General features: G+C 46.3%; 1 protein-coding gene across 9 annotated transcripts; it reads right to left on the reverse strand.

Annotated features, from left to right (window-relative positions):
* Nucleotides 1–5,396: 5,396 nt before the first annotated feature.
* On the reverse strand, nucleotides 5,397–50,406 carry SALL1 (spalt like transcription factor 1). 9 transcript variants are annotated; one of them, XM_069639508.1, is made up of 5 exons: nucleotides 50,045–50,406; nucleotides 40,857–40,949; nucleotides 35,115–37,951; nucleotides 34,521–34,760; nucleotides 5,397–6,745 (listed from the first exon to the last, which is right to left on the reverse strand). In XM_069639508.1, the coding sequence occupies exons 1-5, from the start codon at nucleotides 50,121–50,123 to the stop codon at nucleotides 6,305–6,307; spliced, it is 3,690 nt and encodes a 1,229-aa protein (XP_069495609.1). In that variant the 5' UTR covers nucleotides 50,124–50,406; the 3' UTR covers nucleotides 5,397–6,304. The 9 variants fall into 9 exon arrangements, with proteins under 9 accessions (XP_069495609.1, XP_069495610.1, XP_069495596.1 ...); XM_069639509.1 differs by lacking the exon at nucleotides 34,521–34,760; XM_069639495.1 differs by having other exon boundaries at nucleotides 34,521–37,951.
* Between the last annotated feature and the right edge of the window lie 21,683 nt (nucleotides 50,407–72,089).

The following is a 72,089-nucleotide window of genomic DNA, read 5'->3' on the forward strand; positions in this document are numbered from 1 at the left end:
TTTATTTGTATTCCATCTAGATATATAATCTCTAGATGGAACAAAAAAAAAATAACAAAAAAAATTAAAATAAATGCCATACCAGTCGGGTACACTACATATGCCAATTGTGATGGACCTATGACGCCCCTTTGCTATATCTTTACATCATTCTGCGGTGGGGGCAGAGGGGGAGTTAGGTTGGGAGTATCTGGCCACCCCACATACAGCACATGGTGTGGTGCTAATTTCCTCGGCTACTTCGTCCAAAATACCGAGACATGGCAGGGGGAGAAGGGCGGCCTTAAAGCCATTTGTTAGAGAACAAACATGAAAAGAGTCAACTCCACAGGTATTGTGTCTCGTGACAAGTGTCCGGAAGCCCCTGCTCCTTGTGCACACAAAAGCCTTCAATGGAATGGCCAGATGGGCTTGTCTGAGACAAAGGGGCCGTCCAAATGACAGAGCTTTGGCAGGGATCATTTAGTGCCTAGATCGTGTCAATATTGGAGGATTTAGCCCGCTATAAAACTCCTCGGAAAGGATACCGGGCTCAAATTAACAGATCCTGCCCTGCAGGAAGTGCGACCAAGTGTAAAATTAAAGGCAGCTGTTAAAAGAGAGGGAGGGGGCGGGGTGGCTGCCATAAAGCCAAGCGCTTGAAGGGCATTCTTGGATTGCCATGGGGGCTGCTGCACTTTTTCATGTTTGCATTTGTTGGGCACTACAATGCTATTCTCATTTAATCCGCCTCCACCAAAGGAATGATAAATACAAACATGGCCCAGATAAGGGTGGCGTCAGAACCGAAGGACGCCATCATTAAACAATCTGGCGCAATCTGTGCAACGCAATCGAATAAAAGCAGTGGGGTTTCGCCCCCACCCACCAATTGAAAGGCCACCCAATAGTTACATACATTATGACACGAGCGTCCATCAATTACTGCGTCACTCCCAGTGAGCAGCTTCTGGCCTGGTGGGTTAGGCACCCCGCCAGCAATGCAGTGGCAGAAAAAAAGGCTAGAGCACGGTGCAGGCCGCGTCACTTTTGAACCGCTTTCGTGCCGCAAATTTCCCTTTACACAAAAGGAACTTTTAACAGAGGTTTTATACATATGCATATACAGTGCTGGCATTGGACTGGATCTTCCCGGATCCGGGATCCAGCAGAAAAGGGTCCTCTCCCCAATCCGGGGAAATCCATGTGCAGTCTACATTTACTTTTGAATGCTGCAGTGCGCTCACTTTAAACTATGCGTTTTGTTGAAACTTTGCCGCCTGGGTAAGGGATTTGAACTATCGTTGCTAGCAGGACAATTCCCACAAGACCATCGCCGGGACTGAGCAGGAGGCCTGTGAAAACCCTTGCTACTATTGCACCACTGTACAGGAAATATTGTACATTTTGGGGGTTTACAAGGCGTGCACATTTTATACTTTGCTGCTGACAGAAGAACTACAGGTGTTCATTATTCTTCTGAGAGGCAAATGCTTATGGGGTGTGGCCAAAATATCCACCCCTCCCTCCATGCTGCGGGGGATTCCCGCAGTAAAACGACGCAATTTCTTCCACTGTATATCATGGGCCGATTGCCCAATGCTGACTAGTTACAATGTGGACCGACAGCGCGGGGCTCCATTATCCAACAGAAGACCATGTTGTTACAAGTGCAAACAGAAGACCCTTTTGATGTATTACTAATCCAGGCACCGAAGTGAGGTTTTAATAATAAGAGGCTAAAAGAAGAGTACTCACACAGCGCACTGAATACAATCCCAGTAAATCAATAAATAAATAAATTAATAGCATAAACAGAAAATATGGCTTTGGTTAGCTTTACATTGTGCCCCGTTTCGTGTGTGTAAACAATGAGACCACACAGTGCAGAACTAGCCATGTCTACACGTGGATGGCCATTTAAAGATGCCGCTAGATTCAACTTCAACTGTGATATCTCGGTTACATAAATGTTTACAGCATTAAACTTTTGCCCTGATTTACAGAGTGTTTTCCAATGGGCGGTTGCCATTATAAAACGCTTGAGTGAATTAGGTCCTCTGTCTTAGAATGGTCTCTGCAGAATTATAGCAAAATCCTATGCTTACCCAAACACTGTTAGATGTCAGTGGCACTAATTTAGGACTATGAAAGAGAACAATTGGCGTAAAACTAAGGGAAAACAGGGGTTCTGGGAGTCTCTCTGCCGGCCTCACTCGCGGGGGGGGGGGGGGGGTGGAGGTCTCAACCAGATTTAGATTGAGACTCTCCTGCGACTGAGGACGGTAGAGAAACTCCCAGAACATGGTTGAAACTCCCCCGTGACTGAGGCCGGTAGAGAGACTCCCAGTAGCCACCTATTTTGTATAGTAAAACTAAGGGAACCATATTCCGAGTTGGAATAGTGAAACTCATGCATGCACACGATTTTTAGAAGATCTCAAGGACTTTGAAAATACGCCATTGTGCTTCAGACTGAAATGTGGCTAACAATTGAATTCCTAAATCGCAAGTCTTGGTTGGCAATGAAAGGCTGAAATCTGCACGGGTCACTTTATTCATGTGGAGGAGACTGATGGAATATAGTTAACACTGGTAATGTTTGAAGACCAGCAAGCAATGCAGATATAAGAACAGTCCCTGTCACCAACACTGCAATATGCAAGACAGAAAACCACCCTTAGAGGGGGCACCGTTTCTGAATGCAGCAGCTGTTTCTGGATAAAACGCAGGAGAGCACAATCACAGAACGTGCTACTTATGAGGCCTTTTAGAAAATCCTGTGTCCTGGCTATTTGTGTCAGGGGTTGCTTGTTCTGCAATGTGGTCAACGACTGAGAGAAAAAAGAGAATGGGGGCAGGGGACCATCGAATTTGTATTGGAATACTGGTCGGCCACACCATTTGAAGTCCACATGGAAAGGGAAACAAGTAGGAAAATAGAAAATCAGAGGGCTAAAAAAAGGACTATGGCAAATCAAGGGAAGGACTCGGGTCCAACACCTATTTAGAAACTTAGAAGAAAAAAAAAATCATCCCCCCAAAAAATCGTGAATTCTTCTCATTTTAACTAAGTTTGTGAAAACGGGGATGTCAATGACTTAAAACCTTAATTGACAATAGGATTGGCTGGGTGCAGGTTTCCTTTTCGGTGGTGTGGGAGAGAAGTAGAATAGATTTGGTAATTTACAGGGTGCAATAATGTCAGACACTAAGCTCCCGCAATAAACAGCTGGCCTAAGTAAGAATAGGCACACATTTGCCACAAGGCTTGCACGGCTGGCTTCTTACCTACTACAACAGTGGTCTCCAAACATTTTCATGCCGAGCTCGCCTTGATAACAATAAATGTATACAGGGCCCCCACAGATACCACATCTGCTTATATTTCCTCTTGAAAGCAGGCACTGCCCTCCCTTAACCCCCCACCTCACGCCCCCAACAGAACATCCTAGGGGGGCCAGCCACGTAGTTTGAAGACCATTGCTACATGCACCTTTTATTCAAGCCAATCACAGGGGTAGCATTTCAGGCACTCCACTGGTTGATCTTTGAAATGGGGTTCTATTCCATGCCAGCAAAAAAGCTCAAGGAAGCATGTGGCTAATGCTGACGTGTACATGGCAGCCCATCTGGGTGCCAATGCCTCTTTTATGAACTGGAATCTAACCCCTGAAGACAAGGTCGGTTCCCTGTGAAAGGAGTGAAGGCTTGAGGATAAATACATGAATGTCTATTGAAAAGAACAATGTCTGTGAGCTTGGAAAAGCCCAAGCTCAAGCAGTGAGGGTGAGCTAACCTCCATAAGAATACCATCCTGCAATAGTGGTGGCACTCCTGCTCCTTGTTTGGCCCTTCTATAAAGGTGCACGTGTAAGTGAACAGAGCTGAATTCTGTTTTCATAGAATGTGTTAATCTAAAGTGGCCTATTAGGCCTGTAACTGTCTTGGATTGTGCTTCCAACACTCATTATGAAAACTGAGTGAAATTAACGTGCCCATTCATGTGCATGCATTCGCTGTTGAGAAAGCGTGTCCCCAACTACATACAGTGAAAATAAATGTACAGAGCCCACCCCCCCTCCTCCCCACACACACAGTCACAAAACACCAAAGAATAATAGCAAGGTACTCTCTGGTAATGCTGAAATTAACTCTGTGCCAACAAACATTGGATGCCATTGTTGGAACGGCTGGTAGCACTCGACGCACCAAGAAACAATCCGGTATCCCATTCTTTCTCACAGTAAGGAAGAGTGGGGGATTGTGGTCTGTGGGGCTCATGCCTCAGTGGACAGTGCAGTATCCAAGACGAGGGCCATGGCATACCACTCACTTGGGATAGGGACAATGTGAGTGATACTAAACTGTACATCTTGGTAGTTTGTGCACCACCTGGCAAGAGAAACAGAAAAGGGCCTGATTCATGGAATTCTTTGCACAGTGCAAAGTGACTTTTCACTGGTGCAAAGTGACTTTGCATTGCCACCACACACCCTGATTCATGGAACTGTACAAAGTGACTTTGCACTGCAGAAATACACTTTGCACAGTTCCATTAATCAGGGTGTGTGCTGGCAATGCAAAGTCACTTTGTATTGCAAAAATGACTTTGTACCGACGTTACACTGACGTTGCAGTGCAAAAATACACGTTGTACAGTTCCATGAATCAGGAGGGTGTGTGTTGGCAGTGCAAAGTCAATTTTCACCAGTGAAAAGTCACTTTGCACCGTGCAAAAAATTCCATGAATCAAGCCCTAAGAATAAAAAACTGTCTACCAAGGTAGCTGGTGACAGAGATGATCACTTGACACCCAGGACAGGATTACAGAAGCTTAGTGCCAGTGCCATTTTTTCAATGCATTTTTGCACCAAGCAATGCTTGCCCTAGCCGTTTGCCCTGGTGCAAAGTTGCATTGCAAGCATGTGCTTTATCCACTGGCAGAATAGTTGCCGTATTGCTACTTGCACCAATGCAAAGTTTCTGTAATGTGGCCCCCCTATATTGTGTAGTTATGAGCTACATGCCATGATTTCCTTTGAAGAGTTGGCATGCAAGTACCCCCATTCTCTATGAAATCTATTTACTCAGAGAGTCACTTACATTGTTAGGAGTTCAACGGATTAGCAATTTAAGGTAAAGGGTGCACTTAAGAGCACGGCATATCATTCATTGCGTGCGCAAGTTAAAAACACAGACGCTGGTGGTTTTTCTCTGTTGTAAAACGGGTTGTATTTGATTACTCAGGTAAAATGTACAGTATTTCTGTGGTTAGTAAGTATTAAATGTTTAAAGAAACTGGACCCTTTTTTTTCCTTTTAACTTTCTAAGAAAGTGCATGTAACAGTCCATAGTTTTCAGTATCTAATACAAAACAAGAAAAACTGTTCCCTTAGTCAAGAAGTAGGACTTGGTCACGAAAGGAAGATATGTACATTTTAATGAAAGTGGGTATTTCTCATTTTATGTACAGGAGCATCTACATGTCGGTCCCCCCAAAAGGTTGTTCAAGATGCCAGACTTAGCAGCATTGTGAAATTCCAGCAGATCTTTTTTATATAATGGATATACCTACAAGGCAAAATGTTACGTCTCAGTTTCAACTACCAAAACAACACTTTTGTATTTTTCTCTAATATTCTGCGTGCTAATTACTGTACAGGGACATATTAACATCTGGGACGAATTAGGTAAAAGGAGCACAATACAAAGAGCTGTTCAAAACGGAAATAAGAATAGTGAGATCTACAAAAAAAAGATAAAGCAGTTTTGAGTCTGAAAACAAGAAGAAAACAAAACCAAAAACAGCATCTGGTGACGGTCCCAACAGTTAAGTCCGTACTCTCAAAACCAAGTCTTTTCTCCCTCTGGAGGGCTAGCGGAGCCTCCCCCCCCCCACCCCCCTCCACTGATTGACATGATCGACATTTCAGAGTAAAAACTGATATGCAGACTTGGTTGAAAGGTGTGAATTCATTACCGAGGCAACGAATCAATGCCAGAATTCATGTTAAATTGAAATTACAAAATAAGTTAATGCCAGAATGGGATCACCTAGTGGGACAAACTCGAAACAGCCATAAATGTTACAGCATGTTTACAGCAACACTAGTTGATTAGTATTTAGTTAAAAATACAAGAGGACCGAAGTTAATGCCTGCGTGTTTTTGCAAAGCCAAGGAAATATCACTAATAAATTAGGTCTCTTAGAACTCTACAATTCGCACTTGGTACAAAAAAGTCTTTAATGTTGCACTGCATACACTGAAAAAAGCAACCGCAGGTTGCAGTACTTGCAGGAATGTCCTTCATAATGAGTGCTCTAATTTGTTATCATTTCTTTGTTGTCCTCCACAAAACGGGTGAATCGGAAGGTTGTCCCATTGTCATTGCCCGCCATTCTCTCCAGACCAGCTAGAGAGGCATTAGGTTCAGAATTCTGGAGCTTGTCCAGGCTTCCTGTTAAGCCACTAATGGGTGAATTGCCACCATTGCCCAAGCTGCCAGAAAGTGGAGGGAGGCCACCGTTCTGAATGACCGAGATCTCGTTGGTCTTCATGGCCAAGCCATTGGTGAGAGCAGCAGCATATTGGTTCCAGAAACTGGATGGGTCTCCATTTCCTGACCGGGATATCAGGTCCTTCTGAAAAATGTCAGGAAATTTGACAGGATTGCTGCCCAGAAAAGTCATAGGTCCATCTACAGAAAGTCGCCTTCCTCGCCTGGCAGGAGTGCTGTTCCACATATGAGTACCCATGTGCACCTGCAAGAAGAAGAAGAAATGTAACACAATGAGTGACATCCCCATGGCACAACGAGGTACTAAAGCGCTCAAATCCAGCAATTCATCATTTAAATCTAACATGATTACTTTCTATTGGCAAGTGGACAATCTACTTGAATATGTGAATTATTGTTGCACTTTATGTTACCGAACTGCACATACTGCATGCTATAAATATAATCAAAATCATCACACACAGAACAAGAGTAACACTGTTTTATTAAAAGTAGACAGTTAACATACATTCTCTTTTCCGCTGATACAGATAAGAGAGCCATTTCCAGTGTTAGAATTGCTATGTCCACTTCCATTGTAATGGCGAGTATTGTATTTGACACCTTTCACCCTAGACCTGTCCTTTGCAGAGAAGAATAAAGTATCCTTTCCTGATTGCTCATCTGAGATCCTGAGCTATAGACAGAATTGACTAAAAGTAATTATTCCTCCAGTATTACAGGGAGAAATCTCTGGAGAAAGGATCCGTCCGCAGAAATAAAGACACAGGGATGAGCAGGAAACTGGTGTCATGGACTAAAGCGTTTGTTTGCCCTTCTCAGGCAAGGGCCACCAGGCAATGCTAACTATGGACTCCTACTGAAAAAGCCATGCCTGTTGGTTTTCTGCAAGGAGACCATTGTGTGAATAGAATAACCACCCATCTCTGTCTTCTAGGGATGGGACTATCAATTTACAGAAGGGTGAGTGCCACTCGGGTTTTAATTATGAGGGGTGTTGGAACTATTTTATTTTACATTTTCATTATGCATTGAATTGTAAGTACAATCGTTTGATAGTGCTGAAAGGTTTTATCAGTGCCACCAGGGAAACACAGCCCGGGGTTAACTGCAATATCCCCATTTCACATCCCATTCTCAGGAAAGTGAGGGCATTCGGGTTTCCATCAGTCCTTGTGGATGACACACAAGAATGTGTGTGTATGGAAGCCAGTACTGAGTATTGAATAAAGCACGTTCAAGATGTTTACAAAGAGCACAATCTCCCATAAGTGTGTTCCTGCTACAAGGTCGACGAGGTGGCGCGTATTTCTGCTCAGTGACTTCGCTTGGAAGTTGAAATACAACATGGCTCTTCGCGTGGAAACTAAAATAACAGTTGGATTAAGAGGCTCACACCTAAATGGGCGGGGGGGGGGGGGCAGTATGATGTGAAACGAACATTGAATCACAACAGTGCACTCATTAAGCCCTGCATCAATGTTGGCGAATCCCCATTTGAACATTTTATGAATCTTAAACAATGTTAATCTGTCACAATGAAATGCATTAGCATAGTATGAATGACTCTCCATCCTTCAGGCTTAGGCTGCCCACCTATCTAATGGACAGCTTCAACACGGAGTTCTAACTATATCTCATTGCATACACCTTTTAGCTTCCATGACAACCACTACTCTCAATATGGTGCAATTCCTCTTAGCACATCTAAGACTCTTTCTTGTGCCAACACTTATTACCCTTCGTCACTGTGCCACACGGGCAAAAAGGCTATTCCCATAATGACAAAATTACATACAGCTAGACCTGACAGCTGTCATTCCTTACAGGCCGATGCCAGGGAAGCATCACACTGCGCTGCACGGGCTACCTCTTCTAGACAGAGAAGACCTAAGAAGCATCCACCGTTAGAGCATGTCAATGTCCGCTTGGCCACAGGACCTAAAAACCTATCCCTTTCCACACCCAATCCTCAACTGAGCAATCATTTACTTTTACCAGGCCTGACTTCTTCCATAATGCTGCTGCTGGTCTGGACATATCACCTGCCAATGTGCCCCATTTAATGGCTCACCATTTACAGTTTCCCATATCTCCTAGTGCCTCGTTCATAACCTTGCCAATGCTCCGCACACATCATTTGCAGTTAGCTAATGTAATGGCTCCTCTGTTTGCAGTTTCTCACATCTCCCATGCCTTCTACAAGTCTTCCATGCCACCCACTTGATAGCGCATCCCTACTCTAGCTCTTCTGCCCCCGCAGAGCACCTCGTCTCAGTATTTCAGCTTTCAACAGGCCTTTTTCTGCTTCAGCATTGTTAGCACAATAACCTGATCTTTCATATCCCTCAGTACTCCTCTCCCCACAGCGCTATAATTCCCTATGCTTAAAACTCAGAGTGCAAGAAGTTTGGATAGCTACAATTGCCGTGGCAGGAATTGCATCGTCCCTTTCAGTCCAAATAGGACTGACACTCGTTTTACATTTTCTTCACAAGGGGAGCTCCCATCAGTCCTAGCCAGTATAATGAATGATATAGTAGCATAGGAGCCAAAGCCCAAAACAGCTGGCGAGCCACAGGTTGCATGTCTTGTTTTATATCCTCAATTCAACTGAGCTACTTTAATTCTGCATCCCCTTCCCTCTCCCATACAGCTCTGCAGTGTCTTGTATTCCTTCCCTTCCCTCTGTGTGTGTTAGCCTGTAGCTGTGATGTCAGAGTGAGTGCTGGAATGCATGCATAGTACCTACCTGAGTCACATATTTTCATTTACTACAAGCTAGTTTCCCTGTCCTCCATCGCAATAAATTATCTTAACCCATGTATAAGGGGCATTGATAGTAAGATATTTGCCATCCGACAGGGACTGCCAAACCCTCCTCTATCACATCCCCCTAACGTAGTAATTCCTCTCCTCAAGGGCAGCTGCACCTATAGATCACTGTTGGTCCCCCCCTGAAACTCGATAAAGGGTCTGTACCTTCCCCCTCCATCACCATCTTCCCTGAGCAGGCACCAGCCATCCTACAGCCCTACTTGTGGATCCCCTTTCCACTGGGATCTCAAAGTCTGTATGTCTCTCAGCCTTTAATTGAGGAGTGGAAAAATGTATCATTCTCGCTTCTCTCTCCCCTTTCTGCCATTTCTTCTGGTCTCTCCACAGTCCACTTATTTTTTCGCAGCATCTTGGATAGCTGACAAGATCATGATCCATCTAAGTTGTTATCATTACTACCAGATACCTTGGCCCTCAGCATCCGGGGCACATTATTGACACTCACTGGAGAGTCATACAAGCAACCCAGAAGGCGTATAATTCCTCAACATCCCTTGGCCCAGAGGAACACAGCCATGTACGTCCAACCAGTATTTATATTGCCAAAATTGAATAAAACACATAATCTAACACACATCTCTCACCTGGTCATCTCTCCAATAATTTTGGTGCCTGCCCGGCCTTCCCCACCAGAAAGTTCTATTTGAATGCCAATCACTTCCTTCACCTTATCACATACAATCCCCCATCATTAGGAGAGGCCTGCATCCCCAGTTTGCCTCATGCTTAATAGACAGTTGTTGGCAAATCACAGATAATACATATGTGATTACAACTCTGAACATGAGCTAGACCTATTACACTGAGGCCTGTCTTAACACGGCTATCACCCTATCTCCATAAATAAAAATCAGTAGGATATGACATACTCCAAAACAAATTTGAAAGAGCACTCGGGTTGCCATACTTTACGAAGAGGTAATTTTCTTACTCACCTTTCTTTTTTGAATTTGTGGATCTATCCTATGCAGCTGAAAGGTCTCTCCTTCTTTCTGTATCTCATTCCTGCTTTTTTATAGGCCCTGGTTTACAATACCAGATTCGGTAAAAAGCTGGCTGACTTCCTTGAAAGCTCGCTTTCAGCATATCTGAATAATTGCTTTCTGGTGTTCAATATATGTGTCGAACTAACATCAAGTAGCCTCACAAAAAAGGCCAATGTCCAAATTAGAAACCCCACATTTACATGTGCTCAACACAGAAGCAATACACCTTGTGAGAAACGCATTGGGGGGCATTTTTGGGCCTCCAAATCCGCTATTTCCCTCTCTGATCAGTTGTCCTTGGGTTGATTGTCCTCGATATTATTCTTCCTATCTGCATTTACCTCCTACGGCACCACACGCCCCCCTTGGGAATACCTCTCAATGCTAACTCCTCTTCTACTAAAATGTATCCCTAACTCATCTTGCTGACTCATTAATCTGACTAAAATCCTGTGATGATTGGATCGTTGAGGACATTCACTCAACATGCCTGCTGAAAAGTTCAAAACCACAATATTTGCACAGGCCACAATGGTTCTCAGGGAAAATTAAAGCACACTAATCCATCAATAACAAACTGAGCCACAAATGAATAAGGAATCAAATAATAGGTGACACACTGGCTTTAAATAGTCACAGAAGGGGCTACCATTCAGAAATGAGAAAAGACACAGTTCCCTTTTATTCAAACACATTCTTAAGGACTTTAACCCAAAAAAGGGAAGCTTCAGAAATTGCTGCCAAGCTCTCTATCCCCTTCCCAAAAATGTCCTCTTCTGCATTCCAGTTTCTCCTTCAACATTTGTAATTGGAGGCGCGTATAACCGTATAAGATTTAAAGCATCATCCTCTCTTGGTACATGTATTTCCCTAAACCATAACTTCTCCCTCAACTCCACCGAACAAAGATTATTGTGCCTCCCCACTCTCCAAGGAAGACTTTTCCTGCTTGGTTTCAGACAGGCAATCTCCCCAGCGTATCCGTTAACACAGGATTCTTAAACAATCTTCATGAGGCCCATCCAATGGTAGGGGTCCCAAATTAATCCTTATTGTTTCATTCTACTTAGAGATAGTTCCCTCATTTTTCAAAGTAGCTTTCAGCAAGCCACTTCTTAAAATATGACTGTCATCAGTCATACCTAAATAATTTCCACACCATCTCCAACTGCAGATTCATCACTAAGCTGACAGAAAAGGCAGCCTATCCCAGTGCAAGAGATTCTCTGAAGACAAATGTCTTTTAGATCGAGCACGAGTGAAATCTAGTTACAATGCCACGCCAGTGTTGCTCTGAATCTGAGATAAGATCAAGTTAAGTGGAAGTCAAGTCAATACCACATGCTTGATATTATTTGACCTGTATGAGGCCTTTGACAATCTGGTTGATAACAATGCTCCACAAGACAGACATTTAGAACTTGGCATTACTACCTGGGCTCTGAATTGAATATTACTTTTCTAATTGACTTCTTCCATTGCTTTACATTGGAAACATTCCAAGCTGACTTCAAGAAAAGTGTGTTTGGGATTCCTCAAGGCTAATTTATTTCTACCCTCTTATTTAATCGTCATACTATTTGTATTCTATTGTAATTATTTGAAGAACAGGGATGTCAAGATTAAACATAAATTACTTACAATAACATGTTCACAGATGGCAGATGCATTCACCCAAAGTGTGGTAGTATAATAGCACAAAGATGAGAAAAAGTGATGAGCCAGTTTATGAGAGTGTAAGAAAAGTGGCAAAAAGAGAAAAAATATATATAACCTAAGCAGGCAGTGCCTCACACTAAAGAGGAGTGTTGTGCAAATTACACAAATATACAAATTGTACAAATATACAAAATTACATTATGAAGCGACACTGGAGGGGGTGGTATTGTCAGGTAGAAAGGATGGGGAAGAAGATAGGGGAGCCCCCTCTTTAGCAAGTAAGTGAGATGTAAGCCAAGCATTGACGAGATACACATTTTGGGTGACTTAGATTGTGACAGGCAGTGGGATTTAGTGTGGTATGATGAGTAGGGAGAAAAAGCAGAAGCCATAGGATGACCTGGATCAGGGCATGGGACAGTGAGGGTGAGCCCAGAGGATGAGCAGAGGGAACAGGCTAGTGAGTATACAGAGATGCACTTTGTGCAATATGAGAAAGAACTTGAAAATGGAGCTGCAATACATGGAGAGCTGGTGTTGTTGGGATCTGGGCAGGTTGTGGTCAGTGCAGGTAGCAATGTTAAGGACTTTGTCCAGAGGGAGCAAGACGAACAGTGGAAGACCAAGAAGTAGACTGTCTCCCCTCTGTTGGTCTTCATGATATCATTGCATCTGACATATCATAACTATGTGAAGAACACCCAATTAATCATAAAGAAGTCTAATAAAAAACCTTGACTTTTTTTTTAAATGTCCAAATGCACCCATACATATTAGGATTTGATGTCTCAAAAACTTTTTACTAAACCCTGAAAAGAAGTACCTTTTAACATTCGATAAACCTGCTCTCATTTCTAGAATTTTGGGTGGTACTTATAATCCCACACTCTATCCGAATGTGTGAACTTGACCAAAACACAGTGGTAGTGCTATTAACTCCATAGGTCTCCAAATCATCTCACACAGGGAGTAGGATTTCACACACATGAGGACCCATAATTCTTAGTGTTTGATGCATAGTGTTGTAAGATATAAATGCAATACTATCACATATTGACATTAAGCATAACACATGAGGTGCAGTGTCAAATAACATTGTGCACTACAGACCCAAGCACTTTTCTAGATTACGGGTAGTTATGTAAAATGCTCTTTGGCTAAAAGTTAGTCTATGGAAAACGGTTTGTTGAATTACTATTAACGTTAGCCTTCAGTGGTCAATATTCACACAACCTTTCCCCCAAAATATATGTTTACCTAATGGGGGCAGAGGAAGGGAGGGAGGGAGAGAGAGAGAGAGAGAGAGAAAGAGAGAGAGAGAGAGAGAGAGAGAGAGAGAGAGAGAGAGAATCCGTGTTTGTGTTTTATTTGCAAAGGGTTTTCTTGTGGAGTCTGATTGTGGGTGGTGTGAGGGTTTTTGTTTGGAAGGAAGACATCCTGATGGCAATTCCCAGATTACAAATGAGCCTGGAGCCTATAATTCCTTATTTCGATGTAAAGATATTTTCATGCCAAAGTGGATACAGTGTGTGACCATCACATCAAAACACAGATGTTTCTGAAATGCGAGCTCTGGTTTGTGGTGGGGCTTGGTAATGCAGGAGTTCAACAAATAGCCCTCCTTACTAATCTATCATGGCGTACATCACTACTGTATATTTTTGGAATAGCTAATAGTATCAACTTGAGTGTCAGGCCAGGGCTTGTTGATTTCAGCAAGCTTCTGTCCTAAAATCCATGAGAGTGGATAGGAATTAAAGGTGCCACCCTGAAGAGTGCTTGTCTTGTAGTTATAATACTGTTGAAGGGATAGAAATGTAAAACTGTACAGCACTGGTCATGCTTTATGCATGCCATTGCATCACTGTTCTGGACCCGCTCAACAGGGAAGGATGGAGCACTGCATTATCCCTTGTGTATTTGTTGTTGCATTGCCAAGCTGGAGAGTATTTTAAAGAACCAGTTCCTGTGTGTGAAGCAAGATTGATCAAATAATTGTACTTTTACTACGAAACAAATTTAAAATACTATCAAGAAAAGAATATATTAATTACAGAGAAATTTGTCGTTTTCTTAAAATGCTTTTGCTCACAACCAAATCTATATTTATATATATATATATATATATATATATATATATATATATATATATATATTATATATCTTCTGCAACCCGATTAATTTCCAACTAAAGCCAACTAAAGGTCTGCACTCTGGAACTGTCAAACGAATAGCTCGTCTCACTGCAGAGCATTCTTTAGAATGTGCTCCACACTCAACCGACCATACAAATTCCAAACCCACATCTAACAATAAAGCTTATTAATGTCTTACAAACATTATATACCTCCTAAAATACGTGCAAACATTATACGTCTGTAGACTGTATAGAAATATATCTACTTATAGTGCAATGCATCACCGAATCCATCCTAATGAACATGAGATATCCTTTTGCAAGAAGAGCACACCCGAGCGTGAGATATGCAAGTCATAGTACACTGTCCGGGTGTCAGAGCAGGGAAGCCTGCATTTCCCTTGCCGAGGGCTCCAGAGAACAGGGAGGAGCGGGAGAAGCTGTGGGTGCTCCCTCTAGCCCTGTGTCATACTTGGTCGCAGCGCTCGGACACCTAGAGGCCAACCCATGAGAGCATGCCTGCTCTGCGACTATTCTGGAGCCATGAGTCCTGTGATTTCTGCAGTAGCATGCTTAGCAGTTGGCCGCCTTATATCAGAGATCTTGGGCCGAGAGTGGCCTTGCTGGCTGCAGACTGTGAAAGGTTTGTGGTTCCAGGGGGGTCAGCTAAAAAGCCCTCAGGGAAAGAGGGAGCATGAAGGCTGGGAGAGGTTGGGGGCGGGGCCAGGGCATCCGGTATTGTTTCACTTTGGGGGCCGGAAGGAGGAAAAGAAGGAGTTATGGGAGGGTGCCAAGAAGCCAGGTAATATTTTCCTTGATGGGAAAATTAAGAGAGTGTGGGTGCCTGGCCAGGTATTTTATGGTGTTTGGGGGGTGGGGGGGGGCGATAGGATAAATGGTTATTCATCCAAATTTTCCAACATTATGTAATAAATCCTCAGTGCACAGCGAAACTGCAGGTACATGGGGACATTTCTGAGGTTGGGAAATGTACACAGAGGTACGGGGCAGCATGCAAAACTTACAATGCACTGCATATATTTCCAAGTGGGGTTCATATTAAATTCAAAGGCAACTCGAGCTTCACTTTTGTTGTCTATTATCGGCCACTCAGAACCCCTATATGCCATATACATCCACTATTGTTAGTTAACCAGACACAGTTCTATATGGTAGATGAGAAATATTAAGACTGGGTCATAGGAAGTGAACAGTAGCCCTTCTGTTCACCCCCTACCATGGCATCACTTAATTAAGACTCAAAAGATTTTTTCAATTCAAGTACGTCTAATATTCCAAAGCAGTCTCACAGGCACTGTGGCATGCTGCAATACAAGATTGCAACAGTCTCACAGGCACTGTGGCATGAGGCAATACAAGATTCCAACAGTCTCACAGGCACTGCTGGATGATGCAATACAAGTATCCAACATTCCAACAGTCTCACAGGCACTGTGGCATAAGGCAATACCAGATTCCAACAGTCTCACAGGCACTGCGGGATGATGCAATACAAGATTCCAACAGTCTCACAGGCACTGCGGGATGATGCAATACAAGTATCCAACATTCCAACAGTCTCACAGGCACTGTGGCATGCTGCAATACAAGATTGCAACAGTCTCACAGGCACAGTGGCATGATGCAATATAAGATTCCAACAGTCTCACAGGCACTGCGGGATGATGCAATACAAGTATCCAACATTCCAACAGTCTCACAGGCACTGTGGCATGAGGCAATACAAGATTTCAACAGTCTCACAGGCACTGTGGCATGAGGCAATACAAGATTCCAACAGTCTCACAGGCACTGCGGGATGATGCAATACAAGTATCCAACATTCCAACAGTCTCACAGGCACTGTGGCATAAGGCAATACCAGATTCCAACAGTCTCACAGGCACTGTGGCATGATGCAATATAAGATTCCAACAGTCTCACAGGCACTGTGACATAAGGCAATACAAGATTTCAACAGTCTCACAGGCACTGTGGCATGCTGCAATACAAGATTGCAACAGTCTCACAGGCACAGTGGCATGATGCAAATCAAGATTCCAACAGTCTCACAGGCACTGCGGGATGATGCAATACAAGTATCCAACATTCCAACAGTCTCGCAGGCACTGTGGCATGAGGCAGTACAAGATTTCAACAGTCTCACAGGCACTGTGGCATGAGGCAATACAAGATTCCAACAGTCTCACAGGCACTGCGGGATGATGCAATACAAGTATCCAACATTCCATACAGTCTCACAGGCACTGTGGCATAAGGCAATACCAGATTCCAACAGTCTCACAGGCACTGTGGCATGATGCAATATAAGATTCCAACAGTCTCACAGGCACTGTGACATAAGGCAATACAAGATTCCAACAGTCTCACAGGCACTGTGGTATGATGCAGTACAAGATTCCAACAGTCTCACAGGCACTGTGGCATGAGGCAATACAAGATCCCAACAGTCTCAAAGGCGCTGTGGAATGTTGCAATACCAGATTCCAACAGTCTCACAGGCACTGTGACATAAGGCAATACAAGATTCCAACAGTCTCACAGGCGCTGAGGAATGATGCAATACCAGATTCCAACAGTCTCACAGGCACTGTGGCATGAGGCAATACCAGATTCCAACAGTCTCACAGGCACTGTGACATAAGGCAATACAAGATTCCAACAGTCTCACAGGCGCTGAGGAATGATGCAATACCAGATTCCAACAGTCTCACAGGCACTGTGGCATGCTGCAATACAAGATTGCAACAGTCTCACAGGCACAGTGGCATGATGCAATACAAGATTCCAACAGTCTCACAGGCACTGCGGGATGATGCAATACAAGTATCCAACATTCCAACAGTCTCACAGGCACTGTGGCATGAGGCAATACAAGATTTCAACAGTCTCACAGGCACTGTGGCATGAGGCAATACAAGATTCCAACAGTCTCACAGGCACTGCGGGATGATGCAATACAAGTATCCAACATTCCAACAGTCTCACAGGCACTGTGGCATAAGGCAATACCAGATTCCAACAGTCTCACAGGCACTGTGGCATGATGCAATATAAGATTCCAACAGTCTCACAGGCACTGTGACATAAGGCAATACAAGATTTCAACAGTCTCACAGGCACTGTGGCATGCTGCAATACAAGATTGCAACAGTCTCACAGGCACAGTGGCATGATGCAATACAAGATTCCAACAGTCTCACAGGCACTGCGGGATGATGCAATACAAGTATCCAACATTCCAACAGTCTCACAGGCACTGTGGCATGAGGCAATACAAGATTTCAACAGTCTCACAGGCACTGTGGCATGAGGCAATACAAGATTCCAACAGTCTCACAGGCACTGCGGGATGATGCAATACAAGTATCCAACATTCCAACAGTCTCACAGGCACTGTGGCATAAGGCAATACAAGATTCCAACAGTCTCACAGGCACTGTGGCATGATGCAATATAAGATTCCAACAGTCTCACAGGCACTGTGGCATAAGGCAATACAAGATTCCAACAGTCTCACAGGCACTGTGACATAAGGCAATACAAGATTCCAACAGTCTCACAGGCACTGTGGCATGAGGCAATACCAGATACCAACAGTCTCACAGGCACTGTGGCAGGAGGCAATACCAGATTCCAACAGTCTCACAGGCACTGTGGCATGAGGCAATACCAGATTCCAACAGTCTCACAGGCACTGTGGCATGAGGCAATACCAGATTCCAACAGTCTCACAGGCACTGTGACATAAGGCAATACAAGATTCCAACAGTCTCACAGGCGCTGAGGAATGATGCAATACCAGATTCCAACAGTCTCACAGGCACTGTGGCATGAGACAATACCAGATTCCAACAGTCTCACAGGCACTGTGGCATGAGGCAATACCAGATTCCAACAGTCTCACAGGCGCTGTGGCATGAGGCAATACCAGATTCCAACAGTCTCACAGGCACTGTGACATAAGGCAATACAAGATTCCAACAGTCTCACAGGCGCTGAGGAATGATGCAATACCAGATTCCAACAGTCTCACAGGCACTGTGACATAAGGCAATACAAGATTCCAATAGTCTCGCAGGCGCTGAGGAATGATGCAATATAAGATTCCAACAGTCTCAAAGGCGCTGTGGAATGATGCAATACCAGATTCCAACAGTCTCACAGGCACTGTGGCATGAGGCAATACAAGATCCCAACAGTCTCAAAGGCGCTGTGGAATGATGCAATACCAGATTCCAACAGTCTCACAGGCGCTGTGGCATGAGGCAATACCAGATTCCAACAGTCTCACAGGCACTGTGGCATGCAGCAATACAAGATTCCAACAGTCTCACCGGCGCTGTGGCATGATGCAATACAAGATTCCAACAGTCTCACAGGCGCTGTGGCATGAGGCAATACAAGATTCCAACAGTCTCACAGGCGCTGTGGCATGATGCAATACCAGATTCCAACAGTCTCACAGGCACTGTGGCATGATGCAATACAAGATTCCAACAGTCTCACAGGCACCGTGGCATGATGCAATACAAGATTCCAACAGTCTCACAGGCACTGTGGCATGATGCAATACAAGATTCCAACAGTCTCACAGGCGCTGTGGAATGATGCAGTACCAGATTCCAACAGTCTCACAGGCACTGTGGCATGAGGCAATACCAGATTCCAACAGTCTCACAGGCACTGTGGCATGCGGAAATACAAGATTCCAACAGTCTCACCGGCACTGTGGCATGATGCAATACAAGATTCCAACAGTCTCACAGGCGCTGTGGCATGAGGCAATACAAGATTCCAACAGTCTCACAGGCGCTGTGGCATGATGCAATACCAGATTCCAACAGTCTCACAGACACTGTGGCATGATGCAATACAAGATTCCAACAGTCTCACAGGCACCGTGGCATGATGCAATACAAGATTCCAACAGTCTCACAGGCACCGTGGCATGATGCAATACAAGATTCCAACAGTCTCACAGGCACTGTGGCATGATGCAATACAAGATTCCAACAGTCTCACAGGCACTGTGGCATGATGCAATACAAGATTCCAAGTATACCCATAAGGCGACATTAAAAATATAAAAGACAATAATGTTGCGTCTGTCTTACTAAAGTATTATACACGTGTACTGTTCTTGCTTGTTATAGAGAAGATAAAAGAAACGTCGAAATGAACATTTTTTTATTAGACTACCCTGGCCTCATTAACAACGAGTGCAACCCTAATTGGCAGAAAGCGCATCTGAGCAGGTAGTGACATGTTTGCTATCATCATGACATACTCTGTCATTAGTCGGTCTTCTAGGGGCACAGGTACAGGAACGCCCCTTTAAAACAAATGTGCAAGAACAATAGTGCTTTTAGAGGACTCGGTGCAAGATCAGTATGGGAAGCGAAAGGGTAAGAGCATAAAGGGCTGGAAAGAGGTCCACATATTTCTCTTTCGGGGCCTCTGATGTTAACAAACACAAACCTAAAGCCCGGATAGCCTGTGACAAAGGAAACTGAATGTCTTTCCGCCAAGCAGGTGACCTCCCATCCAACATCGAGGAACGGGGTGTCTTCCGCTTAGTCATTCATGATCGGTGCCCATGTAATGGCTCTGAACTATCCTCACTGTCAGGAGCTGAGAAGTGGGCAGTTCATTAACCACGCAGCTCAGAGGTTTAGTGACAGATTACCTATAGGTTCATGCCAGAGGATCGAGGGTGCACCTTGATTTGAAAAATTCTCAGTGCAGAAGATTTGACACCATAAAAGCACTAGCATGAGCTATGAGCAAAAGATCGCTACAATCTACATATGGCAAAGAAGCAGTTACATATGTGCTCCAACACAAAATGTTGGCATTCCTAAAAAATAAATAAAAAAGATTCTGAAAGACAAAACAATGTTTATGGCCAGGCCACATACATGCATTCAGGGGATGAGTCCTCAATTAGCATGTCTTCAAAAGTAGTATTCCGTCAGTCAAGACATTGCAATAGTCAGACGGTGTTTTTGAAGTCATTGGGCCTCATTACAAGAATGCAGGTAGCCATGCCACTATTTGCAGCATGGCTACCCCCATTCCGGGTACCGGGTGCGGGTTCCCTGAATGGGGATATACCAAGCCATTCCGACCTTGGTGGGCCCGGTATTTCCTCATTCATGGAAATCGGCCCCGGTACATCCCCATTCCCATTTGAGCCCCTGTAGGGCTCAATGGGAATGGGGAGCATGCTAACAACGTGCCCGTTAATGACGGGCCCGTTGTTAGCATGCTGGGCCGCTCGCAGGACCTCATAATGAAGCGGTAGTGTTTTAATGGGGCCGGCAGCTCTACCGGCCCTGTTAAACCCCTACCGCCAGGGACATAATGAGGCCCACTGTGTCTAAAATGTTGCTGTGTCAACAGTAGAGGTAGCTGCCCTAATGACTGTGTGATCATTGAGCCGTTTTCTACTGCAGATGCAGCACTCTCTACTGGCAGAACAAAAAGACTTCTAATGTGAGATCAAGTCGATTACTGAGCTCACTACTTTAAAGTGAAAAGGCAACAAGAGTGATGATGTCTCTCATGAGACACCTTCAGCAGGGATCTGACTACTGGGCTGTCTACATTTATGTCTGCATCAGTCACAGGCGTTTAAGAGGGGGGTATATGCGGGAATGTTACGAACACGGACAGGAAAGGAAGAGATGTTTTCCATGGCAAACCTTAGCTAGGACCACATCAATGCAGCCGTTCTAGCAGCAATCAGCATGCGTATAGCAAATGCAGGAATGCTTTAGATGCGGCAGGTCACGAGCAATGCTGTTTTTTTATAGCACACATCAATCAATCCTGTTTTTTCGTGTGATGGTTTTGTTGCATCCTCCTGGCACTAGCATTTGCTGGTACTAAGAAATCTCCAGCTTCGTTACTCTTTAACATAAAATGACACTGGCATGTGAGCCATGTGAGCCAGCTCTTCCTCTCTGGAAGCAAGAAGCAAGACAGCCGTAGGACCAAATGGTTGACAGATGTTCTTCTTCAGCAGTGATCTCCACACTTGAGAGGGCCCCACAACTCATGGATGTTGTCCCAACATATGTGGTCTGCACCTAAGTTCACTACATGTGCTGATGTCACCTGCTGGCCCACAGAGTCTGTTTCTCATGTCCACCGCGGTCCTTGCCAATGTTTGCCTCTCCATGCTCCTCCTACATGGAAGGCTTGTATGGGGCACTACAGGGGAGCAGATCTTCTCTCAGCCGTAGAGCTTCACCACATGCTCATCTGCCCCAGATGTGTATTCTAACCCTTTTCTCACCTAGAACACCCATCAGGGTTCCTTCACATGGGCTTCCTCAGGCTTTGGCTGCGTCCAGCTGCCTCTGCCAAACCCTATGCTCCTCACACATATGTGCTCGAGGGAGAACCTGCCAGCTGATTCTTCTACATAGTCCCCTTGGTCACACAAGTCACACTGTTCCTATACAGGTATGGTGCCAGTCTGGTTATCCTCACATTCAAATCCTTATGCTGGCTGAATTGAGTATGTATGGTTAATGTTATATAATTATAACAACAGCAGAACGGGTCAGTGGAAAAAGCGTAACACCTTACTGTCAATTTTTAAGTCACAGAAAACATATATAACAAGTAGCACACCTTGTCTTTGACAATCTTTCTCTAAACACAGTAAAGTTTGAAGAGTCACTTTACAATATATTAGTGCTATTAAATATTTACCGTTTTGAAATAGATTATTTTGCGAAATAACTAAGCCCATTTCCGCCTACCAGATATCTGTGTTCTTTTCTCAGCAACTGCTGGGGTGGCTCTACTAAACACAAAGCTGGCAAAGTGGTATTTGCCCACAGAGAGAGATAGGCACAAGATGTGTGTGTGAGAGAGTGAGAGAGAGAGAGAGAGAGAGAGAGAAAGGGGAAAGAGAGCAGAGAGATATAGAGAGTCAGTAAGAGAGAGTGATTGGTTGGCATTAGATCGGCCAAAGACAGCTAGTTATTATTAATGTGGATATTGTTATAATTACATAATATGGATCGAGTTATGATTAATAGGGGCGCTCTAATTCAAACAGCAACAAAAAACATAATATTTTCAATTCCAATACTTGTGTACTTGGAATCCCAAAATGTCTTAAGATTTCATACACCATGTATATATTCCTCTGATGTCTTTAAACTTGAAAGATCAATTGATTGTTTCCGATTAAATAAATGCAAGCAAGCAAGAGTCAGGCGTGTCTCGAGCCTCGAGGTGCAGCAAGTCCCCCCCCCTCTGCCAATGCTGTCAAGTTGTGTGCATTCTCCTGCCCCCTGTCTGAACCACTTTCGAATTGCTCTGGGTTATAGAGTGCAGTGTTTCCTCCCTCTAGTGTACCCTAACTCCTCCTCACAACAGCATTCTGTAGGTGTCACGTTATGTAGGGAAAAAAACAAAATAGTAGTGTGCACTCCCTACATACATTGCCTATTATGTCATTTATTTGGGTACGGGTAGACCTCTAAGATGCCATGTGTGCCCTGATAGCAGTGGAGTAAGCAGTATTGCCAGGTCTCACTGACAGCAAGGACATCATATGGAAAGGACTTATGCATAACAATTATTGACTGTGTTAAAACATGTACACTATGTCCTGCAACCAGCTACCAGAGGATTAACGTTCCAAAATAGTGAACTGTATACTCTGCCTAATAAGTTTGTTTAAAGAAACACCTCCTTTTTCTTACCAATGCCTGCGATGTAATGGGTCTTTGAGTATTCAGTGAGCATGCATGCTGATGGCAACCCTTTTTTGTGCATCAGGCAAGTTAGTGTAAAATTATCGGTGACATGCAGGCGTTAGAGGGCCGCCTGTTGCCTCGGATAGGGAGAGCCCATGATAGCATTTGAGATACTTCAAGTTACCCAGCCTGGCAGATTTGCCATCAGTTGCGAGCAGATTCCTGTCTGCTGGGCATCGCTAGCAGCAGATGAGAAAACTCCCTGTGCACAGGGATTCTGGGTGCCCACCACCAACATCTACACGTCAAGGTCCTTCTTAGGGAACTAAAAAAAATGTCCTTGGACAGTCGTGTGAGGTGGAGGCAGGTGGTGTGTTTTTTTCTGGTAGTTTGTGATACAGACAGGCAACATGCATTCAATGTACCCAGGCGTCGACTGGCCTATAGTGCAATAGGCCAATGTCCCAACCAAAAATGCTAGTGTGGCACAGTTATTTTGGTCACAGTGGGCCATATTGATAAGTGACTTCACTATGCAGCTAGCAGTTTTTTTCCACTTGGGTACTACTCAAACAATCTGTCAAAAGGAATGAATTGCCATTTACAACTGTGGGCCACTTTTTTTCTTGGTGCCCGAGACAATGTTATGCCCCAGTCCGACCCTGAATGTACCTATGGGGCAGACAGAGTCAGTGCCACCCTTGGTTTGTGCAAGAATCTGTGGTGCCATGGTGACACAAATTATCCCCGCTCAACTAACTCTCCCCTCCCTCACAGTTATGAGATTATGCACAGTCAAAACTACCACCCGAAGTCCTCCACAGAGAAAAAAACATCCATTCAGTGTCTGCCACAGTAACACTATAATATACGAACAAATAAAATAGGCACATAAAAAAAATGGGTGCAAGAACTCAACATGGTGAACGCAGAGAAAGGAAAGGGAAAGGAATACAAGTTAACCAGATGTCAGAGAAAGTGGGGCACTCGAAAAGAAAAAAGAAGGGTTTGGTAACTTGGCATGGAATGGGTTTTGGGACGAGGGGAGAAGCATAGGAAAAGAATACGGGGTTACAGAATGACCCCACGTAACACTTAACATATAGAAGGAAAAGAATCCATTTTCAAGAAAAAAAGCACTGAAGAAAATGGAGAATGGGAATAAGGTGGTCAGAGAAGAGGGGCACAGGGTGGACAATGAACACAAGGAAACCAAAGTGGGTGTGAATAAAATAGAAAAGCCCGAAAGAGATGGTGGTTGAGGGATGGTGAACTCAGACCCATTAAATTATATCTTTCAAAGAAATAAAGAAACAACAGTCCCACAGGAGATCGGATGGTGAAATACTTGCAAGTGTTGGCCAGTGGGAATCAGCTGATTGGTTTTAGGAGAGGAACCCGCTGGGAAAATGAACTTACATATACACATATACACATATACACATAGAACCCAGAACTACCCATGCATACAACCAACTTTTACTCCCACTTTCCAGTGGTACCTTTGAAGAAAGCCACAGTAAACATTGAACTGGCACCATGTTACCCTAATCATTTCGGAAGTCGCATTGTGTGCCCATTGACGGATGATGCCATCTCAGGAATTATACACACATGACAAATACTCCTGTTATCATCCGCGAGATGGCATCACATTACACTGACCTGATGAAATGGACAGGTAAGGGACAAAAGATTCCAAAATACGCACATCGCCACATCTCAGTAGAGCATATAAATGGGAGGCACCATGCTGGGACTTGCAGATGTCCCATTTGCAAGCATAGGGGTCCCCTAAATGGCACCTTTCATCAGTTACTGCGCCACATAATGCGAAGTACTTGCCATGTCATTCTTGCCGGTTCTTCTTGGCAGGGCAGTGCCCCAAAGCATTGGTATCTCTGCCTACTTCATTTCCCCCTTTGGTGGGTTCTGGGGACAGACCATTGGGTAGCGGAGTACCTCAAAGGCATATGTGTTGCCAGGAAGTCCATATCGATTGGAATGGAATCTTCTGACAACCCAAAATGATACACCTGAATTCACCCAAAGCAGCTTTTACTGGTGAATGATCGATTTCTGCCTCACTGAGTGCCTGTGCTTTGATACCTTATAAGAATGACTTTTTTTCCAGAAGGAATGAAATCATCAAATAAGTGCTGGAGTAGTCAGAATTGTGATCCCATTGCGGAAGTCCAAACATAGAGAGGACACCTCATAATTCATAATGATGGCGTTTGTTCCTGTAGGATGGTAACATACAGCAGTGGGAAAGGTCACAGAGTCTGATGTGAGAAAAAACAGTCACCACAGTTTGATGGGTGGATGTTGTGCAGGAAGATTCACAATTGTACCAAATGGATTTCCTAAAAAGTACCACTTGGAAAGTTGAACTTGTTGGCAATATTGTGGAATTTGGTACAAGTGGCAGCGTTTTTAGAATGACCATACAGTATGGCCCTGGGGACCAGACTGGAGGGGGTCATTATCTCTGAACAGTAGAACGGCAGTACGTTAGTAAATTGCTGGTTTGCAAAAATGATTGCTTTCTAATAAGTTCTGTACGCACCTAGGAACCGTAGTGTGTTAGCTACTGGCAACCAGTAAGGCACCAATGCACAACCAGCAGACACTTAGCCTTCAGCATGTGAACAGCTGCTGGGCCTGGCATTATGCGTTTTTCGGGGGCATATGCTAAGCATACTCTCTTAGTTACTATATATATGCCTCTTAATTCTGTTAGGTTGATTATAACTCCTTCAAAGCACACAGATTAAGTTCAAACAGTGACTGGCGTACTTCGGCTGGGGGGGTTGAAGCACGCATCCATCCACTACTCACGATGCAGGGCATTATACAAGCAGGCATTGAATCAGAAAATGACCATATTGCTCTCCTTCCGTGGGAGTCGGGCTGGGGTTGGAAACGTAATTTCAGGGACACCCGCCACATAATTCTTCATGTAATAAAAATAAAATGGAGGACACTTGGGAGACTGCTCGCCAATCAGGTGTCATCAGCTGAACTGGAATATGAGGTGCACATGCCACACACACAAGCCAACTACTGGAAGGCCGTAATCTCTGGGGCATAAAGGGGTTGCCATCTATGGATGGCTGAGTACAGTGGAGAGCAACTTAACGTGCTTGCAACTGCTGGTCAGCACATGCTTCCTCCCCCACTACTCCAGAGCATGCTGGAGAGACTGAACCCTGCCTGTGACTCTTCCTCTGACAGGCCGTCCCATGGCATTTTATCAATAAAACCCAATACTCTCAGGACCAAAGCAGGAGTCATGCTGCCCCCAACTGAAATGCCACTGTGGCGACCCTTCTCCTCCCTTAGTATCGGCCCAGACTGCATTTCGGACAAAAACGGGACCCTGCGCTTCTCCTCTGTTGGAGACACCAGAGAGCGATGAGTAGAATGGACAGATTAACCTACATAGCAGGATAATTTGTAACTTAAAAATCTATGGGACCGATTCATGGAATTTTTTGCACGGTTACAAAGTGACTTTGCACTGCTGAAAAGTGACTTTGCACTGCCGACACAAACCCTGATTAGTGGAACTGTGCAAAATGTATTTTTGCACTGCAAAGTGAGTGCAGAGTTCATTGTGTACTGCAAAAAATACTTTGCGCTGACTTTGCACTGCAAAAATACACTTTGCACAGTTCCATGAATCAGGGTTTGTGTCTGCAGTGCAAAATCACTTTTCAGCAGCGCAGTCACTTTGAACCGTGCAAAAAATCCATGAATCGGGCCCTATAGATTTAGGATAGCTCAGCGGCAACGTGCTCGCCTTGGAAGCAAGACGACATGAAGCAACACAGGTTCGCTCCCCGGGTCCGTTCTTAGAAACCCCTGGGTATTTAAGAGCGGTATAAATACGCAACTAAGACAAAACAACTATGCAACTAAAACTAACAATTCCTGTAACAACGCCTGTGTGAGCGCTTTCAAAATGCTAATAAATAAATAAAGTAATGCACCAAAACCCTTCATTCACTCCTGAGGTGTAACATTTCGTTGAAACACATACACAATACAGCAACCACATTGCAAGGATGCAAACCCTTGCTGCAAGTATATATTCTGCTACGCTCACTTCTTCTGCCTGCTGCCATTTTTATTTTAAAACATTGATCACGTTGGGAAGGGATGGACTCTTCCAACAGAGGAAACGAGGATGTCTTCACATATACAAGTCTAGCCAAATGTCCCTCACTTATTAGAATTTAATCTAAAAGGGAGCCCTGCATGGGCACTTAAATAGTTAATTTATGCCCAAAGGTAACCCCTCCAACTCTTTCTATCCCACCAAACACGCACAATAACGTTTGATCAGCCTTGCAGAATTATAACCAAGGCCGTGGGAGATGTTTCCATACAGTATCGTTCTATGTGCTTATGCTGCACAAGTCGCAATCATGGCAATCAGGTGTGCCTGATAGTGAGCCTAGAGGGGCCCCCAGGGGTACTGCGGGTCCAGAGTGAGATACTGAAACTGGAATAACCTTTTCTCAATCAGGGGCAAGACAACAATGACAAAGACACTGCAATGTGTGTTTTTGGGGACGCAATCGTATCAGAGCCATACTTTGTGTCAATGTATTTTCCATGTCTTGCCAAAAACGACTAAAATCAAGGCACTCCATCTGTTGGTGGGGGTGTCAGTCTGTGTATGACTCTTGGGAACAGAGTAAAGCCTTTCTCCGAATTTCAGATGGGCGGAGTGGCAATGTCTTGCCACACTCAGCCCGAGGCTAGTGATAGGTAATGGCACAACACAGTAGCAGTGTCAAAAAAGAGAGATATTTTGCATGCGGACTGTCATGTTCCAGATAAGGTAGCCACCAAGGTCTCCTTGGGGCAGTATATCTCACGGCCATGACGTGGGCCTGCATTTTGTAAATTCGAATCCTTATATGACTTAAGCACCCTTGATTCTTTCAAGCACTATTCATTTGGATAATAACGGTCAGTGCTATAGTGCATAGAAACAGAACGGCTTCAGCACGAAGCGCGATGTACGAAATGAATCTGCTCGTAGCCTCTAGTAACATGCAACCTGTCCAGCAGTGGTGAACTGTTAGGGGGAATATTAAGGCTTGGCTGCTTCCCCAGCAGAATCCCTGCACTTGCACCGCTTTCCCTGAGAGAAGACCTGCTCTGCTCTGCTCTCCATGACATTCTAATGTTGCTTACTTGTGTATGAACCTTCTTGTTTGCCACAGATTTCAATTAAACTTCAGCACATGTGTTGCATGCATGCTACATCCATGCACTGAGAAACAGTGCAGGTCAGGGTAGAGGTGGGCATCCATAAAAAAAACGAATGTTCCCGTAGTTTTAACATGTTCACACACATCTAGTCAGCCAGATATGTGTGCGGATATCTCGATACCTTCATTCTACTTTTAACTAGTGCCTGCACATCTGCAACACGTTGCACGTGAATAATTCTAAATCTACGCATGAGGTCAGTGTGTCCAGAGATCAGAGCAGATCACTGCTAAGCTCAGCATCTTCCATCCCCGAGCATGAAGGCCTGGGGTTTACACATCGCCCTGATTATGCGCCTCTTGGAGGGCATACTTATGGCAATTTGGACGCCGACAAAAGGGCAGCTCCACGACGGGAGAGAGAGAGGTCAACCCTGGGCCTGGCCCTTTCGAATGCCAATTAATAACTGCCTGAAGAAAAGAAAAAAACAAGAGTATCAAACAATGTCGCTCTTTTGTTCAAGTGTCTTGCGTGTAGGTAAACCATGAGGACCCTAATCAGCGAGGCTCCTGTCCCCCCTTCTCCTGATATTGGGCAATCACTTAGCAAACGAGGATTTCGAGGAATGTTCTGGCATCCTTGCTTTTGGCTGACATTAAAACTAATGTAAAATGCAATCAGATGCATGAATTAACCGTTGCAGGACTTCTGGCGCAACTCAGGCCATTTCTGGCATAATGAAATGCACTTGTCCCCGAGATAAGAGTTCTGCAATGTGGCTGGTGTGGCTGCACCGGGGCATTTAGAACTTCCTGGACTGCTGCACTGCACTTGACAAGCAAGTTGCACTAGCAAAGGTCTCAAGCAGACACAAGTCGTTTGCCGGGAGGGGAACAATGCCCTGCCAGAGACCGCACTGGTATGCTTCATGCCCTGCAGAAAAAGCAAGAACAATGCAAGGCATGGAAGCCAACCGCTGCACTATCTGCAACTCTTTCATATTGTGCGCTGCAGCCCTCACGCGGTCAAGAACGCAATGTCTGGAACACATCTACACCCATCTGAAGACGGCTTTTGCTCCTTTCTGACTGAGGTCTGACAGAGCAACTTATACTCGGTCTACCCTCATCTAGACATCAGCGATATGTGTTAGCTTACTAGCCATACCAGCCTCTGGTTAGAAGCACGCTCCCAACTGTTGTACCTCATATAGGCAATTTTATCCCTGAGGGGATTTGATAGTGATGGTAAGTGTGATTTGAATTTTGAGCTTTTTAAATGATAGGGGACACCCTAAATCACCAACATCTTGTATTTCTATGAACGGTGTACCTCCATGAATGGTCAAGTAATTGTGTGTTTGACACATTCCAGAATTGACTCGCGGATTTAGTAGAATGAACTGACTGAATTATGGTATGGACAGCCATAGAGGCCTGGCCAGAGGGCAATATGTGAAGCATTTCATAAACATCAAGTCGTTTGCTAACAGGAAGACCAATTGAGTGGGATGAAATGCATATAACACAATGGAACGGACTCACATACGTATTGGAAACAGGATGCAGTGAGCAAATTGCTCATTGGGTTTGCGACCAGCAAGGCGAACATAGTTACCCCTATTTACAAAGGGAGACATCCATGCAATTGGAGGGCCAGGCTGGGAGTGTAAGTTCCTCACTGTCATCCAACACTGTGAGCACTCCACATTCATGTGTAATGGCTGTGCATCCCAGGTGATGGGTCTTAAAGAGCCCTCACTTGAAGTGTCTTCTTTAAATGCCCACCACTACTTCGCAGGTGGAACTATAAACGTATATTTTTGACACTCCTGCTGTGTATTCACATTTCTTTTTGGGGCTCGGCGTGCAGGACAGGGGTCTCAATAGACTTCTCTCATTTGTGCATTCCCTGTGCCTGGCCTGCCACTAGTTGCAGGAGACAGTGATGCAGGGAAGTGAATACCCGAGGGCATCACCTTGTGATTGTGGGAGGGGCTCCAGGATCCCTTTTCTGCACCCTCAGAATGCCCAACAAATACAAATTATCTGTTGTGGGGAAAATGGAATGGGTGCGTCATTTCTCTCTTTGGTACATATTATCCAATGCCTCACTTATTTGTTTTCCTTACCTGTGGGCCCCGTGGAAACACTTTAGTCGGAAAAACTTTTTGTGAATCCTCCTGATTTTTATGCTGAATTTACTATTGGATTGGAATGTTGTGGTATATGTTAGATTGTGAGGCAGTGATGATTACTTTGATTTGAATAACGCAAGCAATGTCAAATTGTTGCAAATATTTCTAAGCCTTGAGGTTCAAATTCAACACTTATGACCTCAATTCTTTGTGGACCAGAAAGCAAATACACAAGTAACATTGGTATACTATTTACACTCGTTTGCGCCACAAAAGCTATTTTCTCAGGCCCAGCACAGTGCTGGTCCAGGAGCGTCGAGGGGACAAATACTACAGCTCTGAGCTGCACATGGGCCCAAGAAAATGAACAAAAATTACTTGTGAATGAAGGCTACCAGGGGTTGATTTCATGAGTGACCATGATGGCTGTTTTGCTACACATAACATATGTTGCACACAAAAATATCCATGTGATACCTGGCACAGGCCAGTGAATCATTGTCAACAAAATGGGGCCCAGAATTCTGAAAACGTGTAGGCTGAACATTACCAAAGTGCAAGATTTTTGAAAGATGGTGGCATTTTGTATGTACATAATTTGGGTGCTCACTTTAGGTGACAATCCGCATGGTGATACTCAGATAAAGGCAGTTACGAAAAGCTTTTTCTATCCGATGATTATATTCTGACTCATCCAATATCTCTTCCCTTTCATTCATTGGCTAATGCCTGTACCCGCTTAATTAGACTACTCTAGGTGTCTGCCACCTGCACCTCTCCAGATGTTTTGGACTACTTCTGCAATGTTCTCTCACCATTGACTGCTATCTTAAGAGATGAAGGAAGTTGCAATCCAAAACATCTGGAGTGTGAAAGATTGCAGACCCTTGAACTACTGTATTTCAGCTCTGCATCCATCTTAGTCAAAAAGCTGCTGCTCACGTCTAGATGCAACTACACAGATGGACCCATAAAACCCTGGCACCCAGGAGCCTTCTCTGTCCTCCGGGTCAGCAGTAGGATTCTGTTTAGGATACCCTTCATAGTCTTTCAAGCAGACAGTGTAAACGTTTATCGCCAAAAAGATTCGATCTTATATTCCTACTTGACACCTGCACTCAGCTAGATTGAGACTTTTGGTGATTCCTTCTGCAACTGTGGGGGGGATGGTAGAAGTGTATTCTCTGGGCAATTCTCTCCAAGAGTCACCATGACACCTGCAAGGTCATGCCCAGATCAGAAATCATTCACAGCCTTTTTATTTGCCAAGCTCTAGCTTAATCTAGAATTCCACAGTTGTAGTGCAGTCGGCATTGGACATTGTCAAGACGCCTATCTGGCGAGTGAGCACTAAAATTGCCGATTTACAATATTATATTGGCATACAGATGTTAATGGAAACCACTCCCCTTCAGGAAAATGAAATGTAGGTTGTGACTCAAAGATGGCACCGCTAGAGGAGGGTCTGAAGCCTAATTCTCGGTGTGAGAGATGTATGTATGTAAATCGTGGCCTGCAAACTAGGCTCAATAGAGATACAAGTTGTGAATGATCCCTCTAAATGCAATAGTGAAACTATCCCCCATAATCGTTTTACTACGTGTAAATAAACTCGTAATTTTTTTAGTGAAACCCTGCCTTTCGTGTATACTGGTTTTCTTGAAGACGCTGCACTCTATATTCGTGTGCTCTGCTTAGTTTCGCTTAGGGTCAAATATTTAAGTGTTGTTAATGGCACTCAAGTTGCCCAAGATTCGATGGTGTTACGGGGAAACGGTACACACAGACAAAGGGATTGTAGCAAATTCGCCAATTAATGCTTTCATGGAAGGTGGGATATCAAACAATGAGGAACTTTTATGAACGTTCCGTATTTGTTGAAATGCATGATGGGGGCGTTTGTGATTTGCTCCAATACATACAGATCGTTTAGTGTTCTGCCTCATTCGTATTATGCTGCAGATGTGATTGAGCTGTGAACCAGGAGTGACACGCGTGGAAGAGAAGACACCGAAAGGCTACCAGCTGAAGCCATGCGTGGTGAGAGCGCTGCTGCTGATGAAGCATCCATGGCACTGAACCTCTCTCCGTGGAAAGCGCCCAAAGATTTGGAAGGGGGAAATAGAAGGGCAAGAGGGAGCCGACAGACAGGGGATCCAATAATATGATATATGATGTGTATGCCCATACACAAGTGTTTCAGCACGCAATAATTATATTGGCTCACTGCACACATCTCACTGTATGTTGCATTCTGGAGCAAGATTTGCGTTGAGGTTGTAGTACACATTATTCAACCAGAAATCGTTACACAGAGGTTGTGCTTTGCATTGTTAAGTCATATGGACTCCTTGGTCATACCTGAACAAGGGGTACATATGCATTTTACAGTTAATGTAACAAGATATCCATGTATAATGTTTGTTGGGTGATTGGGTGAACAGAAGCAAACTATGCATAATCTATGCTTGTCCTGACAACCAACTTAATTGTTGCAGAGCTAGACACGGGGTAGCATTCTCTCACAGAGCTCGAAATCAAGATTGATTATTTATGGCCCCATATGCTTCAAATGCTGTATAAATATGTAATAATGCGTATTTATAAACTGTCCCAAATGCACAGAGTTAAATTCGCATAGGTGTGTCTGTTCGGCATCAGATAGCCTAGGAAGCCAAAAGTAGCTCCTGGTAGTTCTTGGTTTCAAGCTAACCAGGCTTTTTGAAGGAGTAGGAGCTAAATAGTTCCCCCTCACCCCCAATAATTTTGAACCCTGGCTCTGTTAAGAAGAAACATGGAAAACACTCCACAGAAGTGCTCATGGAGTTAGTGTCCTACTAGGGCGTGGAGCACATGTGTATTTGTGAGTCTAGTAAGGGGCTGGAATTTCAAAGACTGCTCAGAATGCCTGCATGCTGTTTTCTGTCTTGGAGTGCTTACTAATTAGCCATTTGAGATGTGCATTGAAGACAGCAGTGTGATGGCTGACACCAGACCAACAGGCAAACGATCACATTCATGGTGATACAACTATACCTTAAAAAAAAGCGAAGTATTTGACAACGTAAATGAAAGGTAGCAGACCAGGGCGGTGGCCTGATTGGTTCTCTAAGAATTTAATTTAAAGGGGCATCATAGGAAACCACCTGCAAAACACCAAGTGTGTACCAAACTGACCCTAAAAACAGCAAAGCTGCACCCACTTCAAGGAAGGTGGGGACACAATGGCACTTCTCCTGAGCCTGCATAAATCCTTGCACCGGCCTTTGGAAGGTTAAAGAGACTATTTGGTCTATGGCAGTAAATAGTTCACTGCTTCTTTCAAGAATTAACTTGTCTTGGAAGAATTTTACCAGAATGCAGCTGATTGGCAGCCACTGGGATCTAGGGTCCCTCCACAGCTCAACCAATTGGAGATTCTTCTGCATGGTGTTCAATGGGGGAATTTTGAAAAGTCAACTCTCTTAAGTGTTGTACAAAGGACAGGTTTAATTTGATCCTCATTCTCATCAAGGATAACAATCCATGGATTCGGCTTTGTAATTGAAATATCTACTGCCAAACATATTTTTATAAATCAGCAAACCTGCCAAAGAAACCAGCTTCGGATATTAAGAACCACGAAGGTTGGGATCATGCCAATTTGTTACTCAGGCATTGGAAGGCAAGATGGAAAAAAGTCTTCTGCATCGGGCAGAGTGTCTTGGTTTGAATTTGAAAGCCCTAAAACGCTCACGATATACGATCCCGTCTGATGGACCTGGTCAGGAGATGAGTGGGGAACGAGCGGCAGCATTCAGATTCTGTTTTAACTCAGATCAGCAACTTTTTTCTTGGAGGACTAGGCTAAGTGTATTTCCATACTCGCTGCTAGCCGGTGTAAGCTGAGTAGGTGCGATCGTGGAATGGATCATGGTAACACAATCCCTGTGTGAGAGAAGCAAAGATGACAGAAGTCATTGTGAACCATTATTCTAGGGGCCTACAGGGAATTTGTACCTAGTACGCAAACATATATTTTTTCTTTATCACAGCACAGTTTGATTCATGAAATAAAGATCCTTCTTTTAGTCTGAGTTAAAGCACCAAAGTACCAACGTTTTAATAAAAACTATGATGCAAAACCCTCCATCGCTCTACCTTTTCAATTGCAAGTATTTGTATTGAATGTTGCCACCCACTGCCTTGGACAAATTCAGGCTTGCTTTCTGGTGAAAATCAGCGGACATTTTCTGGAGGCCAACATTTTGTATCGTGCACCATAAGCAAGGGGGGATCAATAAACATACCTTTAGGTTGCCTTTTGTCGTAAAAGCTCTTCCACATATAGTGCAGGCAAAAGGCTTTTCCCCAGTGTGTGTCCTTTCATGGATCTGCAAAGCACTAGAGGAGGAAAAAGTTTTCCCACATGCATTGCAATAATGTTGCTTAGGAGTTCTTCTTGGAAGAGCGGATAATAAAACGGGTGATGTGGCCGAAGGTGGCAGGTGTCCTGATGAAGCGATGCTGGGAGGAGGTTCTTTAACGTCCTGAGGAGAGCCATGCATAAAACCATTAACCTCAGTTTTTATGAAGGCTGACAAAGCATTAACAGGTATTACTGAAGAGTTCTGATTAGTGCCAATATAAGAATTGGGCTCAAAAAGTTGTGATGGAAGATCTCGCATTTGATGTGTCAACATATGCTGCTTCAAATTACCCTTTGTGGAAAAGCCACGGTTGCACACTGTGCAAATAAACGGTCTTTCTTTGGTATGGCTTCTATAATGAATGTCCAAGGCACTCTGACAAGCAAATGTTTTGCCACAAATATCGCATGCGGTGTTTCTAAATTTAGCCCGTTCTCTGAAAGGAAACAACATATTAAAAGACTCTTCTTTTACCATTTTATCTGCGTGAGCTGATGTCAGGTCCAACGGGCCACCGCTAGCAGGAGCCGGAGACAGGCCATTGGCAAACTCATGCGATAGAGTTCTTTGCTGCTTCTCTTCACAGAGCGGAGACTTATGATAGTCGTTTGTGCTGTTGGATGGTGACAAAGCGTGCATGGAGTAGGTGGACTCTGAAATAGCGGGGCTGGCGGCACTTGGACTTTCCATGTCTTCACCAACCGACGATGAATCATTGGTCAGTGCATCCCCTTCCACTGACCCATTAGCCTCAGTCTTCAAGCTTGCCTGTAGCTGCTCAGCGAGTCCTGCATTTATCGTTTTCATTTGATTTTCTAAAGCAGCGATGCTTGACATTTCCAGAGGCAGCGGAGAAGAAGACAGACTATCTTGCGATGCGTCAGCAGACTTGGGAGTATCTGGCACACTGCTATCAGGGCAGTCGTCCATGTTTTCATCCGAAAAGTAATCTAAGTCATCAAGCGTCTTCTCGTCAAAAGAGCCGGTATCCGACTCCATGGACTCTGGGTAGCTTTCCGCCACAGGCGTATTGGGAATCTGTCCGCCCATGTGCATTCTGATATGCTGCTGTAGCACCACTGCATTGGTGAACTTTTTCTGGCATATTGGGCAAGAATGTTGCACCCTCAGAGGTGGCATGGCACGATGAACACTGTAATGGGTCTTCAAATTTCCTTTCGTAGTGAAAGCACGGCCACAGACTTTACACTTGAATGGCCTTTCACCGGTGTGTGTTCGATAATGCATTTTCAATGCACTCTGGCAACTAAGAACTCGATGGCAAATAATACACTCATTAGGGTCGCTTGCCTTTTTGTCAATATTTTCAACAAGTTGCTGCAATTTAGAGGTTTCAGAGGGTGTTGCAGAATCTAACAGTCCTCCAAAGGGAAACTTTGTAATAAACTGTTCTGACATTAGAGGGATCAGTGGGTTGGTGAAAGCAACAATACTATTAGTGCTTGTGTCTGTTGCCGGAGGGCTTGAAGGGCAGCTTGTGATATTTGTTCGTGTGAATGCGTTTGACATGTGCATGTTTTCCTCTGCCTTGCCATGGTTGGGGGGTAAAGCTTCTGCCTCAGCCTCATCTAAATGTCCATTTGAGTTTTTGGTAATTGAATCGGCCGCCTCGGAGTCACTTTTAACAGAACCAGGAGGGCTAATAGACGAATGGCTATCTGAAATTGGGGACGTTTCTTCAGTTTTGATAAATGGTGTCAAGTGTGGGATTGTAGGAGGGAGGGGCAGACCAACCGTTGTTGACAGTGTAGACAAGACGGGCTTACTGTCCAGCCAGCTGGTGGCAGGTTTCTCTGGAGGTATGGACATTCCATAGGGAATGCCAGTGCTTGTTGGGATATTGTCCAAGTGTTCCGGCACTGGGTACGGATTCATCTGAATGTGAGGATATTTCTCTTTATGACGCTGAAAATGTACTTTCAAATTGCCCTTTGTTGAGAAGCGGTTGCCACATATGTTGCATTTGAACGGCCTCTCACCAGTGTGGGAACGTAAATGTATTTGCAAGGCACTGTCACTCCCAAAAACTTTAGCACAGAACCTGCACTTGTGTTTGAAAAAGGACTCGTCGGAAGCACTTTTCACCTCGAAAGCAGTAACGTTTGGAGGCTTGCCTTTTCTCTGTTGCACGAATGCAGACAAGGAGTTCAGGTCGTCTGCTGCCGTCCCAATGCTGGGCAACGGGCTGGAGAACATTGAGTTACAGGTGAGAGGTTGAGGTAGAAGCGGAGTAGTTGCAGGGCTTAATAAACTGCTTATTGCAAAAGCTGGTGAGGATGTTGCAGACACTGGCGGAGTGCTGTGCTGTGACCCGCCAGAATGTGATGCGGCTTTATCTGAGGGTGGTGTAGTGACTGCTACCACAAATGCATTCATATTGGGAGGAGACACATTAGAGGATGGCATTGTAGTGCTGCCAGAGTTGGTTGGAGGTAGCTTTGTAGGTGGCAGTTGTTTCGCGCCACCAATGCTGGCAGATTGACTGGCGAGACTCTGAGCTAATCCTGCCGCAGCAGCCAGCTGCTGTGATAAATGGGAACTCAATGTGGTCAATGGGTTGGCAGATGTCCGTAAAGCACCTTGGGAAGCATTCGGAGGAGGTGTGGGCAGGTCTTTACTTTGGGAAGCCAACAGCAGTATTTGGTGGCGGATTTGTTCGATCAACTGCAACTGGTGTATCTGCTGTTGCTGTAACGCCAAGAGTTGCTCCATTAGGGCAGGTACTGCAAGTCTGTTTGTAGGCGCCCCCTTGCATCTGGCTTCCTGCGAGAACTGTGCAACTGCAACCTTTGTACTTTGCAGGTTTTCAATGATGACATTGCTGTTTATGACTGAAAAGTTGCCTAGTGCTGTTAGATCCCCTGGTTGAGGTAGTGAAGTTGTACTTGCCGAGGTACCTTTTGTGGAGCTGTCGCTGCTTGCAGCGCTACTGTTGCTGTTATTGGGGGCATTACTGCTGCAGCTGTTGATGCTGGAGACCTCAACGTCCATAGATTCCTCCTTGGCAAGTTCCTTATGCTCGGAAAGGTCACCGCAGACTGTGTGATCTGTGATAACGTCACTGCCATTTGCCCGTTGATCCCTATTGCCAGCAGGTGAAGTGGGAGAAGAGGGTCCAAGTGGAGAAGCTTTGCTCTCGTTCACAATCAGAACCGTCGTCTGGTTCCTAGTGCAGTTCTTCTTGTGTTGCAGGAGATCGGGTAACTCAACAAACTCAGCGCAGCATCGGCCACAGGTGTGGGAGTCCTTGGTCCTAGTGGTTCGATTTGCCGGAGCCTTCTCGGTGTTCCCTGAAACATCAAAGGATGCAGTTTTAGACACTGACCAATACATGCATTATATTCCACTCCATTTGCGCAACATTCCGCAGTTGTCCATCAAACTAAAGACCACCATTTCAGAGGGAGAGCGGTCAATGGCCGCACATCACTGATATTGCTCAGGACTGCCCTTTTCCCTTTTTTTTTGTCTTTTTTTTTTTTTAATGGTTCTAGGGACCCTTGCGAATTTGTAAGTCTTAGATACTCATTTCCCCCTGATAATCCATCACAATATAAAACACCATGAACTGGAGACATGATGGTGGAATGAAATTACATACCTAGGCATTGATTTCCAATATTTCATACTCTGCCTGCAGCGTGAAAATCACGCATTTGAGGGACTCTTTCGACTCTCCCGTTTCTGTCACCCTTCCTCGTTGCCAGTGGGTGCGCAGAACCCCCTGACAGTCTGACCTGCCACTAAACTCATTTGGAGCCCTTCAGCCCCAATCAGTTGTCGACAAGTACCACAAAAAAAAATGCACAGCAGCCAACTGCAGACTGACAAGTAGAGAAAGAGCTTCACCTGCTGCATAACATGCCAACAAAGTTTGACTGCAAAGCGTCATTGGTCCTTAGCGGTGCACCGTACTATTGTGAGAACCGTACCATGGCATCCCAATTCCATTAACCCTGATGATTTATTCTTTCTTAACTATCCATCGGGAAATATGCACAAGTGGTTAGTTACATTGTCAGGCTATTGACTTCGGGTGCGCTGGATAAAGTTTAAATAAAGATAATGAAACATAAAAACGAAAGGGAAGTCTTTAAACCGCTTCTCTCTATGGGCCCAATTCATAGAAGCATTTTATAATGGAAAACCCCCATTGGAAAACGCCGTGTGAATGAGACGGTCGTGAGATCACGCATATCCGTTAACTGCGAAATGTATGGTTCAGAAAGAACAGCAGAGTAAAATTGATCAAACATGTCCACCCAGCCTCTTCTAAATGCACACTGTATCCTTCGCTGCGCGTTTAGCTGGCACAAAAGAGCAGGGCGAGCAGATGCGGCTCTCTGGCGGCTGGAAACGTAAATGTTTTCACATGCAAAAGGGGGACTGGCCATTGGTTTCCAAATGTGACACTTTTGTAGAATGCCTTGCCCCGACAGTGTTCCCTTAGCGGTTGTCAGCGGTTTAAGTGATTGCCCTGAGCCCCTCATTACGCAATCCTTTTATTCTTTGTTTTCACTGGTTGCTCACGTTTCTTATCACAGGGGCCCATTTGCAAATGAAACATCAAAATATCTGACTCCAAGCTAACCGATGCCTTTGAAAGGCAGGCTGGCGGCCCATTGTCGCCCGGCATAGGGGACACCGACTTCTCTTGTACAAGTGGTGCGTGTGGTCATCTCTGGATGCGGTGGAAAAGAAAGAAAAAACGGCTTAATTCAAGGATTACCGCCCTGCATGTTTCTTTGCAACAACAAATCAGATAATGGCCAGTTTCCATGACGTCCAATTTGAATCTCAGTGAAATCTCAAATGAATCGAGCTGGAAATATTGGGGAGCTGGACCCCCAATTACAAGGTCTCCCTCTACGGCCTAACAAGGGTGCATTTCTATTTCGTATTAAATTGGCGCTAAATAAAGCTGTCAGACGAAAGACAATCTCGTTGGCCTTTCTTTTTTTTAATCGCCCCCCCCCCCCCATTGAAAGTAGCGTGGCTCTTTATAGTGTCAAGCAAAGTCAGTTATTCTAAGCAGCACGTTCTAACTGGGCAGCTCCTCGCATGGGTCATGTAGCAAGTCCCACGCCATGACAGGCGGACATAGTTCGATACATGAGGACACTTTGCAAAAGACATTCCTCTAAAGGTCGGATTGGATTTACAGTGTGCCATATGCAAGTGCTTCGAGGCGCTACATAATATTTAGTTTTAAAAAATACAATGTAGCAACGATATATGCTGTACTATTATTTGTTCTAAATAAGGATGAATTGCTTTGATTATTATATTTATTTAGAAAGTGCACGGTGAGGTGTAGAACTGGGTGAATTTACAAGACATGTAGGGCCTGATTAATACACACATGTTTTCAGTGGGGCTTTCCCATGATTAAACGTGTGTGCAAATCAGGAACAACACGCTACAACACATTCAAAAAGAAGGCGCTTTTTTTCCCCTTTTTTTTTAGTTCATGAAATTTCTGACACCGTGACAAATAAATTCCCAGTTTAAAGGTTGGTGTTTTGACATTCCATGCCATGCCTTTGCAAACCACCTCAAGTGGCAACAGAACAAGGCAGGGAGAAGCCCGCCTTAATATATTCAAGAGAAATTGAATGTGCTTTCTCCTCGCGCATTTCCATATGTAATGGTTATGTTTCCGTCTCCTTTTACAGCCAATTACGAAGGAACAAAAGCTATTCTGCTGCTTCACACATTCCCCACAAAACGCATTAAAACTATTATGTCAGCATGTTCTGTTAAGCTCTGCATTCGCTGGAAAAATACTTTTCAACCAGATCGCATTTATCAAAACATAAAGCCACTTTAAAACGCGGTTTTGCTTGGTCAGCTGTGCTTAGACAAATAATGGCAGATTTCGGACGAAGTAACTAGCAGGGGAAATCAGGCGGCGGCCTAATCAATTGGAAGCTTCGCGGTGCTGCTGCTGCAAATATTTATTGGCCCTGGTGGGGCGACCAAAAAAGGGGGCTCGCTGGGTTTTATGGTGAGCTCCTTGGTAGCCTGTCGGGGTGGGGGGGGTGGGGTGCTAAGAGCCAGAGATGGGTGCAGGGTCGCAGAGCTGCTACACGCTGGGGGCGGGGGGAGGGGGGCAGCATGATTTGAAATCGCGATACATTGATTGTTGACTTGAAAGGCAGAGTTCTTGATTTGACACATAGCAAATATACGTACTTCCGTTTCTGAGTTTTGAGGTCATCTCTTCCTGCTCGAACATCATGTGGCTTAACTCTGTGCTGATTTGTAGGTGCAGGTAATCCAGTCCACCTATTGACATGAAACAACACACAACGTTTATTTAGTGCGTTACAAATGGGAACATTGCTAATCGGCACCTTTAGAAATGACTCGTCATCATCATTTGTAAATGCATGCAGTGAGCTGTTAAAGTAGGAAGGCTGTAAAAAGAAGTCCCTTAGTTATTATTGTTTTCGGTGGGGGGCGGGGTCTAGCCCAACTAGGGCTTCGATGCTCAAGATTGGATAATTGAACAGCTCAGTCGAAGTGCTGTGCTCGTGTTTGGGAGAATCGTTTATTTTCTAATGTCGATATCATTTCTGCTAGGTTAACATTTCGGCAATAGTTTTGCAGTTTTACGTAACTTCCCAAAGTGTTTACACTATAGCACACTTCTATGAGGCAAATAGAAACAAAAAAATCACCGTCCAAAAAGCAAAACTGGTCGGACTGTGGTAAACCTGGAATAATTCGGTAAAATCGATTTTAATCTTTGAGCGCAAAATGGAAATGCCTACTAAACCCACATCGGCGGCAGCAACCCCACCCACCCCACCCCCCGCCTCACCGCAGGCTCAGTGTGAAAAAGGGGGTCGTGTGGAGTAATGTAGGCGTTGCTCTGCTGCGCTTGTAACCGAACAACCCGCTGAAACAAACGCACTAAAATGCTGCAGCCATAAACCCGGAGTAGCAAAGTGCCTGAGTGCCCGGCGCTACTTAACCTAAAATGTCGCCCTGGTCGGACCCCCGCCGGGGAGGACCCGATTGGACACGAGAGGAAAGTTGCGAGCGGCCGCGCTGCTCCAGTGACACGTCAAACTGAGAGGCTCTCGGGGCTGCGGCTCAACTCGAACTGCAGCAACATTGGCAGGCCGACAAGAAACCGAATCCCTGGTGTTTGAAGGGCAGGGGCTGAGCTGTGGGAAGTACCTGTCAGCCTCCTCTCCAGGAGTCTGCCCCCTTGCAGACGGGCAGGGGAGGGCCCGCGCCCTTCGGGGGTCAGCGGCCTGGCGGTGCAGAGTTTGATGTGAAGTGAACTTTGGCGCCTTCGGCGGCAGTGAGCCCCGCCGAGGTTAAAACAGCAGAACGCTCACATTTTGCTGACACGTGACCTACAAGCGTTCCCGCGGCTCCAAAACTGCGCCGGGCATTTCAATGTCATTATGTGCCCGTCCATTAATAAACCCCCGATACATTAATAAAGTGGATTATATTTAAACCTCATCCTCTTACATTCTGTTTGGAAGGAGCCCGTCAATCCCCGTTTATGATCCTTCTTACGATAATCCCAGTCAGCAGAATACTCTACACAGATAAACGTGTGCATTGTCGACAAAGCCTTCGCCGTGCAAGCCAGTTGCGGGGCGGGGGGGGCATGGGGGGTGTTATCGGTGCAGCTGTCACAAAAGAGGCGCAGGTTAAACTTGCCAGCACGCTCTGCATTTTCTTTGGAGGCATGTTCTAACTGTGAACCTGATTTACAAGAGTGCCTTCCAATGGGAACACCGCCATTGAATAACGCTTTCTAAATCAGGCCCAATGAGGCGAAATAAAGTTTGGGAGATGGGGAAACGTTTATGAATGATCTTCGACACTTGGCATCCGAACTTTGAATAGGTGTGTAACAGCCACAAGAAGTCTGCAGATGTGTAACAACTGGTGTGCAATGTCCCACGCGTGCACTCAACAGAGGGGTGCCCAGTCAGGGACTGGTGTGAAATGTTCCTCGTGGCAAGTGTTGGGTGTGAAAAGGAGGAGCTTGGACGCCAAATCATGGGTCTACACTCAACCTGAGAAGATGGAGTAATGAGGCTCAAGCCTCGGTATCCAAAAATCACCGCTGATGGATAAAAATCTATCAGCAAGAAGAAGAACAAGCGAGTCTAATGAAGTGTGCAGCACTAAGCTGCCGAACAAAGCAAGCATTTCCCTTTCTCATATTTAAGGAGATACCCCTTGTTCATGCAAAGGCAATTTCTTTAAAAGTGTGCCGGCATTTATCAGCTCATGTCGTGAAGATCCGGCCGCAGTTCCCACGTATTCGTGATCCTGTGGTGACAGGGCCAGGAGGGGGGGGGGGCACCACTCATGTATAAAAGTCATAACCGGCCATTTCACCTTTCTCTCTCCCCTTGGTGGGTGGGGGATTATGACTTGCTAAATTAGGCGGATTTGTTGATAACAATGACAAGACATCAGGCAGCCTGTGTGTTGTGCCTCTCTAGCCTGCAGGTCTTGTAATCCGAAATCGCGCGATATGTGCCTGCAGGGAAACCCGTGGGGACTGGCCTGAAACCAGTTTGCAACAGCAGCGTTCCAGAACTAGGCAGGGGTCAGTTCCTTAAAAAAAAGTGGGAGGGGGGGGGGTCATTAACATACACATTGAATGTTTTGTCACCAGAAATTGGCATATCAAGGTGCCTAATAGCCAGAACTAAAAAGTGTAGGTGGGGGGGAACTTCTATAAAAAGTGGGGACACCGTGGACCCACGTGTACCCTGGTCTTGAGCCCTGGGCCTAGTGCTTAGATGAACGCGCATGCATGAAGAGGCAGCCACTGGCACACTCGTGGCTCTGTCTGACATGACCCATGTTCTGGCAAGCTTTCAGTAATTAGTGATTATTTGGGAAGATATTGCAGAGGGCAGTTAGCCACAACTATAGCAGACCCCGAACACAATTAGGAACTTTACAAAAGCGTTCGTGCAATCGAGTGATAGAGCCCCCAAGCATTTCAACTACATATATTTAAAATCTTCACATGTAATGTAACACAAGGGCGTGATTTATGTTATAAAGTATGGTATTTTGAGGGTTAATATGTCTAGTTTAAAAGTAGGCCTAGGCACCAGCGATAACCTATGGCTGCAACAAGCTGCTGATGACGATTTACTGTCCAAATCTGTCACTCGGTTCGCATTCATCACGACAGAGCTCAGAGACACCATGTCCCGACAAGGCCAAGTTCGAAGGAGCGACGTTCACACGCAGCCCGTGGCTTTGATCTCTTGCTGTTTGGGATTAGCTGTTTCCTCGAATTCTTTTGACACAGTAAATGCGAAACTGCAGCTAAACCTACCCGAGGGCCCGCGGGCCGCAGCCCCTTTGGCCATTCGCATTTGCGGACAGCCCGAGTTAAAGCCACGAGTCCACAGGGCCTGGCGAGTGACAACGGGACTGGGGCAGAGTAAATTAGTTACCGTATAACCACCGCGCCAAGGCAAGGGCCGCCGGTAACTGTGTGGACCTGTCTCGGGCCCGCGACCCCAACATGCGATTTAGGGGCATCTAACCCGGTCCTTTATTGCACCCTACAATCCAAAGAATATTGGGCGAAGAGAAGCCTTGCTCGTTTTTAATGGCACGGAACAGCCATGAAGTTCGGCAAGGGAGACCCCCCCCAAACCCATCACAGTTCATGGTTTACTTGGATAACCACGGCGCCCCGCGTTCTAAGAATACAGCCAGAGTCCTCCTGGCAGAGAGGATACTGCTCTGCTTCGTGTTTGGCAAGTTTGGAGGGTTTTCGAAAAGCCGAACGTGTGTCCTGTCATCTCCGCTTCTGTTGGCAGGGGGAGGGCGGGTGGCGAGGCGGGGGGGTGGTTCGGGGGGGGTCCAATTTGCGCTAAACATATAAGGGCTCGGCGAAGGGACCCGTAGGGACCCAACCGCCAGCGAGCGCCCCTCTGACTCTGAATAACCCCGAGCACTGGATATAAAAGCACGAAACCGAAACAAAGAGTAAAAGGGAAACTTACACACACACGAAAGCGGTGTCGAAAATGCGAAAAGGGTCTATCGCCTCGTTTGAGTGCCTCGGGGAGTTACATCTTCTCGGCGTGGCCGGAGACTAACTGGACTCCAGCTTCCTGGAGCTGAAGGGTGCTTTGGCTGAGGGTGGAAGCGTGTGTCTGGGGGAGGTGTGGGAGTGATACACAAATAGAAACTGGACACAAAAGGCTCCTCTGAGCCCAGTCTGCTAGAGCAAGACCCCCCCCCCCAACCACTCCCCCCAAAAAACCCTACCTTAATCCCGACTCGGCGCTGTATACTCCCGCAAAAAAAGATGCTTATTGGAAGAGTCGGTTTAATGAATAACCCGCGGTGGAGCGGGCTGCGGGTTAGTGGGGAATGCGGGAGCTGATTGCAGGGGAGGGCTGGAGGCTCCCTCGCCCCCCATGACTCAGATCGGAAGAAGGCACGTCAGTCTCCAGCAGCTAGCAGCTAATGGGCCCTTCGGCGGGGAAAACGGAGAGCTGGGGCCAGAAGTGGGGGCCGGGCGGGTTCGCGGGCCGCTTGGAACTGGAAGACCCCCTCTTTAGCGGCCGCGGAGCTCACAGAGGTCGGAATGGTGGAAACAGGGGGAATGGACAACTTTCTGGGGTCACTCTGGACCCGCCTCTTAATTAGAAAAGAACATTAATTGCCATCACACTTGATCTGCAGCCCCTCGTGTGGAAAATAGTGCACCCCTCACAGTAACCTCTGCGGGCTCCGCCTGGATGCGAACACGAACACGCGTGTCTATCCGAACAGAAGGAAAGGGACTATGTGCTATGCTCATTTAAATAAGGGCCGAGCTTTAGAATGCCCCGGGGTTCTGGGGACGTGGGTTCCATGCACCATCTTATGTTCTAGGCAACTTTGGAAACCGTTAAACGGGAAGGGAAGGTGAGGGCCCTGCGCTCGGATTTTACAGTGACCCAGACACCGATTACACCCAATCGGCGCACCAGGCCACGCGGGGGTCGGTCGTTGGCTGAATGAAAACTTGGTGCTTCTGTACAGACGAAGAAGGTACTGGCGGCGGGGGGTGGGGGGGGGGGGGGGGGGAACTCGGATACATCTACCCTCCTGCACCCCCAGCTAAAGTCATCCAAGCGCAAGCTGGCACCGGGAGGGGTGCTACACGCCCCCGAGTTAACGCGATTTTGTGGGGGGTGGGGGGGCCTGGCTATATATCAATGGGTTATGGTAAAAAAAAAAAAACAACACACACACACATTGAAGTCCTGTACAATGCCAAAAGTCTCTTCCTTGTTTTTTCACCGTGTTGTATGTTGCTCGCATGTTGGCTGTTTAAAATGAAAACCTCTCCATCCACCCGCACCTGCTCCCCCACCCCCACAGCGGGGGCATCTAACGCGCGCTGAACTCCCCGGAAGTGCCCTTCTTCAGAGCGATTAGGAGTTCCCATTACAAAGCCTGGCCGGGCCATTGGTCTCAGAATTTCAAGTTCTCCACTGACAAGCATTGGCCCCACCATGGGCTGCCTTTATTGTGAGATCAGCCACGTTTTTACATGGCTTTTTGGGGCTTCATTTTCTAAATCTGGGAAGCTCAACACAAGGGAAATGCACCAGAACCACCCCGGTTTAAAGGCAAAGCGCCCGATTTGCAAAAAGAGGTTCAGTGGGACTAACTCAAGTACAAGCAGCACCCGCCCTGCACAAAGTATTGAAAAAATACCCCGTCCGAAGGGGAGCTCCGGGTGCAAGGCAGGCCACCCACTGTTCTACGCCCTCACCCCCCCCCCCAGAAGAAATCTAGGCGACGGGAAGGGCTCTCGCAGAAAAGAGAACCATCGCAATTTTACGAAGTTAATCTCACTCGCCTCCAAAATGTAGCACGAGCCATGAAGTGGTCATGGCTCTCCCAGGTTCCCTGGCAAAGTCCGAAATGTTCCTTCAACATTAACAGGACTTGACAATGCTCAGAAAGACAGTTGGAGAGAGTGAGCAGGACTTTGAGTTGTGCTTTGAGGGGCCAGCCGAGGAAGGTGTGTGTTTGTGCATGGGGTTTGGGGGCTCTGCAGGGGATCCCTGTCGCGCAGCGTGTCAGCGGGAGTGTGTCTGACTGATGCACGCATGGCCTCTGGGAATGTGTGCGAGCTGAGTGCGGGCCCTAGGCAGGCTCGGGGAGTCGCTCGCTGCAGTGTGTGGGCTCTGCCAGCCGACGGGCTGGTGTGTGAGAATCAGACCGTGGGATGGTGGCTCGCGGGCGCCGGGTTCACGTTCTTCTTCACCTTTCCCCGGTGGAGGACTTCCTCTCCGCGAATCAAGCGTGTGGCACCGTGGAGTGGGGGCCGCGGCCTAGAGAGGAGCGGAATACGCGGACTGTAGCTCTAGGAGTGTTCGCTTTAAGAAGGAAGCCATCAGACACCGGAGGAAGTGAAGGGTGCAGGCAGAACTCCGGGATAGCGAGTGGTGCCTGAGTTTGGATGTTGGGACGATGCCTGTAAACGCTGGGCGAGGGTACACGTTCTCCTGGGTGACGGCTGCAGCTGCCGAACTCTGGCTGCTCTCGGAGAGTGGTGGCTATGAGGCTCGCTTGTCTTGGACTGCGATTTGGCCGATAATGGTGCCCTCGAGCCCTAAATAGCAGTGCTCTTTGAACGTGGCCCCTCCAATGAGGACCTCGCCGCCCACCCCCCCCCCCCCGTTTATGGGGTGTGCTGTGATGGCGAGTGGGCTCGGTCGGCGATGCGGGATTGCTGCTGCGTGTGGGGGTCGAGGGTCCGTGTACTAGAGCGTCCTTGACTTTTTCCAGGCCTGTGCGGCGATTCCCGAGTGATTTCGATGGGAATCGGGGCAGTGCTGTTAGGTCTGTAGTGGAGTGGTTTGCTCACACCTGTTGCCCCCTGGAGGGTCCCCGGAGGTCCCCGCCACCCACCTACGCCGGTGGTGAGTGTATCGATCAGGGAAGGGCTGCACGCTGCTCCCCCGAGCCACGCGGCTGCCCTCGCAAGTTAGTGCAGGAGTTGCTGCCTTGCTTTGTTGGACGCAGCGGACGGACGGACGCCCCGACAGGCCCCGGCCGCTGATGTGTGGGAGAGAAATACTTGCGATCTAAGTTTGCACGGGGTTGCCAGTTGCTGTTACAAAAAGGAGTGGTGTGCTGGGTATGTATTGATCAGGGGTAGTTGTGAGTGGCATCTGGAAGTGCTTCTTGCCATAACGAGCTATGTGCCCCTCGCCACACCCCCACACCCCCAACACCCACTAGAATCCTCCTTAGGTGCCCCCGGAAGCCCTCAAACCATAACTGCTGTTCCATGGAGAATTCAGTATCGCGCTACGGGTGTCAACTGGTATCAGAGTAGTGGTGTCCGCGTGCGCAGGGTGGTGCTTGTATGGAGGAGTTTAGGGGCGTTAGTCCTGGGTCGATTTGTTCTGCTCCCCAGTGTTGAATCCTGCATGCCACGGGAAGAGCGGTCCGTCAGCAGCCATCGGGTCGGTGTTGCCCCAGCGTGGTATTTGCACTTGTATGGCCCGGGGTATTTCATGGGAGTGCTGTATGCTCCTTCTGGATTAACCCTGTAGTACCCGCATAGGGTTTGCTGGCCTGATTTATGTTCCACGCAGAGAGGTGGAGTGTCAGCAGCTATCGGCTATCAGCTGTCTGCCCGTGGCTGTGGCAGCTTCACTGGAGAGCAGGATTGCCCCGCGTTAAAGGTGGAGGGCTGCTTCTGTTCGGTGCTATTGGTCTAAGGGAGAGTGGGGTCGCCACTGCTTATCAGAAGAGTGCTCCCAGTGTAGAGTTTGGGGTAGTTCCAGGAAAGTGGGGGGTCGCCCCCGCTATCAGGGGAGTGCTCCCCGTGGAGTGTTTGGAGTAGTTTCAGCAAACAATGGGGTCGCCACTAGTTAGCAGAGGGGTGCTGCCTGTGGTATGTTTGGGATAGTTCCAGGAAAGAGTGGGGTCGCCACTGCTTAGCAGAGGAGTGCTCCATGTGTAGAGTTTGGGGTAGTTTCAGGAAAGATTGGGGTCTGCACTACTTAGCAGAGGATTACTGCCTGTGGAGAGGTGTTGGTAGTTTCAGCAAAGATTGGGGTTGCCACTATTTAGCAGCGGAGTGTTGCCTGTGGGATGTTTGGGGGAGTTCCAGGAAAGAGTGGGGTCACCACTTACTATCAGAGGATTGCTGCCTGTGGGGTGTTTGGGGTAGTTCCAGGAAAGAGTGGGGTCGCCAGTACTCAGCAGAAGAGTGCATGCCTGTGGGGTGTTTGGGGGAGTTCCAGGAAAGCGGGGGTTGCCAGTACTCAGCAGAGGAGTGCTGCCTGTGGGGTGTTTGCGGTAGTTCCAGGAAAGAGTGGGGTCGCCACTACTCAGCAGAGGAGTGCTGCCTGTGGGCTGTTTGGGGTAGTTCCAGGAAAGAGTGGGGTCCCAACTACTCAGCAGAGGAGTGCTGCCTGTGGGGTGTTTGGGGGAGTTCCAGGAAAGAGTGAGGTCGCCACTACTCAGCAGAGGAGTGCTGCCTGTGGGGTGTTTGGGGTAGTTCCAGGAAAGAGTGGGGTCGCCACTACTCAGCAGAGGAGTGCTGCCTGTGGGGTGTTTGGGGTAGTTCCAGGAAAGAGTGGGGTCCCAACTACTCAGCAGAGGAGTGCTGCCTGTGGGCTGTTTGGGGGAGTTCCAGGAAAGAGTGAGGTCGCCACTACTCAGCAGAGGAGTGCTGCCTGTGGGGTGTTTGGGGTAGTTCCAGGAAAGAGTGGGGTCGCCACTACTCAGCAGAGGAGTGCTGCCTGTGGGGTGTTTGGGGTAGTTCCAGGAAAGAGTGGGGTCCCAACTACTCAGCAGAGGAGTGCTGCCTGTGGGCTGTTTGGGGGAGTTCCAGGAAAGAGTGAGGTCGCCACTACTCAGCAGAGGAGTGCTGCCTGTGGGGTGTTTGGGGTAGTTCCAGGAAAGAGTGGGGTCGCCACTACTCAGCAGAGGAGTGCTGCCTGTGGGGTGTTTGGGGTAGTTCCAGGAAAGAGTGGGGTCGCCACTACTCAGCAGAGGAGTGCTGCCTGTGGGCTGTTTGGGGTAGTTCCAGGAAAGAGTGGGGTCGCCACTACTCAGCAGAGGAGTGCTGCCTGTGGGCTGTTTGGGGAGTTCCGGGAAAGAGCGGGGTCGCCGCCCGCTATCAGGGGAGTGCCACCTCTGCTCCGTGGGTAGCTGCTGGGAGCGGTGCCTACCCGTCTCCGGCAGCCCCCGGGCTCTATCCTCCTCCGCCGCGCGCCAGCCGTGGCTGCTGTTCCCGTGCGAAGTGCTGCGCGCGCCTGCGAGGTAAGTTTGCAGCGGGGCGTTGCGGCTTCCCAAACCCCTCTCTTCCCCCCTCCCGGGGACCCCCACCCCTCCCCGAGACTCACCGGGGACGCCTGGTTCCGGGCAGGGCGGCTGCGCTCCGGCCTGAAGGTGCTGCGGCTTCGCCTGCTTCCTGCGGGACATGCTGCCGCCTGCTGCTGCTGCTGCTGCTCCTCGCGCATCAGCGGCCGGGCACAATCACAGGCGGCGCCGAGCCCGGACCATGGCAGGAAAGAAGAGCCACAAAAGTCCCGAGTACGGAAAGCGCCGAGGCCCCCCTCCTCCGCCGCCGCCGCCCCGCGCGCATGTGTCCTGCGATAATTATGATTATCAATAATGCATTGCGATTAATCATAGCGCGCGCGGGCGGGCGGGCGGGGGCTCAGGGGGCGCCCCCAGCCCATTGGCACTTGGCCAGCGCTCCTCGCAGCCCGGTGAGCCGGTCACATCCATCGCTGCTCCAATTGGTCCGCCGCAGCTGTCAGTAAGGAGGCGCTGGCCCAATTAGGGAGCATGAGGGCGGAGTCTGCCAGCCCTTCACGGGCCTGTATCTCTCTCACGCGCTAACCTCTGCTTAGTACTGGAATGCTCTACGCCGGGGTGCAGTGGCTCCGTGGGGGGGGGGGGGGGGGGGGGGGGGGGGGGGGGGTAGTAGTAGAAGGGGGCAGCATGGGACGACCAGCTGCAAAGCGAGACCAGTCTCATCTATTATGGGCACAGAAGGAGCTGTTTGTTCCATAGGGGAAGGCAATTGATACTTGTCCGGCCCTGCTGACCTCTTGGAGGCAACAACCAGTCGCGTAATCAGTCGCCCCAGCGGGTTATTCAGATTTTCTCGAGCGGTGTACTCGAGTGCCACGTGGGTGTTCTACAAGATGTCCGGGTGTTTGTTTTATAACGGGAGCTCGCGTTGCCGAGACTAACGGTAAACAGACAAGGACCAGAGTATTGGGCCCTGACTGGGCTTCCTGATGAAATGCTTGGCTGGAGGGTTCGGGTAGGAGCGGATGGGCGTAGACAGGGTGCAGCGCCCTATCATACCCACCTGTGCGAAGTGAGACGCTTCTCATTGTTCACGCACATGCATTTATGTAGAAGGTTTTCAAACACATAACTCTGGCAATGACATCCCGTCGTACATAGAGTGATTGATTCTGGAGTCCTTCCGTTTAAAATCACTGTCATAGTAGGCATAATTACTACCCAGTTTAAATGCTGTGAGTTTATGAACCGTGGACAAATGATAGGCTGAGTCGGGCCGAAGGGGATTCGGACTGCCGAGTGCAGGCTACCCGTGTGTCAGATGTGAGCGCTTAACTCTTCAGCTATCCGCCCAGTCCCAAATGAGCCGGAAAAATGTGGCTGGGATATTAAGCTATAACTGGAAATCGGGCCCAGAGTCAACCATGTCTCAGGAATGAGCACTGGCTGACACGCCATGGTGCCTAACTTCATAGTAGAGACTACTGCAGGGGGCGGGTAACCACTTTGGGGGGGGGGGGCGACGAGTGGGGAGAATGTGTTTATTGCAGGCATGGGATTTCGACTGTGCATTCCCTGTATATCTCGGAGGAGCCTGGCTGGCTTATGTGGAAGAGGTAGGCGCGCTGCTCAGTATGTAGCCTTGAGAAAGTATACAATGAGCAGTAACGACGTTTGCTTGAGAGGGGAAAGGTTGGCGCGTGGAAACCAAGTGGCACTGCATGGGCGAAGCAAGGGGTACCTGCCCTTTCAGAATCAGGGCTCAGGGGATTTGGGGCCGACTGTGTATTGGCGGCTGCCTGGCATGTCAACACTAGAGGGGGCTGTTTAGGGGGACATGACATTCTTCCTAGGGGAGCAAAGTTAGAATCCGGGCGAGCCGGTGGATTTGGTAAATGGCTGCACCAGGAGACCACGGATACAATAACTCGGGGGGGGGGGGGTTCTTGCTGGGAGGTGGGGGTTCTTCGCGAGGTGGCTGTCGCGATTAGCGAAGAGAGCTTCCCCTGGGAAACTGATGCTGCCAGTGAAACGAAGCCGGGATCCTGCTGCGGGATTACAGCCGGGTGCATGTGCCGCAAGCAGTGGGCTGGCTGGGAGTGGGGAGGCGGTGAGGCACGGCCTGGGGCCACTGCCTCGCTAGCAGCTGCCCGGGCAGGCCGCAGGGGGAGCTGTGGCGGGAGAACAGGTGGCCTTTCCGGAGAGGGACAGGGAGCTGTCAGGGGGAGCAGGTGATCTTTCCGCAAGAGGAGGGCCGGCGGCGCGTCGACTAACGGGTCCCTCTGCTGCCACCCCGATCCGCCCGCCGGAAAACTTCCCGTGCAACTTCTCCTCCTCCTTGATCATTCAATCACTCGTTTCCCGCTCATTCTTCCCAATGCCTGCGATCGGATATCATCGCAGAATGAATTCTTCAGTAGGAATCGATGCCTGCAGGTCATTTGCCAAATTCATATTAAATATTACAATAATCATAATTAAAGAAAATAAACGAAATGCAAACCTCCTGACAAGAATATGTATCACACAGAAACGCCCGTCACACTTAATTCCGTTGTGGCCAAATGGGTGTAATACGTTTGATTTGTGTACACCCGAATTCCAGTACATTGTAACACATATTATTTAATAAGAAAAAAAGCCTATGTTTTAAGTGCTTGAAACGATTTTACTACCTGGATTTTTTTTACATAATAGGTGTAAATGATATTGTATTTTCAACATCACAGAAGACATGCATTTGCATTTCATATTTGCAATTCCCAGCGTGTGGCATGGGTGGCCTGGCTCGGACATGTTTGCCTTGGAGCTTTGCTGCGGTTTTGTAGCCCCTTTCCCACCGCCTCATGCTGTATGTACTTTAGGACTTAGCGTGGCCGTTTCTCCACCAAGGCGACCAAAGACCCAGCAAACGCGGGACCCTTCAGACCGAACAGCCTCCAATCCCAAACCAGGGGGTGGAGAGGGGAATTCCCCCCCCCCCACACTAAAGGCAGTTCGAGGTGCACTCCTCCCGCTGAAACCATGCTGTGGCAATCCGCTCCAACCCGGGGAGGCTGACCCACTTGTCCTCAGTGTGCGCGGCGAATGTCCAATGCAGCGCCGAGCTCCTGTCATCGGAGCACCGTGCTGCGGGGAGGGGGGGGGAGCTGGATCGGAGCGGGTCAGGGGGCCAAAGGATGGAGGCTGCTTCTCAATGTGGCTGCAGCTATCCATCCAAGTTCAGAAAAAAATAATATTAACCCTCACCGATGGGGGTGTATACTGGGGTACTTAATCCCATCACTTTTTATTTTTTGTAAAACACACGTTCATAAACAAAGCCCAGGCGTCCACGCATAGAGAGAAACGTATAGCCACGCACAAAAACACACCAAGCGGCAAGATACCAACAGACACACATATGCCCATGGACGCACAATGCATACCTCACAGAGACACGCCAGCCCTCTATGTGTAGACACACACGACGATGGACCACTTTATTTTGTAACGTTGTGTTATTGTATGGAGACACCCACGCCCACATAGTGGGGAGGTGTGCATTCACATTAAAACTGCACATTGAACGCGCTGGCACTGCAGATCCCTCGGCTCGGGCCCAACTGCGCTCTTCCATACACTCGCTAAAGTCGTCACAATCTGGACATGTGTAACCCTGTGCCTTCCCTCCGGCACCCCCTCTTCTTCTTCGCGACACAGGCCCCCTCCTGCGTGTGTACAGGGCCGTTGCGATGTTTGCTGTGGGATGGGGGCGAACATATCTGTTTGTGGCAGTGGAGAAAAGGCCCTCCCGGTGGCAGTGCGTCACTCGACGCCCAATGTTTCCACCCAGGAGTCAGCTGCGTTCACGAACCTTGCGAAGGTGTGGGCATAGGGTGCAGCTGCACCCCCAGGAACCGGACATTTGCATGCATTTATTGGGTGTGTGCCCGTTTTTGCTCGGGAGATGGGCCATGGCCAGCGGGTGCACCCAGGTGAAAGGGCAGACACGGAAATGTATGCCCCTCCTTAGAGGTCCACATACGTGGCCGGACGCGGTGGACAGGCTCGCGAACTAACAGAACAAGGCAGAGCTATGTCCCTCTGCCCCTAATACTACTCAGGCGCGGACCTGTAGCACGAGCCGAAACGCCATGTCTTATTTGGCCCTTTTCCCACCAAGCTCGGGCAGATACGTTAACTTTCTTCCCCTCCAACCCCCCTAGGCCCCGCACCCGCTGTTGGGCGGACGACGAGGCAAGAGGGCGCTCGGGCTGTCGGGCGAGAGCATTTCCCAGGTGGGGGGCGGGGTGTGATTATGGCTTTTCCTCAGCGGCCGAAATGGAATCGTCCGCGAAGGCTCGAGACCCCCAACGGCAAACTCGTGTTAAAACAGTCACCCCACGACCCGCCGAGGCACTTATCATTTCTGACATAAATGGAAGAACGAAATGTACGCAATTAAGGTCACTGCAAAACTTTAAATACATCTACATGTTGTGTTATTTGTAAAAGTCGGGAAAATGCAACATGCACTATATATTTGCATATTTATATTAAAAAATAGCCCACAGCCATCTAAATCGCTACTCGCCTAGTGCTCTACGGGTAATGCATCACCGCGAGCAGTTAATGGTCACTGTATAACAGGATGCACACCAGTCACACGGAGGGCGGGGACAGGAACCCGAGCATTCCTGTCCAGTTTCCTGTCAGGTGACTTCTCGCAGGTTCAATTGCACCTCTTCGGGTCTTCAAATGGATGGATTCCGTTTGTTTTGGTTCTTTCAGGTGATATTGGAAAAATGCATTGCATGGCCCACGTGCCATCATTGTATATATGTACCTATTGGCTTGTTGTCTTGCACGGCGCGATCCATCATAATACTTGCGCAAGTGCGCATTTCGTTATTGTGTCATGCACAATTTGCGCGTGTGAGCGTACGTGTGTGTGGGGGGGAGTGACGTGGTTGTCTATTCATTCACTATAGGAAGACACCTCTAACTATATGTATAGCACCGTGGCTGTCCGCACGGAGAGCCTTTAATTCTTTATTTGACGCACTCTGCAGTAAATCTGCGCTATGTTCGGCGGAGAAAGACCACTCTGGCGGGCAATGCTTCCAGACCCCTATTCTTATTTATTGTCTGTTGATCGATACTTTGAAAAGAGGGGCCGAATTTAATTCCTCTCCATTATTGGGGACAGGAGGTGAGCGATCACTGCTCACAAACACAGCTTTTGGCGCTTAATTGAATCATACACGCCGTAGCGAGAACCTCCAGGCGAAACAAGGGCGCACAAGAAAGGAAAGGGGCTAAACGGATGAGCCCGTTTGCAAAAAAAGACCAGAGGCGAAATCAGAAAGAAAAAAAAGGGGAAAATGACTGATGCCACAACTGCCCGGTTTCTGATTGTTTAACTGGATTGCCGTTCACACGGCGGCTGACCCGGTGACCAGCAGGTTTGTGTACTCAGAGCGGTGCTCCCTTTTTAGAGTGTATTGATGAGCGTGCTCTAGAAATGGTCTCCCGGAGATTTACAGCTGTCACTTGCACCTGGGGAGACCCTAACTCAATCAATGGCTCGTTCCATCCGGGGTCGCACACGTCTCCTTCATCCCCCGCGTGGCCGTCGCTCCCGCAGGGCATAGCGTTTTTTTCTTCCTCCTATTTCTTCGTCTTTGACGCATATATTTAAACGCCACCTAAACGCTTATTTATTTTTAAGGTGGGCGGGGGTGCCAAGCAGCTGGGCAGCTGCACTTACTCTCGCGACACCATGACATAAAGGCGCGCTCTTCAGCACTGATGCCAGTCTGTCAATCTGAAACTCTGCAGGAAAACAAGCGGCGAGTTCTGCGATTGGAAAAAGTACTGGAGAATTGCTCCGCGCACCCGGCTCTTGAATCCCCTGCCTCGCCTCCTGCGCTCACACGGCCCCGCCAAGCGACACCTGTGTATGTGAGGCAGTGTCTGCTTCTGTGCGCCAGAGCGATGGGGAGTGGCGGGGCGCGGTCGCAAGGACCAAGCCTTTCAAAGCGCATGGCGCCAGCCATCCGCGCAAGAACGGCGCATGGCAGCATCACGCTGCCCCAGCGCCCCTCTAGGGCGGCTCACACACTGTGCCAGTCTGCGAAAGGCAGCACTGGCCTTGTGACACCAGGACCCGCCCACAGCTCTCTCTGCTGTGTCGCTTTGACCATCTACCCAACACCCTCCTCTGTGCGCACCACTGACACCAGCAGCCTGCATGCTCGCAAGGGGTGGGTGGGTTTACACAGTGGGTCACTGTCTTCCGAGAAGGAAGCCACGGTGTACACACGGCATGTCTTAAACCCAGGAAAGCAAACGATAGCCCCAGACATGTAGCATTAAGAATAGAGCTTTCAGCGCCCGGATGAAGTGTCGCAAAAGAAGGTAAACGACATACATATTTGTCTGCATTCAGTAAAACTGAAGATCGCAATATACACAACACGCATTTACCAAAACCTTAAGGTTTCATTTCAGCGATGCATTGGCCGTGTCATCTTTGTTAAAACAAACGCATTTCTTAAAACGTAGGTAACGTACTATTTACTTCAAGTGGGGTCTTTTGTGCTGGAATAACACCGCCTTCCTGGAAAGTGTAGGGGTAGCGCGGGATCATTCTGCAATGTTAAATGCCTGTAGGTCTCTCACATTTTTCTATTGGAATCTGAAAATGTTCCCCAAAGTTTGCCAAAAGCTACCTCTCAAACTCGCAGTGGATATGTGCTTCTCCCACACCTCACAGCCTAATTGGGTTCAAGCAGGGCCATGTTATCAGCTTCTGGGGCCCAGGGCACAGAAAGCTTCGCCCCCCGAAACTCATGCCTCCCACCCCCCAGGGACTTAATTTCACCAAAATGCTAGGGGTAGCGGAAGTGATATCACACAACCCATGACCTCTGATGACTTCACAGGACGTGATGTCACCTGACCCCACCCCGAAGTGACATCACAGGAAGCGATGGAGCACGTCCTTTCACCCCTTGACAACAGAAAGTGGCATCACATAGCACTGTTTCTAAGTACACTATAAAAAATATGGTAACAGTATCAAAGTACACTATGAAAAATATGGTTACACTATCACTGTAAAGTGATATACATTGCATACAAGAATTGATCACCATATGTAACATTGATATCAGTGCTTATAGACCCATATTACCAAATTACTGTGAATACAAGCAGACGTCCAAGGCCAAATGATAATGATGTGTTATTATATAGGACTTACTCTTAAGCACTTCATATAGAACAAATATACATCCAATATCAAACAACATGTGTTGGTACTCATATATCAACCTCAGCAGGAATAAATGCTGAGTTGACCTTGCCAGGAGTCGAACTTGTAACCTGCAGATCACACACAGATTGCAGGAGTGAGCACTATACCCACTGAGCTATCTTACTGGCTATGGCTATCAGAAATCCAGCCACTCCAGAATCAAAGAGCCACATGCTGCTGGCCACAGCCGAGCAACCTAAAAAAAAAAGATTACTTTCATTCTATTTTTTTAGGGGGGTAGCAAGGGAGACCAAAGGGGTAGCAAGGGAGACTTCAGGGGTTGTAGTTGGGACCTGTGGTGACCCCTAAATACCATCCCTGCCACACCCTGAAGCCTATGTCCTCCTCCCACCCCTTGAAACCCATGTCACCCTTCACACCACTCCGAAACCCATGTCCTCCTGCCACCCCCTGAAACCTATGTCACCCTTCATACCCATTCGAAATCCATGTCCTCCTCCCACCCCTTTAAACCCATGTCACTCTTCACACCACTCCGAAACCCATGCCCCTCCCAACCTGCAAAATCAAGGTATTATATATCTCGAGTCAAATTCAACAGCAACGACTCTAGGCTTTAAATGTATTATCTAGTTGTTAAAAAAAAAAGTACGCATCTCTGTGACATGTTTCCCCAAGAGGGTGCAATATTGAAGACATTTATTTATTTAAAAAAATGTTTATGTTTTATTACAAACCTCTAAGATACATTTTTGCAATCTACAACATGTTTCAAACTTATATCAAAATCCACGTAATAGCACTATATCAATCTGATTCATAACTAACTTAGTGTGTCCTGGACTGCTTGAACTCAACACACAGTTGTATGGCAGTTTTTCTATGAATAATGATTTTTTTTATAGTTCCTCATCTAACATTTGAAAACAGGACAGCAGTTCCACTAAAAAAGAAGTCAAAGCTATAGTTAAACGTCTGTTAGTCTCGTCAAACATTTGCTGCCACCAATCCTCCGCACTTAACGTTGGACTCTTCATCATGAAACTTCCTCGATGAATCGTTCTCTCATGACAGAGACTGGGCAAAATAACGTGAGATGTTTTGATGTTTCTTCAGTGGAATTACGAAGTCTACAATGGTCACTAGTTTTGTTTGTTCTTTGTCCATGCACATGTTCTTTCTTTTGTTTTGAACAAGCTTCAAGCGAAACTTCTTCTACGATGCAAGTCAGTAGAAGTTTTCCAATAGTTTTGAATTTCATTAAAGGCTCTTTTTTCAGATGGAACATTTTTCATAATGCTATGAGCTCTTCTTTGTTCACAAGTCGCACACCAATCTCGAGCATATTTTTGGCATGCTCAGGATTAGTTTGTAAGCTGTCAATTCCGATATCGAGTTCAAGGAGTATGACTCTACATCGGCTTGCCCATAGAGCGAGAACCAAGTTCTCATTGTCATTTCCCGGATTTTGCAAGATCTTAAATTGTGAAAAAATGTCCTTCATGGTCGTTTTCCGGTACAGGGAGAGCATGTTCCAACATACCTGTGCTTTGATGGATGTTAAGCTAAGTTCATGGCGAATACAGGCTGTAGGTGTTCCTCTGGGTAGGCCCAAAACACTCGACCAAAAGATATTTTCACGAGAGCTCCATTGTTCCTGGGAGCAACCCAAGGTGCATCCAGGGCCAAAGATTAAGGCAGGAACCACCTTTTGCTTATAAAAGGCCAGAACAGGCATCAGTGAATATTTGCCGTACCTTTTGTTTAATCCGGATGCCTGAATTGCCAATTAATGACATTTCTTTTGGTCTCTTCAACCCAGGGAGCATCATTTATGTTGGAGTTGATTTGCATCCCCAAGTATCGAGTATTCATTGTGTTTTTCAAAGGAGTTTTGTCCAAATGCCAATGAAAGTGTGGCCGATGACGTTGTCTAGAGCCACACAAATCTTCAAGTAGTAACATTTCTGATATCAAAATGTTGGTACACAGACCATTTGCTGTAACATATTGCACCAGTGCACTCAGTTTTGTCTGAAGACCAATTGGAGTCGAATCTAACAAAATTGCGTCATCAGCATAAAGAATACGACTTATGTGAGATCCATTTATTTTAGGGGAAAAAGATGCAGCACTTTCAATGGTCTGGTCAATGTCAGAAAGAAACAGCTTGAAAATGATGGAGGCTAGAGGACATCCTTGCTTCACTCCTTAATCTAATCCTGATTTCCGTATTCGTATGAAGTTCTTAAAATTGCCAAAAAGAGACTTGAAGACATTTTCACTTTGTTTTTCCAATAGTAAATTCATTTTGAAAGAAAATAAAGAACACTATTTTTAAGCAAATATTTATTTAATAAAACGATAACCTAACAATTCAACCTGGCCATTCTTTTCTGTATGAATGTGGCCAAAGTACAGGCCCATGGAGAAACATTACATGACTATGCAGCAGCGAAAACATCAAGCCGTTTTGTCACAGTTTATTACGCAGTCACACTCAACTGAGGGAGTTCCTTTCCCCCCAATAAATGTGGAGAACAATAAAACACTTTTAGTTTGTTAAGGTTAATTTTGGTAAGGCCTCCAACCCGTCTCGCACCGAACCCAAACAAATACCTTGTGCCACAATGGACTAGGAACTAGGCCAGCGTGTAGTAAGAATACAGATTTTTTATGTACCTACACAGAGATAACACTGAGATATGGAGTCACAATTTCCTGCAGCGTTCTTTTCAAATAACCCACCAATACAGAAAAAGAACAATTCAAGACACATTGATGACTTGGTTGTAACACATTTTCTCCCAGCAATCCCCACCCTCCAAACATCAATTAGACTTGGTCCCTGTGAATTGAAGGCCAGTGGCAGAGATTGGGAACACAATGGGAAAATCATTTTGGGATTCTGATGAAATGCACTTTTTGGATAAAGGGATTTGGGAGGCCAAATCATTTTTTAACTTATTACCACAGATGCAATATGAGGGAAAGAAAGAATATAGGAAAATTAGTTTTGCCACACCTAAACAGAACAGAAAGGGCTTTGTGGTTTTGGTCAGAGCACAATGAGAACAAAGGGGCAATTTTGTTTTGCACCCTACACACTCACGTGGAAACAGGGTTTGGGATTTATTCTTTTGGCAAATTTTTATGTCTATACCGGCTCTAAACACTGGGAATAGCTTGTTAGTTTTGAATGCCAACAAAACAAATCATGTGCATTCTATAGAGGAATTAATTGATTTACTTTAATTAAATATACCAAGAGTCTACATAGACAAACAGGACATTTTGCTATGAGGAAATAAGTAAAACAATGCTTGAAAATGCAGGGCCTCTACAATCTATGGCTTTATGGATAGTTTTACTTACAGGAGAGGCATTGTAATGAGCATCAGGGAACAGCAGGGTACTTCTGGGACAGCAAGGGTGTCAGTCCAGGATAGTCCCCTCTGGTTCCTCCAAGGGGCCCCAGTCAGTTTATATGTCTACTGGTCCCTGTCTCCAATGCAAGATTTGCGGCCTCTCTGCTTGGATCTTTCTCACAAGAGTTCAGCATGTTGCAGTTTATTACACAGTCATACCCAAGTCAGAGAGCTCCTTCCCCCACAATGAATGTGGCGCAAAATAAAAATGCTTTGAATGTTTTATGAAGATTTAACTATGGTAAAGCCTCCAACTCGTCTCGCACACAACCTCAACAGATACCCGGTGCCACAATGGACGAGGAACCAGGCAGGTGTGTATTAAGAATATATTTATTAATGTATTTAGTCAAATATCACAAATAGGTTATATCTGCCACAAATGTTGCGGCAACACACAAAGAGAATTACTTTTTTTTTTCAAAGTATCTGCACAGAGATGACACTAAACTTATGTAGTTACAATAGTTTCCTTTCTAAATCACCTACCAATACAAGAAAAGAACAGTTCAAGACAGAGTAATTTCAAACAAGGTTATGCTTTGCTCCCAGCAGCCACCACTCTCCAAATATCAATTAGGCTTGGCTCTTTTGAATGGAAGGCAGTGCTAGGGTGTCGAAACATAATGGGAAACTCGGATTTGGGATCTGGAGCACATCTGCAATGTGAACAAATGAAAATGCAAAATAAAACATTCGCTTTGCAAAGCACAATGGGAAAATCAGTTTTGACTTATTTAGCACAGATGCAGTAGAAACGAATAGAAAGAAATGGGAAATTTGTTTTTCTCTACCTAACAAGAACAGATAGGTGTTCAAGGTTTTGGGTCAGAGCACAATGGGAAAATCGGTTTTGGGGGTATTTATCTCAGATGCAACGTAAGACAGAATGACAGCAAATGTGAACATTTGTTTTGCAGAGCACAATGTGTACACAGGGGCAATTTTGTTTTGCACCTTGCATATGCACAGGCACCACTGGGATTCCCACTTCTGATTTAACATGAAGGGATCAATAATGAATTTCGTTTTTACACCTTGTACACACATGTGGAACAGGGATGTGGGGTTAATTCTTTTGGCAAATCTTTATGACAATACCTGCTCACAACACACTGGGAAAAGATTGTTGGTTTCAAATGCCAAAAATACAGACCCTGTGAAGGCAATAGGGCAATCCATTGATTTACTTTGATAAACGTGCTAAGGGTCTACACAGGAAAATGGGATTTTTCAATGGGGAAATAACCAAAAAATGCTTGAAAACATATAGGGCATACACAATTTATTGCTTGGGGTATGTTTATTTACAGGAGAGGTCTAGACTGGGCATCCAGGAGCTTCAGAACACACTGTAGGGACAGCAAGGGGTCAGTCAAGGATTTCCTCTGAGTCCTCCAACGGGTCCCAGTCAGTCTCTATGTCTCCTGGTTCCTGACTCCACCGCAAGATTAGACCTCTCTCTACTGGGATTTTTCTCACCAGATTTCGGCAGCAGGTCACCTCTTTAAATTAGTGGGAGAAGTCTAGCTGTGAGGCTAGCTGGCTTAGTTATACGGCAAATGACATCACTAACTTGTCATGATTCCTGCAAAAAGGATTGGTGGAGTGTCACTACCCCCTCCCACCTGTATGCTGATAGGACAAGAGGATAGGGGAGTGATTTGGGTTGGCAGTGCGTGGAGATAACTTCATCATCCCACTTTGTTCGGTGGGCTCGGCCTACATTATGACTTAAAAATCTCACCACACAGCAAATACCCTTAATTTTCATTTGACATGTATGAATACATTTTTGAGAAATACATTTTAAGGCAAATCAATGAGACTAATCTGGACACTGCACACCCTTCCTGTGCAGAGATACAGTTTTTCCTCATTTACTCAGGCACCATATTAGTGAAAAATATGCCACTTTTACGGGCATCATAGTAATGGTGATGTGCATTTTTGCATCCCTAGAAATCACAAGGAGTCCCAAATAACATTTTCATTAATAACTTTAGTTGTCTTTATCCCACAAAAAATGTTTTAGCAAGGTTAGAATGGGTTAACTGGCAGCTTTAATTAAGGCCTGGAATGAATGTTGTGTGACATACAATTTCTCCTATTTTAAAGCAATGTACAGTTTCACTACTCATTTGCTAGACCCCCACCTTTTTAAAAGTTTCACTTCTCCCCTATTAGGCACATGCCACCAGCAGAGGGATCTGTGTTTATATTAACTTACCCCTTCAAGGTCTAATGGCCAATCTAAGGCACTTTATATGGGACTTGTGAACTGGAGGTCACAAGTGCTGCCAGAACAGACAGGGCCTATCTGTTCCCCACTGTATTTTCAATCTAAAACATTGTATTTCTTTCTATATAGTGACATACTGGCTTTGATTGATGATGACACCAAAGCCAGATCTTCAGCGCAGCATTGGGAAGAATGCTGGGGTTAGATTCATTTCTGAAGAAACTGAACTTTCATGCACCCAACCACAAATTGCCTTTTAAACTCACATTTCACTTTTAAATAAGCTCTTAGAAGTCACACAGTTTCAGCATATATATAAGTGTCACCACTAAGTTGTCTCTTGCATACAGCTGTTAGATAATAACATCATATTCACATTTTTTGTGTGGTTTTGGTGAGCATTTCGCTTTGCAGATTGTCACTTTGGAGAGAAAAACAAAATTACATTTTATTTATTTTACACATGAAATGAACTCTGTTTCACTGCAGCTGCTTGAACACAATTATGGCATGCCATTGATGATTCTGTGCACTGCTGTTTCATATGTGGGGTGCAGCCCCCCATAGATTTCTCAAAACATGATTTCCCTGTGTCTTTTGCTTCCTTCATGAAAGGCAGTTCATGTATTTTAGCATCTTGAAATTTGGGCCTACTTTCATTCCTTTATGATTCAGCTGCACTAGGCCTTATGCCCGACATAATTTCTGTGCAGGCCTTCTATTTTGGCGAGTCCTCATAACTGACTCTGGCCTCTGTATTTCTGGCATCCAGGGACTATTTCACCCCACAGATCCCCCTCCTAGGTCTTTGATTTATTTCACAGAGAGAAGAGCAAGGAGAGAGTGGGTTTCCCGTTTCCTTCTGGCCTGGGTTCGGTCCAGCGATCTCCTTTAGAGTACTCCTGCTCTTTTCCTTGTCCTGAGAGAGTTGCGCTCTGGCCTGCACTCCACTCTTTTCAGGTTTTTAGGTACTGGTCCCGGACCCCTCCCTTTCCAGCAGCTCCACCTCTGGCCTGTAGAGGCAATGAGTTATTTAATCTGCCAAGAATAAAAGAGAGGTTAAGTATTCATACAATACTACTTTCCCCGGTAGGGACATGGGAATTGACAACAAAACAAGAAACACAATGACATTTTATGACACAGTTTTAGAACATGACAATTATTGTTTGTAATAAATTCATATAAATTGTTCTATTCCCTGTAAATGTGTGATTTTCTTCAACCGGTTTTCCATTCTGTACCTTTACCCTTCAGATGGTTCCTGGGCTCTACCCATACTGGGGTCTTCAATCAGTCACAAGTTCTGTCTGTTGTGACAGATTTTCAACTGATTGATATGAACCCATTTCTCTTCCATCGGTTCTCCTTTAGGGATGTAGATCTTATAGGCGACAGGTGAGATTTTATCTACAATTTCAAAGGTGCCATGCCAGGAGGGGAAGAACTTCCACTCTTTGGTCTGGCTCCTTTGGAAATTGTACAGATAGCCCCTGTCTCCTACTTGGTATTCTTTCTTTGTGGTCTTTAAGTCGTAGTGGGTTTTCATTCCCTATGACAACTTTCCTAGATTTTGCTGAGCATAAGCAAAAGCGTGCTGAAGGTGTTTTTGTAAATTCTCAATGTACTCATGGGTTGTGGACACGTTGATCAGGGTCTGCTCTTGAGTTCTGTGGAGTAGATGCTGAGGTAGCACCATTGTTTGTTCAGGCATGAGCTTGAATGGCGAAACTCTTGTTGCAGAGGATGGTGTAGACCTGATGGCCATCAGGACAAGTGATAATCAGATGTCCCAACTAGGCCCAGAGACTGCCACAATCTTCTTCAGGATGCCCAAAAGCATTTTATTGTAACTCTCAACTTCCCCATTTTGTGGCTGGTTGGTAGGCAATGTGGAGTTTTCTCTTTACCCCGAGTATCTCCCACATCTTTGTCATCACCTCACTAGTAAAATGACTTCCTTGGTCCGACTCAATCCTTTGGGGAAGTCCAAAATGTGAGAAGATGTGACTGATCATTAGGGCAGCCACTGTTTCTGCCTAGAAATTTGGGTCCGGGAGACATTCCACCCACTTGGCAAACAAGCATGTCATGGTCAACATGTATTTGTTTCCTCTAGAGGAGCGAATCATAGGCCCAATGAAATATACTTGCAAATCCGACCAAGGCAGTGTCATTACCCTTTTCTGTAGGGGAGCTCTGTGTGTGAGGGAACTTGCCTGAAACTGAGCACACACAAGACACACACAAGACATCCCTTATTGGTCGAGGTCCTGACCCATAGGTGTCCAGTATGTAATCTCTTGCAAGATTTCCAAAGTTGTATGAAACCCCCTATGACCGGCAGTGGCGTGACTTAACATTAGGCTTTGGAATGAGGTAGGTACCACCCACTGGTCAAATCCAGAGATGGATCTCTATACCAACAAACCGTCTTAGATTCAGATCATTTTAGGGAACTTCCTCAACACCCGGAGATCCTCTTTCCCAATATAATCAGATTCAGTCAGAGGAAAATTAATGGGGTTTTCAATATATTGATAACATTTCCCAATAATCGGGTCCCTTTTTTGTGCCGTAATCAAATCAGCATCTGGGATTTGTTTACTCCACTGGGCAGTTGAGAGTTCCTTTTGGGCATGTGTTTGGGACCTGGTGAAAGCTGCAACCTGGATTTCCCCCAACAGGGATTCTGTTTCTATGAGATCCCTGTGTATGGCTCTGGTTTTGGCCAACTGGTCAGCCAAGTCATTTCCAGTTTTGTCTGGTCCCTCTATTTTTGAGTGACCTTTAATCTTTTTCTAATAGATGGTCACTTTATTAGAGATGACCAGATCATCGATGGCTTGGATTAATTTCCCATGCTTGAGCGGTTTGTTATTCGCACACAGCATGCCTTGATTTTTCCAGTAAATCAGGTGCTCTATGAACCCGTTCCTGACATAATCTGAATCAGTGATTATGACTAGTTCTTTGAGTTGATGTTGCATGGCAGTGAGGATGGCTTGATGTACCCCAATCAACTCTGCCACCTGACTACTTCGGGGACCAATCATGTACCCAGCAGTTGGCTGTGGGGCATCATTCACCCAGGCATTCCAAATGCCAGTCTCTGGTTCCTTTTCCCTGCGATTATCAACATGGCAGGAGCACCCATCCACATAAACAGTGGATATCCCCAGGCACGTATCTTCCTCACAGACTTTGTGTGGGGAAGTAAGGTATGTCTCCATTTTGTCTTTAGTTTTTAGACTTTAGTCCTTGACAGTTTTCTTGAACACAGTCATGCAAGTCAGCCAAACCTTGCGCTATGGGTCTCTTCTTGTTTTGGCCACATCTGACCTCCACAGGAAAGCCTTGCATTGACAGAATTCAGGAAGTAATTCTGGAATTACTCGCATTCCCTGTTCAGATAAGGTCACTTTGGAGATATTGCAAGGGCTGGTGAGGAGTCTCGACAATGATGTGCTCCCTCTGGATGAACGGGCGGTAATTCTTCAAGTTCCTCACCGTTGCCAGGAGTGTCTTTTTACAATTGTTGTATTTTTCCTCCACAGATGACAAAGTCTTGCTCGCATACAAGATTTCTTTGTTGACCTTGTCCTGCTTTTGGTATAGTACTGATACAAAGCACATATTTGAGAACCCCATCTCCTAGAAGAACTCCTTGTTTTTTATGGGGTAAGCCAAACAAGGTGGTTGGAAAAAGCTTCTCTTTAGCTATTTTACTGCCTTGGCTTGCTCTGGACCCCACTTCCACTTGACCCCAGTCTTTAACAAATGGACCAAGGGTCGTGTGACCTCTGTGTAGCCCTCTACGAACTTTCCACTATAATTAGTAAGTCCAATAAGGCTTCCAACATTTTCACCTGGGGAATGAGACCCTCAGGGGTGATTAAATGCCCTAAGAGGTTCACGCGGGTCTTACACCACTGTGCCTTCTGAAATGACAGTTTTACTGTGGCTTTCTGCAACTGGGTCAGAACATAGCGTAGTTTAGTTATATGTTCCTCCACAGTTGAACTCTTGTTTAAAATGTCATATACATAGGCCAGGTTTCCCCTTTCGCCCAAGTCGGGCATGGCCTTATGCAGGAAGATGTAAAATTTGTTGCCAGAGTTTATGTATCCAAAGGGGGTTTGGGTCCACGTGTATTGCTGTCCCTGAAGATAAAGGCAAGCTTGTACTGGTCTTCCCTACTCATGGGCATTGTCCAGTAACCATTGGTCAGGTCAATGGCGGTATACACTTTTGAGCCTAGAATCTGAGCCAGTCCCTTATCTATGTAGGGAAGAGGCCATCTTGACATATGGACCCATTTATTTAACTCCCTAAGGTCTGCACAAAGTCTCCAAAGGCCATTGGGTTTGAGTATCCCCAGTAACAGTTCATTAAAGGTACTGTGGACTGGACTGCATTATCCCATGGGAGTCTGCTTTTTTTATAATCTCTGTGAGTGACTCCATAAATGTGAGAGCCAACCGGTATTGCTTTACAAATACAGGAGCCATCTCAGGGTCCGTTGGTATAGAGGTCGAATGTATCTCAGTGCGACCACAGTCATACGAGTCCATGGCAAAGATCTCCTGAAAATCCAGAATCACCTATTTCAGCTTCTGCTTTTTGCTCCTCGGTCTCACAGGCATCAACGAGGTTGATTTGTTACTCAACCATCTGCCTAAAGCATGGAAAGACCTTGAGTTTGGCAATTTCAGTGGTATCTTCCAGTTGGGTGGAGCGATCTCTTGTTATGGTGTTGGCCTGGACAGGAGGTTTCAAGGATGGGAGGTAGTCAGTTTTGACTTGAAATATCACCTCATCCTTCCTGATATTACAGTTTACCTCTTCCCCACCATAACGGCAGGAAGAGTACACCAAGCAATTCCCCCCTTGCTGGGTGAAAATCTATTCCGGAGGGATGTCATTGTCACAATTGTAACAGTCATTTGGAATTGGCCCCATGATCTCATTACCTAAGACAATAGAATAATGTTGGACTTCAACTGCCATTTCAAAGAAGGTGTCTGCACACAGGGTGCTACTTCCAGGGTTGCTGTTATCTACCAATATTCAAATGGTGGCATGTTATAGGGCAACTAGTAGAGTCGAGTGTAAATACAAACCTTGTCGTTGGAAACGATAATGCTAATTTATATAAGCATCCTTGCTTCTGAGGTTCTGTCTTCACTTAATTTTTAGGGGAATTGTGAATTGTCGTACCTGTCCTAGGATAGTGAACTCTTCTCCCATTTGAACATCAACCGCATACAGCAGCAATTGAGCTCACCCGAATACTTTTTCAGTGTTGTCAAACCCCATGGGATTACCCCACTTTGGGACCAAGCTTTGTAATTAATTAAGTCCAAATTAATTGCAAATCGATTGAGAATGTCAATGCCTAAGTAAAAGGCAGACGGAACATCTCTCACAACCCAACAATTATGTTCTATGCTTTTGTCGCCAATTGACATTTTTAGCATGCACCTGCTATGCAGGAGATGTTTGGAATTTGGAGTTTTGAGGCCCGTTTCCCACTTATCAAGTAACCTAAATGTGGGAATGGTCTGATCTTTTGGGAGTCTCCTAAATAATGCTTCGCTGATGAAGCTTTTTCCATTATTTGTGTCGGGAGGATAGCTCAAGGGCAACGTGCTTGCCTTGGAAGCAAGATGACACAAAGCAACATGGGTTCGATCCCCGAGTCAGCGCTTAGAAACCTCTGGGTATTAAGCGCGTTATAAATAACCTATCATATCATATCATATTTACTCATACTCAGGCGAGAACAGGCCCCCAACCGATCATTTACCTGAATGGAGAAAAACAACTGATTACCCTTTTTCTGGATGTCAGTCAAGCTTTGAGCTGGTTTCTCATCATCTTTCATCATGGGATTTGAGTTTTTCTCTGATTGTGGATTGGCATAACATTTCAGGGTATTTCCTTCGAATGTAGAATGCCACTTAAAGCTGGGAGGAAGATTGATTTTCAAAAATGGAGAAGGGTTCCCATCACCGGTTTATTCTCCTACAGAGATGACCGGGACTTGATTGTTCCTAAAGTGAAACTCTATGTGGTCAGACCGTTGTTCAATCATGTGGCATGTGCCATTTAAACTCACATAATTTGTTCTTTGTTTTAATTGGATTGGCTGGTTAGTTTGAGTCCAGAGGACCTTGTTCACACAGTCAATCAGGGGTGATAACCTCTGGAGGAGGTCATTCCCCAGTACACAAGGTGTGCCCATTGGAGTGACGACTATCACCAGCTGTTTCACCCTATGTCGCCCAATTTTGATCTCCAGATCCGCAGTCCCCTCAACGGAAATATCATTTCCATTGAAGTTTTGGATTCACCCAGGTAGAGGTGTGAGGGGAATTCGGTGCCTCTCCCCCCTTCCTAAATTAATTTGGTCAAAGGCAGGTGGCTGGCTTGGGAACCAGTATCCACCAGTGCTGATAATGCACATTGACCCTGTATCTTGATGGAGGCATAACATCTCCCTTCCCTCTTTTCAAGGGGGCAGAGAAAATGAACATTTTGTGCCAGCTTGGGAGTTAATTTCTTTATTTTGAACCCCGACACTGTGTGATCTTAGACAGTTTTCTGTGTTGGAGTCCGGAAATCTGTAAAGAAAACTTTGAACCCAGCAACAAATGGGCTGGGGAAGTCCCTTTTGTCCCTTGATTCTTTGAGGTCCCCCTTTTCCTGGAGACATTTGTGTGAACCTGTTTCGGGGAAGGATCCCTCATTGCTTTCAGAGTTATCTGGGTGGCATTGTTGGGGTTCAGGTATCAGTGATTCTGGATCAGTCTTGATATGTACCCAGCCTAAGTTAGTGTCTTTTGGGACCCATTTTTCCTTGGGAGGGATCCCCCATCACTGAAAGAGAACATTTTCTTGCCTAAATCCTCCAGGGAATCTTCCCCTTCAAATGGGATGATGCAGACTTCCTCTACAAAATGGGTTTTCTTTTGCCCCTCATTTTTCCTACTTACTTTCTGTTCCCTAGGTTCCAGCTTTTCAGGGGTAGGAGATATGTGTTCAGGTTTAGAGGTTTCTAGGGGTTTTTCTCGGGTAAGAAAAGAAGTTTCCTCTGGGGCTTTGCATCTACCTTTCCCCAGGGCCTCCTCCTATGTTACTTGTTGGTTGTCAGGGTTTTCTCCCCATCATTGCTCCGAGGCACCAGACTTGGGTGGTGAGTTGTTCTGGGCAGCCATGTTCATTTGAGGGCTCTGCTGAGCCTTCAACATGCACCCCAGGTCTTGTATCAAACTTTGGACCTGGTGCTCCAGTTGAGACATCCTTTCTGGTTGGTATGAGGATCTAGAGTCATACCTTTGCTGTTCTCGGGCAGGGTAGCTGTCCCTTCTCCCAGAGTAGCTCGGGTAATGAGGGTTCCCCTGATAACCCCCTATCCTTGGTCTCCCTTCTCCCTGATTTGAGGATCTATTGTCCTGAACGCAGGGAGAGAGGGGAGGATTGTTCTGAAAATTGGGGTTTGTATCTGAGAAAGAAAATTTAGTTGCAGGGTGGAGTATTTCTTCCCTCCTGAGGGAAGCTCTGTGGGAAGGTTTGAGGGAGGTTTCCTGGGGTAGTACTTGTGTTGGGGGAATCCATACATACCCCAAGATGGGTCTGTTACACTTGTATCTCGAGCGGATATAGGTGGCAAGGTCAGATGGAATATTTGTCGGGTACCCTGCCTGGCTACCACCCGATTGTGATGGATCAGAGGTTCTCCTATGCCTCTCATTCTGCTGATTAGAGGGAGGAGTATTTTAGACCCCCCACATGTCCATGTCCAAAATGGGGGTATTCTTCACCTCCGCCACATTGACAGCACCAGATGTGTTAGACGGTTTAGAATTTCTGGGGTTATTTTTGTTCTCTGCGGGCTTTTGGACTTCATAAATCCAGGTAGCCTGTTCTACCACCCAATCCAGGGTCCTTCACTCATGAAAGTCCTTAACCAGTTGGGTCATTATATATTTTGGTAGTGCATGTAATGAACTCAAGGCAGTTTGTGCGCACCCGTCTAGGGGTGTGGGCAAAATGCCTGCTTCAGTTCATGCACAAACTCTCTAGGTGCCTTATCTTCTCCACACTGCAGGTTGTAGGCTGCTTTGTTGGCCTATTGAGGGTTCCTGTGCACATCGAAATGCTTTAAGATGGCTGCCTTATAGGTAGACCATCTTTGATGATCTTGATCCTCCAGCCCAGCAAAAAAGCTGGAGTATTCCGGGGAGAATATCTTTTTGACAAACCCCATGGAATTGTGATAATTTTTTATGCCAAATGACTTCATCATCTGGTAGTACAGCTCCAAATGCTCCCATACTGAGTATTTGGCATTTTTGTGATACAGTGTCATAAAGCTTCTGATGGCTTTTATTTGCCGAATTGGGTCTTTCAGAAGACCTCCCTTCGGTTTGGCAGCCTTCTTTTTCCACTGCACCTATGTCCACTCGCCCTCTGACTCAGAGCTGCTACTATTGGTGGTCCACTCTCTGTCCTCTATGCGCTCCCTGCCTCCCTGACACTGGGAATCCCTCCCAGAATGACGGGGTCTGGTCCCGTCACCCCTGTGCTACCGTGGGCTCTCTGAGTCACTTCCCTTAGGCTCCCCCTTTCACACAGGGGAGTACTCCTCTTCCTCATCCCTTCTTCCTGGTGTGGTGGAAAACTCCCCCCACTTCTCTATCTGCAAAACGGAAAGGTGGTCCCTTTGTAACCTATGTTTCTGCCAGTCTAACTCCCTGATCTTCTCATGATAGGAACAGGTCAGAAGTATCTGCTAGGGTATTTGTAAATCTGGGTAAAGATGAATATCCACCAATATCTCAGTTATACTAGGCCTGAATGAGTCCATCTGCCTCATGTTTCACTGTTCTTGCATACTGGCAGGCATGAAGTTAGCAGGGCCCTGTGCATATAGTGTGGTGAGTTGGCTTGAGTTGGCTTAAGGTCTCTAGTAAAGAGGGCATCACCCTGTGATCGGAGGGTGCCCTTCCAGACTCTGACTGTTCGGGGTGCCTCAAAGCCTGTTTGTATCTAGCCATTTCCTTTCCAAACTCTCAGATTTATCTTTCTCAGCCCCTATCCCTTGGTGATATATAGAGGCCTGAGTTTTCAGCTCTGCCACCTGGGCTTGAGTAGTTTCTATTACTTTGTTTTGTGCCACTACTTGGTTA

The sequence above is a fragment of the Ambystoma mexicanum genome, chromosome 1q, assembly GCF_040938575.1.
Source record: "Ambystoma mexicanum isolate Mex_15411 chromosome 1q, UKY_AmexF1_1, whole genome shotgun sequence".
In the NCBI taxonomy this organism is placed as follows: domain Eukaryota; kingdom Metazoa; phylum Chordata; class Amphibia; order Caudata; family Ambystomatidae; genus Ambystoma; species Ambystoma mexicanum.

What these genes read in the sequence shown, in the direction of transcription:
- SALL1 (XM_069639495.1), bottom strand. Translation starts at nt 50,123, where the DNA reads ATGTCCCGCAGGAAGCAGGCGAAGCCGCAGCACCTTCAGGCCGGAGCG. An exon ending in CCCGGAACCAGGCGTCCCCG is followed by an intron (nt 40,950 to 50,044) that starts GTGAGTCTCGGG and finishes TCATGTCAATAG; the next exon opens with GTGGACTGGATTACCTGCAC. An exon ending in CTCAAAACTCAGAAACGGAA is followed by an intron (nt 37,952 to 40,856) that starts GTACGTATATTT and finishes TTGATGTTTCAG; the next exon opens with GGAACACCGAGAAGGCTCCG.